This window comes from Neophocaena asiaeorientalis, unplaced genomic scaffold, assembly GCF_003031525.2.
Source record: "Neophocaena asiaeorientalis asiaeorientalis breed wild unplaced genomic scaffold, Neophocaena_asiaeorientalis_V1.1 scaffold556, whole genome shotgun sequence".
Taxonomy (NCBI): Eukaryota; Metazoa; Chordata; class Mammalia; order Artiodactyla; family Phocoenidae; genus Neophocaena; species Neophocaena asiaeorientalis.
This window is the reverse complement of record NW_020171832.1, coordinates 921,156-993,244: the sequence shown is the minus strand read 5'-3', so window position 1 is coordinate 993,244 and position 72,089 is coordinate 921,156. Positions and strand designations below refer to the sequence as shown.

Sequence of the window (72,089 nt, the reverse complement as noted above, 5' to 3'; positions counted from 1 at the left end):
AGAAAGCTTTAAAAATCTGATTTAATTGCAACCAGGAGTGGGTTTAGCTGTGAATCTGATACCAACCAGGGTTCTTGGCTTTCCCCAATCAGTAGAAATTGATAAGAGGCCAGTTAAGAAATTCAGGCAAGGCTTTACTGGGGGAGGGGGCAAGCTGGTTCCTTATATGGGGTGAGGGTAGGGGTGTGTCCATGGGGTCTGGCCTGAGGGTGGCTTAGGTGTTTTGCCCACCCCTTTGGTGGTGTTGAGTGCAGGGGGCATGCGCAGTACCCTGCTTTTGCTCCTGACGCCCTGTTTTTGCTCCTGGCTCTTCAGAAATGGTAGTTGGGTTTTTTGGTTTTTTTGTATCTTGTTGTCCTGGATTTGCCCCAACTGCACATGCACGCAGTTATTTTTAGTCCCTTATAGTTTCTTTGTTGCTCTAGGAGACATTTGTTCAGGTGCAAGCACTGCAGCCAAGGGGCCCAGGTCCCAGCCTATCTCAGGAAGGGGAGTGGGACTGTTGAGGAGAAGTTAATAGGAAGGGAGCCATAAAAACATGCTTATGTTCAGCTGATCCCTTTGAACAAAATTAAGGGAGTTTATTTCTCTCACCTCCTTTTCCCATGCTTTCCTTGTCGTTTCTTTGCTATTTTTCATGTCACTGCAAGGTTGTGCTTATTGGGTGCTCTAATGTTTGTGTCTATAATGAAAATTAATGGAGTTTTATTTGGAAATGAAAAATTTTAAGTTTGGGAAAGGATGAGGAAGAGAAGAGAGTTGGAAGAGAGATTTTGTAATTTTTAAAGGGAATAGCACTAGTTACTCTTCTCTCATACCAAACCAAACAAATTTATTACCAAAACAGGGAAAGGAAATTCAGAATTCCTCCTGATTATGGAAATAAGATGAAAATTTAAAATAAAGTAAGAGGGACATTTTGGAGGTAGTATCAGTCAGATTCTTCCCTGTATTTATTTGCTGCACTGGGACAGTATCCTTATGTCCCAGTGGCAGGGGGAGTTGCTATGACTCAAGGAGGGGCAGTAAAGTTTTTTCTGGTCCTCTCCTTCGTTTTGAAAGAATTACCCCCAAAATTTCAAAACATTTTTCTTAGCATATTGTTCATATTTCCTCAAATGTAGACTCTGCAAAACCAAAGAAGTAGACTGTGTTAATTATGAAGACAGATACCCTCCAGGGGAGCAGTTCTGCCTCTGGTTCTAAACGCTATAGCGTCTCCTTGCTTTAGGCTCCACACATTCTTAATTCCGTAGGGACTAGTCTGAGGTTTGCTTAGCAAGCCCTTTCTTCACAGATGGTGAAAATTAATCCTATAAATAAGACTCTGATAGTGTCTGGGGTGGTAGTAATTTATATTCATAAGAGCAGCTATATTCCACGCAACCTAGAAATATCATTTGGATATTTAGTTAAGTTAAACACATATTTATTATTTAGACTGCTAGGTTTAGAGGAAAATGGAAAAATTATGCTTTCTGGTGTGGGTTGTTGAAATTACAAATCTGGCTTATTTTGAAGAGCTCTCTCAACCACAGTTTGGATGAATGAACCAATGAACAAAGGACTATCATATCCCAATTTAAGTTATTATATGTATCTCACTAAATTAAAATATTTTTTGTGCCCCAGATCTCTCCATAATGGTAGTTTCTAAAGAATTGCATTTGGTTCAAGGCAGTTATGTGATAACATTTTGTGATTAAATAAAGTTTAATTAGAGAGCATAACTGTGAGCCTAGGAAATGTATTAGCTTGTTTCACTGAACTGCATTTGAACAATGAGATAAATGATTTTAGCCAGGTTTCAAAATGCTTCTAGTGCATTCAGAAGTGACTTTGACAATTAAACCACAATAATCAGATATTACTGAACACTTAACAGTTGTACACAGAAAACTATTTATAGATAATAGCATTTATTAAAGTATAAAAAGAAACATTTTCAATGCTATAAAATATATAGTATTAAATAGATCATTTAAAATGTGCAAACATCTTTTCTGGTTGGTTTTAATGTGCATGTGTGTGACAGAATCTACATTTTCACCTAAGATTTCGTTGGGTTGATTTGAACTACGCCCTTTCTCAGAAAGCCAGAATCTACCACTTTCCAAGGTCTTAATGAATTCTACCCAATGCAACATTGCCATCTAAGGTTAGTCAGGCAGCTCAGCAATGACCTCCTGCAAGGAGATCTAAAACACAGAGGTAGAATTTTATGTTGTAGGAAATGAAAATAATGGGTATTCTTTGTTTGTTTAGGGTCCCTTTTCTGCTGTTCACAATGTGAATAGTGTTTATGTTGAATTTCTTATATGAAATTTAATAACCTGAGTGAATACCTTAATACCTAAGGGACAAAGAAACATTGTTAATTTCTGATGTTACCTAGGCACTTCATTGTGTACCAGTGCCTGTGTTGTGCCACACCTGCTATTTCACAGTCATGCTTAATCCTCATAACAAGCTTAGTATTGTCTCTGTTTTTTACACATGAGAAGACAAATATAGAATAGTTAAGTGACTTGCCTAAGGTTATGCATTTAGAGCCAGGCTTCTAAATCCTGGAGAAAGAGCTTCACACTTAACCATTGCTATTGTAAAAAAATAGATTTTTTTGACTTAAACAACAGACATTTATTTCTCACAGTTCCTGAGCCTGGAAGTCCAAGATCAGGGTACCACTGTGATTCGGTTCTGGTGAGGGCCCTTTTCTCACTGTGTCCTTACACAGTAGAAGAGGAGAGAGAACAAGTTCTCTGGTGTCTTTTCTTTAAAAGGCACTAATCCTATCATGAAGGCCCCAGCCTCATGACCTCATCTATCCCTAATTACCTCACAAAGGCCCCATCGCCATATATCATCACATTGGGCATCAGGCTTCAACTTATGAATTGAGGGGGACACAATTCAGTGGATGGTAAGAGAAGGCTTCTCCAAGGAGGAGCCCTTGGAGCAGCTTTCTGGGTAAAATGAGGGAAAAGGGATAAGAAACGGCTATTTTAAAAATAATTCCTAATGTACTTGCCTCTTGGTAATTAATTTTTTTTCTGAGGTCCTTCTACCATCAGGGCCAGATCGTAAGGCTTTTTATGCCAAGAAAGGGAAAAGATACTCACCTGTAAAAAGAAGCTCATGGGATTGGTAAGAAGGAGGCTATGACATAAGGAAAGTTGTTTCCAGAAGGGAAAGTAAGTAGGAAGTCCTTCTGGTACTAGGAGAAGAGGGGGACTGAAAAAAAGAGGAGGGCCAGATAAGAGTTTCTTTGCTCTTCCTGTTCTTAGGGTTGAACATGGGTTGGGTATGGTTAAACATCTAAACAGGTTTGGGTCTGTCAGAGAGTGTCTGGATTGGAGAGACTGTAAGCTGTGGAGGGAAGCCTGGGTTTGTGATGGTACCTTGTTCAATGTGGCACCACTACGTGGGCTCGATTCAGAAGTGAATGTTACGGAGAGATATTTCCATGGATGGGCCTAAAATAGTGTCTCTATTCCCTGTGGCCTGTACCATCACACACTGGAGAGTCACAAGTAGTTGCAGACTGTGTGAAGTGGAGAGGAATTTGGAAGCTGAGAGGACGAATAGATTAGAAGCAGCCTGGAGTCATGGAAAGGAGGTCACAGAGTACAGGGCCTTGTGAATGGAGGCATGACTAGAGGTCTACAACATTGTTGGTGGGTACCCATATGAAAGCCACAACAATGACAAGTGGGGTGAGGCCCACAAAGACCCAGAAGATGACACATGGACCAGAGGCTCTTCCCCACCTTGTCATGAACTTCACTTCAATAAAGAGGGAAGAAGATTTGGTCAGGGAGACTCCTTAAGAGGAAAGGAACCACCATAATGAAGATTCTAAATCTGAAATACACTGGTTCTTTACCTTAACAGAGCATTAAATATGGAAAGAGATGCTATTACCTTTATTTGGCTGAATCAAGTGTTCCTCCCCAACATTATCCCAACTCTATCTCAATGGCCATCAGCAGAAATGGAGCTAGAGCAAGCTGGAGCACGATGGGAGCAGTTGTGGAAAATAAAGTTATATTTAGTGCACATTTGAATTATCATAAATTCTGATTCTGCTATCTCATATTGATGTATGACATAAATATTAGAAGTCACTTCTGGCAAGTTGAGCAGTAACCTACTTCCCTTAAAAATAAACTGATCGGCATGACCCCTCAGGCACTAGAAATTCCTTGAGCCTTGAGCAGATGTCATGTCAGTCAGCAATCTCTGGTCACATTTTCATCCTCATTGGAAATCCCCAATGGAGTTGGGGAGCTACTGGTAATGCCTCCCACTTTTTTTTCTTAAAGACAGATAGGCAGTTGGGATATGTATAATCCCCTGGGCAGGTCACTGACTAGAAAATTCATTGACACTGCTAAGGATTTTGGGACCTTGAGAATATTGGTTAACTTTTCTGAGCTCCAGGTTCTTATGTACAAAATGGAAATAATAGTAAAACAGTATTTGTTGCATATAGTTTTTGCGAGGGTTGGTGAGCAATGAGACAAATATACTGTGGAATATAAAACTATTCTTGCTATTGTTAACATTATTACCATTGCTATTACTGTTGTTATTACCCGGTATATTTTGAACTGATAGTTGAGAGATGCTGATGTGGATAAATACCTAAGCACATGCAAAGCTGGGTATATGGTTTTATCAAATACTACCTCATTATTCTCCTAAAATTCAACATTTTATTGTGTATTATTTCATTTTAAATTTATTTTATTTAGTTTTGTTGATTCTCATCATCTAAATGACCATTTCTAGGCAGGCACTGTATCTTATGGCACATAAATACCCATTTCTGTAACAGAGGTTCTAATATGATATCTCTAGTACATACAAAAGCTATATAAAATATGAACTGGAGATTAGAAGTACTCATTTTCAACCGATTTATAAGATAGAAAAGTTCTTGAAAACAATGCTGAACAAATAATATAGGAAAAGCTGGATACATATAAATTAAAAATTAAGAAATCAAATCCAGTAAAGCTCTTAAAATTTCCAAATCCTTCCCTTTATTTTCTTGTTTCATTCATTGCTTAAGATTATTTTATTGCCTTTCTCCCTTATTATTACAAAAATACTGCAGCCTTAGGCTCATTGCAGATAAAAAAATTAGCATAAAGAATACCCATTATCTGTTCGTGTCTACCCAGGAACACCAAAAAACAAACAAACAAAAACCCCACAATAAAAACCCAGAACAAAAAAACAACAAAACAGAGTACTCATTATTCTATGCACTTTAATAACTGGATGGATAGCCTTCTAGAGCACCTTTAATTTATTAAAAAATTGATCAAATCACACTTAATCTTTTGAAAATTATCAGAAGTTATATAACCAGTTCCATCCTGTGGACATTTAGGTTGTTTCCAACTAACTCTTCTTATTGGACATCCAGGTTGTTTCCAACGTTCTTTCGTTACATATTAGGTTATTTCCAACTCATTACTATTACCTATTGCTGCTGTAACAGATTACCACACATTTCATGGCTTAAAACAACACAAATTTATTCTCTTATATTTCTGGAGATCAGAAATCTGAAACCAGCCTCACTGGGCTAAAGTCAAGATGTCAGCAGGGCTGGTCTTTTTTGGAGGTTCTGAGTGAAGAATCTATTTCCTTGCATTTGTCAGCTTCCAGAGGCTGCCAGCATTCTAATCTCTGCTTCTGTCACTTTGCCTTCTCTTCAGCATATCTCTCCCCCTATTTTCCCCTTATGAGGACACTTGTGATTACATTATTGGGCCTGCCTGGATAATGCAGGATAATCTTCTCATCTCAAGATCCTTAACTTAATCACATCTGCAGAGTCCCTTTTGCTCTATAATGTAACCTATTTGCAGGTCCTAGGAATTAAGACATGCACATCTTGAGGGGCAATCATCCAGCCAATAACAAAATATATAAATAGTATAAGCTGGTAGAATAGTCTGGGGAAAATACTAGGAAAAAGAAATCCTGAAAATTTTATGAAAAGTGATAAAAATGTTTAGAGACATACAAACAGTTGTAAAATTGCCAAAATTCCCAATACTGCCTGAAATAGGGACCAGTGTCCTTTGGTATCCATGTCAACCAAGATATTTCAACCAGTTTGAAGTCTTGATCAACCTGTTTTCTATCAAGTAACCTAAAGTCCACCATGTAAGTACAAGGAAAGATAAGTGAGGTAGACTGTGGGGCCTGTGTATCTCAGGATACAAGTCTCAGAGAAGTGAAAAATGAGCTGAGATCTGAAGGAATAGTCATGAATTAGGTGATGGGACATACGGGAAAAAGCTCCTAAAAACACAGGGAAGGAGGTGTGTATATGAGTGAAGAAAGACCTGGAGATAAAAGAGAACATTGTGCTTTTAGGGAACTGAAAGCAGGCTTATGTGGCTAGTGGTGTATTTTGAGTTGGCAGTGGGAGGGGATTGCTGCAAACGAGGAATCTGGTTAGTTAACTAGGGGCTGGATCAAGGTGGACCTCGTAAAGCCTGTTGTTTATGGATTTTTATCTTAAGCCAGATGCAGGGCCCTTGAAGATGAGCTGAGTCCCCAGATAACAATATCATTAATATGGCAACATTCCCCAACTTGATGTGCAGATTTAACACAATCCTTATCAAATTTCCACTTTTTTCCCCCAGAAACTGATGAGCTGACCCTAAAATTCATATGGAAATGGAAAGGACCCCAGAATTGTTAAGACAATCTTGAAAAAGAAAAAGTCGGGGGACTTACATTTCCTGATTTCTTACTACAGTAATGAAGATACTAGAATGATGAAGATAGTACAACATTGACATAAGGATAGACACATAGACCAATGGAATAAAAACCGTCACATTTATAGTCAGTTGACTTTTGACATGGGGTCATGATAATTCAATGGGGAAATAATAGTCTTTCCAACAAATGGTGGAGAAATAGTTATTTACAATTAAAAAAAAAAACCACGAACTTAGAGTTTACCTTATACCATACACAAAAATCAACTGAAAATGGATCATAAACATACATGTAAGAGTTAACATTTGAAAGTATCTAGAAGAACACATAGCTTTCTTTGAGTCATTAGCTATTAGGGACATGCAAATCAAAACCACATTGAGATACCACTTTATTTCCACTAGAATGGCTATAATAAAAAAGGACTGGTAATAACAAGTAGTGGCAAGGATGTGGAGATATCCGAACCATCATACGTTACCAGAGGGAACGTAAAATGATACAACCACTTTAGAAGAGAGCTTGGCAGTTTCTCAAAATGTTAAGTATATAGTTACCATATCAGCAATTCCACTTCTAGATATCTACCCAAAAGAATTAAAAATATGTCCACACAAAGACTTGTACAAGAATGTTCATGGCAGTACAGCTCATAACAGCCAAAGAATGGCAACAACCCAAATTTCCATCAGCTGTTGAATGGACAAATAAAATGTGGTATATCCATACAACAGAATTTTATTTGGCAATAAAAAGTAAACAAAAGGAATAAAGCACTGATAACATGCTACAACATGGATGAACCTTGAAAACACTATGCTAACTGAAAGAAGTTAGTAAAATGATCACATATGATTCTGTTTATGTAAATGCCCAGAATAGAGACATCTTTAGCAGCAGAAATATAGATTAGTGGTCGTCTGGGGATAGGGGTGATGGTAGGGGAGACTGAGGAGTGACTACTGATGTGTATGAGTTTCTTTTTGCGGTGATGAAAATGTTCTAAAATTAGATTTTGCTGATGGTTGCACAACTCTGTAAGGATAATGAAACCCATTGAATTGTACATTATAAATGGGTGAATTTTATGATGTGTAAATTATATCTTAATAATGATATTTTAAAAATGAAATCTAATACAAAGTACAACATGAATAAACCTCCCGACATTATGCTTTGTCAAAGAAGCCAGACACAAAAGACCACATATTGTAAGATTCCATTTAAATAGAATGTCTAGAATAGGCAAATCTATAGAGACAGGAAGTAGATTTAAGTGGTTGCCTAGAGCTTGGCGTGACGGAAGACTGGGATTTGAGGTTTCCTTTTTTTTTTTAAATATATATTTATTTTATTATTTATTTGGCTGCGTTGGGTCTTCGTTGCTGCACACAGGCTTTCTCTAGTTGTGGCAAGTGAGGGCTACTCTTGTGGTGCACAGGCTTCTCATTGCGGTGGCTTCTCTTGTTGCGGAGCACGGGCTCTAGGTGCGCCGGCTTCAGTAGTTGTGGCACACTGGCTCAGTAGTTGGGGCTCACGGGCTCTGGAGCGCAGGCTCAGTAGTTGTGGAGCACGGGCTTAGTTACTCCGTGGCATGTGGGATCTTCCCGGACCAGGGCTCGAACCCGTGTCCCCTGCATTGGCAGGCGGATTCTTAACCATTGCACAACCAGGGAAGTCCTGGAATTGAGGATTCCTTTAGGATAATGGAAATGTTCCAAAATTAGATTGTAATGATGGCTGCTCAAGTCTGTACTATGGTAAAAACTATTGAATTCTGCATTCTACATAGATAAATTTTATGGTATATAAATTATATCTCAGTAAAGCTGTAAAAAATTTTTTTAGTGGCCTTAGGGTTGACATGGTCAGTTTCCTTCAGGGTGGGGATGGATTAGAAAGGGGCCAAAGTGGAGGGCAAGAAGGCATGCTAAATTTTTCAAATGAGAGTTAAAGCTGGTCAGGATTTTTCAGTCAGATTTTATTAAAAGTAGATGTTTGTTCTCTAGAAGACTGTGATGATAATGGTTTCCCAGCTCTAGTCAGTTGCTTACCATCTTCACCATTTTTGTTGCAGCCACAGCTCACTATAGCTATGTAACAGGTGAGATGCATCCTGGGAGAAAGCATGCGTTGTTTCTGAATGTTAATAGTTTGCTGCTTATTGAGTCAGCTGATTCAGAGGCAGGACATTAATCAGGCTGTCAGAGTTATTTCCCTGAAAATAGAAGGAGCAGAAGAGATAGTAACCTGTGGCTTTCTTAAATCAGCAAGGCAGCCGTTTAAAACTTTGTATGCCTGTGGTGTCTGAGTGTCTCTCTCCTTGGCTATAATTGAAGGCTTTCTCTATTGAGACACACAGGAGACACTTATGCAACAAGTGGTAAGTACTGACGTGTTAAAAAAAAAAAAGCAAAAGCCTGCTTCTTATACATCTCCAGGCCTCTCATCAATAACTTGAACCTCATATAACAATACACTTATGAAAACTGATTTATTTTTAGTCTTCTTTCAGGTAAGCCATAATGTCATAATATCACAAAATTCAATACAGGTAATAATTTTTAACTGTTGGAAACATTCATTTAAAAAACTAGTATGGGGCTTCCCTGGTGGTGCAGTGGTTGAGAGTCCGCCTACCAATGCAGGGGACACGGGTTCGTGCCCCGGTCCGGGAAGATCCCACATGTCGCGGAGCGGCTGGGCCAGTGAGCCATGGCCGCTGAGCCTGTGCGTCCAGAGCCTGTGCGCCGCAACGGGAGAGGCCACAATAGTGAGAGGCCCGCGTACCGCAAAAAAAACCACAAAAAGACCCAACTAGTATGTGTATCGTAAAGACAGCAATTTAAACACATGTAACTGAGTGTTGGTTCATTCCTTGACTGTTTAGAAGGACAGCTCTGCATGGGAAATAAGAAAATGGAGTAGATTAGTGTATCTATTCATCTGATGCTGTGGCATGAATATTACCCAGGATTCTAAATGATTATAAAGGTAAGGGAATGACAGAGAGGAATATAAAAGCCAAGTGATATCTAACAAGCTGAGCCTGACTACAAGACTGAAATCCACAGTGAATTCACTGTGGTTGCTGTCGTGCTGGGGCTTTGCTGAAACTTGCAGCAGTGTTCCCCTGCAGTTGATATGGAGTTTGAGCTTTTCCTGGAAACCATGTAAACAGCTTTTAAATACTTTTATAGGCTTTGTTATTAAGATGGTTCTCATAACCTTTAGGGGCTCAGGTGTTTTCCTTTGCTTGAAGGCAGAGACAAGCCTGGGCAGAATGTGTTATTGTTCTTGGAAGGGAACCTGACCTTCGCCAGGGCCCTGGGAGAACAGCAAGGATCAAACAAGTCTGCGAGAGGGTGGTGGAAACATGCAGCGCACAGACTCAGACCTAAGAGTCTGGGTGTGACACGTGGGACTAAATACCCGTGGCCATTTGCAGCAACATTCTAATGTCTTTTGCTTTGATCAGGGGTTCTTGAAATCAGAGCCCCATGGAAATAAAAATTAGGTTCAAAGTATTATTGAGTAAACAATCTCACCTTGATAGTTAACAAAACAACTTGCTACTGCTTCCTCTGACAACATATTATTAGGCTATCACTGAACAGAGCCTCGAAAGGCTCACCCCCAAACCAGAACATCGCTGATTCCTTTAGCACCATAGACCCTGGGAAAGGCCGGTTAGTCCAGAGAGATGGAGAGGGCTGGGCCGCGAAGAAGCTGGACCTAGGGCCCACCCTCCTGGACTTGGTCTGTGTCTTGTCTCTCTACTACAAGGCCTCAGAAAGGACATAGGCTTTGGTATCTGCATGTTTGCACGTACTAGCCATGTGAACTCATTTGTAAAGTGAACAGAAGAAAACCAGTCCCATAGGGTGTCATGAGGGCAAGGTGAGGTGTTGAACATCCATCACTGTGCATTTAATAAAAATGCTCTGCCTAAGAGCACAGATGATGTTTTTCCTCTTCTCTGCCTCATCTTTGATGAATTCTACTACATTTGGAGGATGTAGTCATGTGGCCCCAGCAAAATATACTATCATCCTGGGAATTATTGGATACCAGATGCAGCTACACAAATCAGAAGCCTCATCAACACTGAATCTAGTTCCTGACCTAGAGGAAGAATAATGCATGTGGAAACAATTTGTACAGTATAAAATGCTATAAAGATGCTAATTTTTGTTATTTGTATAAATTAATTAATTTTAATGATTTTTATGGCGCCTAGTGCAGCTTTTGCCCAGAGGATTAAGACAAAACAACTTTGGTAATAAACATATCTTTGTGCAAGGGTAGCCCTTGGCAACAAGAAGGGTAATTGCTTAGAAACAGCTGCCTTCTGGTGAAAAGGAAGAGCAAACATGAGTGAGGAATAGATCCAGATAGTTCTGAGAAAGCCCTGGACTAAACCTTTTCAGCTCAAGAGAGGGGTTCTCAGGCTATTGGTGAGGAATGGTCTGTCACCCAGAATGCCATTTTGTTTAGATGAAGCCAGACTCTGGAGCCTATCTGGGAAGAGATTTTCCTGGTAATCCATCTTTTTCTTTAAGTCATTTCAGTATCTTTTTTTTTTTTTTTTTTTTTTTTTTGGCGGTACGCGGGCCTCTCACTGTTGTGGCCTCTCCTGTTGCGGAGCACAAGCTCCGGACGCGCCGGCCCAGTGGCCATGGCTCACGGGCATAGCCGCTCCGCGGCATGTGGGATCTTCCCGGACCGGGGCACGATCCCGTGTTCCCTGCATCTGCAGGCGGACTCTCAACCACTGTGCCACCAGGGAAGCCCCAGTATCATTTTTAAAGACTGAGGGTGGAATCTGTGGACCATGCACATATTAGAAAACTAAGACTAGTCAAATATTCGACAGACAGATGTCAATCAGGGGCCAACGGCATGCCATCCACTAGCTCGCTTGTGAAGGTCTAGTCAGCTATGGGGGACTGTGGTGTGGGCCTGCAATTCTACCAGTGAAGTGGTAATGGGAGGCGCTCTTTTGGGACTCCCCAGAGTCAGGTAGAGATTATACTTAACCAACAAATATGTACTGGAAATTCTTCAGTGGAGAAGTAAAGGAAATGACTTTTGTGTGGAAGTGTTGGTGGGACCCAGGTGACTGATAATGATGATGATATTAGGGGAGTAACTGTGTGTGTTCGTGTGTAGAGGGGATTGCAGTGGAATGTGCATGTGTGGAGGAGTTGTAAAACAGAGGGGGGGATTTTTCTTACAGTAGTATTTTTTCTGTTTATAAAAGAAGTACAAGAATATTGTAGAACATGTGGGAAAATATGGAAAAGTATAACGAAGAAAATTTAAATCACCCATAATCTACTACCAAAAACTAAAAGTACTGCATGGGTGTCAGTCTGGGCTGGCAATGAACATGGAAGCATGAAAAACATTGGTTCATTAAAACAGTAGGAAAAGGGATTTTTTTTCTCCTTTTTTCTTTTTATTTCAGTTTGCAGTGGTTTCTTCTAGTGCTTTTAATGGAAATATGTGTAGGAAAGAGAGCTGTAATATATTGGTAAAGTTTAGAAATTTAGATTGTATACACTGGTTTGTTAGCTCTTATCTTTGTGTTAAGCACATTGAAAATTTTTTTTAAAATCTATTTATTTATTTGGCTGCATCGGTTCTTAGTTGCGGTATGTGGGATCTTTCCTTGCAGCACACAGGCTTCTCTCTAGTTGTGGCACGTGGGCTGTAGAGTGTACGGGCTTAGTTGCCCCGCGGAATGTGGCATCTTAGTTCCCTGACCAGGGATCAAACCCGTGTCCCCTGCATTGGAAGGCAAATTCTTAACCACTGGACCACCAGGGAAGTCCCAAGCATATTGAAATTTTATGTTGTGAATAAATATTTTTCTAAAACATGATTCAAATGGCTCCTTTGTTTTCTGTCACGTGAATAGATTGTAATTGATTTTAGAAACTCCCTATTGTGTACATTTAGTTCGTCCAATTTTTTCACTTTTGTAAATAAAACTGGACTCAATATTCTTATGCATTATGTTTATGTGGATCTCTATTGCTTCCTTGGGATAAATACTTTGAAGTAAAATCACATGATCAAAGGATATACACATTTTTCATGTTCCTGATACATATTGCTGGACTACATTCTGAAAATATGAATTTATACTCCCAGGGGAGATATTTGAGAAGGGCCAAAGAAGGTGACTGGGAATCTATGATTAATTGACCTGGAGAGAGAGATTGGAAGACGTCTCTGAGAGGGGCCAAGCAAGAAGGCACAAGAGGGGATTCTGAGGAAGGAGCCCAGAAATTCTCAGGGATTTGTGCCTGAACCAGTGACAAGGTCAGCAACGTGAGCTGCGGGTGACACTTCACCTTGAAGAGGAGATGAAAGAAGATGATGTATACGAAAAATATTCCTTGAACTCTTACGGGCTTTACAGAATTTTTCTGGGGCAGCTTATTATCATCCTAGTCACTAATTAAGAAACTTGAGGCATAGAAATTAAGTGGCTTTCCCACCATCACACTAATACAAGTGGCAGAACACAGATTCAAAATGATGTCTTCTAGTCCAAATCCCCCATGGTTTTCCGTTCAACTTTTTCTATACCCCTAAGGAAAGAGCTTGACCTGAAGTCTTCTGTTTTTATACTTCGTGATGAATCAGAATGCCCTTCTTCACTTTTGGGGCAAGTGCAGCTCCCACAGGGCTGGCTGAAGTGAGAATGAATGAGGCTGATAAACAAGAAAGGGACAATTTCTACAAAGTGAAAGACTCTAAACTCAGAATCTGCTATTCTGTCATTATATATTATTGCTAAGCCTAAAAGAGATTTTTATGAGGCTCTTTTCAAAAGGATTACTCAGCTCCTAGTGCAGATGCATAAATTGCAGGTGAGTGTGAGGCTCTGTGATTGATTGAGGCATGACAATTAGGTAGCAAGTAGTGGCAAGCTGAGTCCCCTGTGATGGGGCGTGCACATACTCAGTGGAACGCTCTGTCAAGGTACCTCGTTAAAACTTTTAACACTGGTCATTTCTCCCAAACTCTCCTTATTAAAATGGCTAGCAGAAAGAAATGCTTGGTTCTAGGACTGCTTACCTTTTTATGGGCTGAATTGGGCATTGAAGGCAAAGAAGAGGAAGAAGAACAGACCTGTCAGCTGCTGGGCTACTTTGATTTGAATGGGTATGTAGGTGCCAGAAACCCTTCACTTGTTATTGGAGGACCGTTTCCTATTCATTCCAGGACCACCACAGCAAATGAGTCTATTTTGGAGCCAGTATCAGCAAAATGTGAAGGGTAAGCCATTCTTTTTTTTTTCTTTTTACATCAGTTGTAGGAGGTGAGGGTAAATGAGTGGTGGGTGTGGGAATCAGAGTCTGGAACTGGAGCCATGATGCCAGCCCTGACTTTGACACTATTTATTTGACTCAGGATAGGTACTTGCTGTTTCTGTGCCTCAATTTCTCTGAGGTAGACATTCTAGGATTGCTTAGAAACAAGAAAGAAAAAAGCCAGGTTTTATATGATATAGAACATTGCTCCTCAGAGGGTGGTCTGTGGACCACCAGCATCAGCATCACCTAAGAGCTTGTTAGAAATGTGGAATCTCAGACTGCATCCCACATCTGCTGAGTCAGAATCTGCATTCTGACAGGACCTCCTGATGATTCATGTACACATTAAGGTTTGAGAAGCATGATGTAGAGTTGTGCAGTGTTGCAGCTTTACTTTGACTTGTCATTAGACTAAAGTCTCCCCAGGTGAAAATAAACAGTGCTGGAATGCTGATTTATTTATGAGCTAGTGTTCATAGCAAGATTCCTCCAGTTGGAAGGCTTCTACCCTACTCCCCTCATCCCCAAAATTGTCATGTCAAGAAGTGGGATCCATGACTGATAATCTGAATTTGCAAGGAATCCATTGTAAGAAAAGCAAACATGGGTTATATTTCTGGGTGTGAAACACACACACACTTTTGATATGAAAAGAATGCCAGAAATTAAAGGAAAATTACTGTCCACACTATTCTTACTACCATAACAAAGCAGCTCTTTCCTTTCATTTCCATATATTCTTTCTCAGCCCTTTATATAAATGCAACTGTAATTTTTTCATAATGTGGCAATAGCATGGACACAGTTTTATATTGGGCATTTTACATCATATCTTAATCACTTCCATGATGCTGCGTGGTAATTATAATTACAAACGCATGCTGTAAAAATTTTGGCAACTTCTTATACAACTAAATCTTTACTGATCATAACTCCTTCCCTTTGGTCATATTTCATGCTACATATTTGAAATAGCACTAAAGGGGTGGACAAACTGTTGGCAAAAGGAAAGGATTGTAGTCAGTCTGTACTTAACTCTTTCCTGGACCTTCTAATTCTTTTCCATTCTCACAGTAAAGCAAAGGGAAGTGGGAAAGAAGCACTTTTGCTCATGGCTACATTATTTAGAGTCAATTCATTATTTATCAGAGAAGTTTTCACTGATTCAATCTTTAATAACATGAAATGAAAACCAGAGTTTGTCACAGTATAGTACACTCATATTTCATCAGTGGAATCACTTAACTTGTTCTTCACCCTTCATTGGAGCTTCTGAAGGTTATCTTCCTAGCAAGGTAAAATAGAAAGGCCAATATACATATTTTTAGTAAAAATCCACCCTCTCATTAAAAAATAGTTTGATATATCCACTGTGATTGACACAGTGGTGAGAAGTAAGTATGTCCCATTTAAAAAATAATTCACTGTATCAGGGATATTTTGGGTTTTTTAAAAAAAATAATTTATTTTGGGCTGCGTTGGGTCTTCGTTGCTCCGCATAGGCTTTCTCTAGTTGCAGCGAGTGGGAGCTACTCTTCGTTGTGGAGCGCGGGCTCTAGGCACGCGGGCTTCAGTAGTTGTGGCAAGTGGGCTCAGTAGTTGTGGCACACGGGCTTAGTTGCTCCACAGCACGTGGAATCTTCCTGGACCAGGGCTCGAACCCATGTCCCCTGCATTAGCAGGCAGATTCTTAACCACTGCGCCACCAGGGAAGTCCCCAGGGATATTTTGATTTCCATCTCTAGTCCTCTGTTCTTATTTAATTTTCAGAGTAGTCTGATAGTTGCTTTATATGTTCAGTCCAGGGATCTTAATTGTAATCAGTGGGAGAGAGCGGGTGGTGTGTGCTTACTCCATCTTGACTTTCACTCAAATCCTGAGGATCCTTGAAAAGGTTACTTTGGCATCTTCTGACTGCCAGTGTTGCTGCTGAGAAGTCTGATGACATTCTGATTCTTCATGTTTTGTATGAAACTTGTTTCACATGATCCAGGGCATCTAAAAAGCCAGTTCCTTGTCCTGAATGTGGATCAGTAATGTAAGGCATCATTGCGGGGATTCTGCTTGTCTCCCGGCTTGTTGACTGAAACCCAAATTGCTCATCTTCACGCCATACAAGCCTAAAACTTTCCCAGCACTTAAATCCATCCTACACATATCTATTGGATATTAGTAACATTCCATATTTACATTTTTAGATATATCTTCTTCAAAATTAGAGCTATATAATGACTTTTCACCAATAACCATCAACAGTTTCTATCTATCTGTACCCAATTCCAATGTTCTCCTAGCCTCCCTCCCAATGGGAGAGCCCTCATGGGAGGCCTGGATAGGTGGTACTCAGGAGCTGGGCGTAATCGGATAACAATTTCATTTTGACGTCATTAACGTTTACCTATAACTGATCTAGATATGCAAGTTGGAGTTTGGAGAAGTCTCATTCTGAAACCCACAATTTTAACGGGATACTAGTTTTGGTTGGCCATCAGCCAAAGTGAACAGAAGAGGAAGACTTTTATTTTGAAAATGTTGTTCGGAGCAGAGAAGACAGTGAAATGGAGGGAAGAAGGGAATATTTTAATTCTTGTTTTGGTTGATCTAAACAAAGTTAGGATTTAGAGAAATTTTCTGCGGAACAAAAGGTATGCATTGTATAATGGTACTGTGAGTATCATAATGGAAATCAACAAATGAAAGAAAAATCATCCCAAATCCCACCCTTTCAGTAATTATCCTGTACCCATTTAAAATTTTTACCTGTTGATAGTTATCCAAGTGTTCACATAACTTATGTGTAATTTTAATTATAGTATAGAAACAACGTTGCAAACAGACTGTTTTACCTAATATTATATGCATGCTGCAGTGTAATTTCTCTAATTATAGTTTTTTAATGATGGAAAATGTTCCTATCAAGTCAATGTACCATAATGAGCATGTAAATTCTTTCCAATTTTTCAATATTATAAATAATTCTAAAATGAACAGTTTGGAACGTACCTAGTTTTTTATTTTGGGAAGAACAGTACCTTCAGATAAATTCTCTGGGGTGTAATTATTGATTCAAAGCAGGTGAACATTTTCTAGCTCTTGAAATGTATTACTCTCTCACCTTAAAAAAGATATTGCTATATTTATTTCAAAAATGTGTATGCCAATTTGTATGGCCATCCGTGTAAATTTAGAGGCCAGTTGTCTTAGGACGATAAAGCCCTTCATGTTCAGACTCCTGATTCTCCAGTCTCCTCTTCCCATGCCATACCTATTCCTACCCTGTTCTCCAAGTGTCCTGATCTTCCCATTCCTAGAATGTTAGGTTCTTTTGTTGTCATGCCTTCACACATACCGTGCCCTGTACTTGCAGCATTCGTCCCCTGTTTTTATGTTACCCTTCAAGACTTAGCTTGGCTGTTAAGTCCCCCAGGACAAGGTTCCCCACCCCTTTAACTGCTGGTCCCTATGTCTACCCCTATCGCTGTGTTTATCGTTTTGTGCATGACTATTTTTCTGTTTCTTTGCCTAGACACTGCAGTGCCTATCTTTTTCACTGTTGCATTTATAATGTCTCGCACCAGTGCAACTCAGTAACTACGTCTTGAATAAAAGGCAAAGCTAAACTAAACTAAAAAACCCAGTTAAAGAGACATGGAGGAAAAATCTAATCTGCCAACAGGGCTATGTGCTATTAGATATTTAATTCAAAAATATTTATTGAGGGCTTACCTGGTGGCGCAGTGGTTGAGAGTCCGCCTGCCGATGCAGGGGACACGGGTTTGTGCCCTGGTCCGGGAAGATCCCACATGCCGCGGAGCGGCTGGGCCCGTGAGCCATGGCCACTGAGCCTGCGTGTCCGGAGCCTGTGCTTCGTAGCGGGAGAGGCCACAACAGTGAGAGCTCGCGTACCGAAAAAAAAAAAAAAAATTATTGAGTAGAAGATAGGTAGTTAGATACTAGAGCTACAGAGGACATTAAGAGAAAACATCCTTGAGGTCCTTGCTTTCAAATAGGTTAAAGTTTGGTTAAAACTGGGAAGAAAGAAAGAGGGTTGGAAATAGAATATTTATTTTTAATGGAAAAGAAATTGAAAAAAAATGTGCTGATGGACTAAAGGGAAGTACTTTTCCTTTTTGTGCCTAGGGAATGGAAAGGAGGAGGCATCTCATTCATGGTTAAATGTAAGAGTGATAGGAAAGAGATGTTTCTTAATTGAAAAATCTCAACACTAACAATCAAATCATGGCAGGAAAAATTATCTATTGGAGTCATAACATATATCGTATATATAAATATTATGTACTGCTTTTATATAGTCCTGTCATAAGTATTTTCATGTATTTACAAAACTTTTATTATTATAATTAACATATAGAAGAAACCAGGAGAAACCTATAGGAAGGTAAGGAAGAGGGAAAGGAGACTCATAGGGTACCGGGGACTTCCAATGAATGGGGAAAAATGTATTGAGGAATTATTGCGTGTTCTGCGTGGTGGAGAGAACTGCGAATATAAGAATATTTTTGTGAAAAGAGATAATCAGCTGTCCAAAAAGATGCTTCCCAGCCCAAACCAATCAATAATGAATATGATTCATACTTGAACCCTTTAAATTGCAGTATCTTTTTAGGAAATATTAACATGCTCACACAAGGCAGGTGCCCCCTGACGTTTTGGCAAAATGCTCTCATCACCAATCCCAGCTAAAAGCTGCTTTCGCCTCCACAGAAAGGAAGAATATTTTGCCCAACATCATTTTGGGCTATCAGATCTTTGATACCTGTTTCACCATCTCCAAATCCATGGAAGCGGCATTGGTATTCCTCACAGGGCAGGAAGAAAACAAGCCCAGTTTTAGAAGCAGCACCGGGGCAGTGCTGGCAGGAATTGTTGGAGCAGGTGGATCATCCTTATCAGTTGCTGCTTCAAGAATTCTAGGGTTGTATTACCTACCTCAGGTATTTCAGAATATTGTCCTGGGTACTAACTTATAAAGAAACACAAGGTATGTGAAAATTGCTGCAAAGAGTACGTTAGGTGCTCAGGTGAGGCTGGGATGAGCTACACAGACAAACAGGATGGTGGTAATGCTGACGCCCCTAATTACTCTGTTCAGTCTGGCCTCAGCAAGTGTGACTAGTGATTTCAGACTGTTCTACATCCCTTAGGATCCTGCCTTAGTTTTGAGCTTGAGATTGTGACCTAGTGATTTGTATGTTGACATCTCAGTAGGCAATACACTCGAAAACACTGGGTGAAGTACAGAGTAGGTGATTGAGAAATACTTGTTGATTGATTGATAGATGGTATAAGGAACTCATTTTGTTTCTGGCCTGTATTAATACTTATTAATCATGACCCTTTTTGTTCATACGCTAACATACTGAAATGAGCTGGGATGCTAATTTACAGATTATTTTAAATTCAGGGACAGTGACACATTTCAACCTAAGAACAGATGACATTAGGAAGAATGGATGAGGACACGGGGAGGGGGAAGGGTAAGCTGGAATGAAGTGAGAGAGTGGCATGGACATATATACACTACCAAACGTAAAATAGATAGCTAGTGGGAAGCAGCCGCATGGCACAGGGAGGTCAGCTCGGTGCTTTGTGACCACCTAGAGGGGTGGGATAGGGAGGGTGGGAGAGAGATGCAAGAGGGAGAGGATATGGGGATATATGTATATGTATAGCTGATTCACTTTGTTATACAGCAGAAACTAACACACCACTGTAAAGCAATTATACTCCAATAAGTATGTTAAAAGAAAAAGAAAAGAAAAGAAAATATAAGTAAAGCTCTATATTTATTTCCAGAGGTGGTTCACAAAAATATCGTCAGGACTTATTAATGTGAAGGATGATTAAGCTTATTTGTGTTACTGAAGTAATGCGAGAAGTTAAAATGATTGTTAAAAAGTGGCATTTACAAAGTGTGTCTTTATAAAGCTGCAAATACAAATGTAGGTGGAACAGGGTAATACTGAGGAACAGAACCAAGAGGAGGGGTCAGGTGACACAGCCGACACCTTCAATGTGGGCTTCATGCAGCTTAGACAAACTGCTGCTGCTGTGAGCTCTGCTTTCCACCAAATACCGACTGTGATCCAGGCACCTGCTAGAAACCTCTAGATAGATCTTCTCATTTAAGTCTTGTAGTAAATCTGCAAAGAGGGTAAAAGAAATCTTACATACAACAGACACTTTCACGTGTGTTGTCTCATTTAATATGCTGAGCAACCTTAAAATGTAGATGTCATAACCCTGATTTCACTCATGGGGAAACTGATTTCAGCAGGTTTTAGTATCCACAATCTTACACTGATTATGTAGCTGGAATTAGAAATCAGGTGTTTCTGCTTCGTAAATGAGATTCTTTCCTACATGTGGCTTCCATGATGTTGGTGCTTGGGAGGTTCCAAAGAAGAATGTAAACTTTAGCCAGTGGAGTAAGGATAGGACAAAGGATAAAGAGAAAAATAGGAATAATCTGTCACTTATGAAAGAATTGGCAATCATGGAGCTATGTAATTATAATATAGGAGGTCTTATTGGAAGTGATGCAGTAATAACATGGGATGGCAATGGGATGGTATAGGAGAGAATGTGACATATCTTCTCAACTGCAGAGTCGCTGAGGCTGAGAGTAAGGTACAGCAGAAATGTATGTAAGATTGTCAGAAATTCACATTACTGGCCATTCTACTTTCATTTTTAAGTTCTCACTGATAGAAAATACGCACAAGGACCACTGGCAAGATGAGAAAAATACCTCTTCGTTTATCTAGCAAGTGCCTATAAAATGATGACCTCTAGTAACTCTGTTGGAGAATAAGACTTAAACCTGAGGTGGAAGTGGAGTTTCCTACCGTCTTTCTCAGTCTAAGTCTTAGGACTTAAATGCCCAGAAGGCCCGGCAGAGAGAAACAAGGAAAGACAAGAGGAGAAAAAGAGAGAAAGCAGTGGTGATGGAGAGAGAGAGAGAGAGAGAGAGAGAGAGATGAGGGAGGGAGGGAGAGAGAGAGAGAAAGAAAAGAAAAGAAAAGAAAAGAAAAAAGAAAAGAAAAGAAAAAGAGGAACTGGGCCTGACAAATAGATTGTGAGTCTGCTTACTCCATCATCTGTATGGATGACGAGTTAGATCAGAGAAAGAGCCTGGATGGCTTGAATCACACACCTAGTCTCAAGAAAACATAGATGAAAGAACTGGTCACCTCCCTTTCCGAGTATGTGACCCTGAGCATGAAAAGTGGTGCATTGAATGTCATCACCTTAATAATTAGCTCCTCCAGCTACCTTGGGGTGGGGTGAGGTGGGAAAAGGGTGGATAGGGAGGCCCAAAGTGCTCCCCCTAACAGTCCCCACCACCCACGGAGCAGGGAGAGGAGTAGAAGTCCTTTTGTCTCTGGAAGGGTGTGAGAATAAAGGGAGAACTGTTAAGTTCCCTCCTTCTCCAATACAGATACTCAAAGGTTGTGTAATTTGAGGTTTGGCTATTGCTTTCTAATAACTGCATGAATATTTTCAGTTGCAGGTGGGTTATGCCTCTACCTCCTCACTTCTTAGTGACAAATTTCCATCTTATCTTCACACAGTAGCCAGTGATAAGATCCAGTCGGAGGCCATGGTACAACTTATCCAACATTTTGGTTGGGTCTGGATAGGCACCATAGCAGCTGATGATGATTATGGAAAATACGGAGTAAAGATTTTTAAGGAAAAAATGGAGAGTGTCACCCTCTGAGGTGCATTCTCCGAGACCATTCCCAAAGTCCATTCTAATGAGAAAATGCAAAAAGCTATCGATGCTATAACGAACTCCAATGCCAGAGTCATTGTGCTCTATGCATCTGATATTGACCTAAGTCCTTTCATGCTGGAAATGGTTTACCATAACATAACTGACAGAACATAGATAGCGAGTGAAGCCTGGATCGCCTTCGCTCTCATTGCAAAGCCTGAATATTTCTCGTATTTTGGTGGAAGTATTGGATTTTCAATACCAAGAGCTGATATACTGGGATTAAAAGAACTTCTTTATGATGTAAATCCTGGCAAGGATCCAAATGATGTACTGACCATTGAATTTTGGCAAACTGCTTTTAACTGTACTTGGCCCAATAGTAGTGTTCCATACAACACTGACCATGGAGTGAATATGACTGGTAAAGAGGACAGATTACACGCCATGTCTGATAAATTCTATACTGGAAAGGAGAAGTTGGAAGATCTTAAAAATACCTATCTGGATGTGTCTCAGCTAAAAATTACACACAATGTCAACCAAGTTGTGTATTCTATGGCATATGCCCTGGATCGTCTAAGTAGATGTGAGGAAGGACACTGGCCATATATTCCAGGAAACACCTGTGCATATATACTGATTTTGAGCCTTGGCAGGTAAGTTGTGGTTTGTTTTACTTCATGATATAGTTTGACATAAAAAGCATTCATACAATTAAAACCATTGATCTGCTTTTGTACTTCATAGACATGATTTTATCACGTGCCCCCTAAAAGAATGGCTTGCTTATGTTACCTAAATGGGCATTTTAGAGTTTCCATTTGTTAACAGAGTTATTATTAGGTTTGCTGTGAATGATAGAAACCGCCCCCCCATACAGTGCTTTAAACAAGATAGGTTTTTTTCCTTCACATAAATGAAGTTTGGAGGTTAGCATTCTGGGACTGAAAGAGTGGCTTAAGGATTGAGGTTCCTTCTACCTTGTCATTTCATCACTCTGAATCTGTGCGTTCACCTCATAATTCCATATGGCTACTTGGGCTTCAACCATCATGTCCACACTCTAACCAGCAGGAAGGAGAAAGGACAAAGATGCGTATATGGCTCCATTTAAGGACATTTCCTGGAAATTACGTACAATTCTCTTTACATCCCATTAGCCGGTATCTAGTTATATGGTCACATGTAGCTGCAAGGGAAACTGGAAGATGTAGTCTTTGTGCAGTGTCAGAGGGGCCATGCTAGGGTGTGAAGGCCAGGAGGTGAAGATTGTTAGGACCACCTTGGAGATTGGCTCTCACATCTCCTGTCTCAGGTCTGACTTCCCAGCAATTCATGTTGGGACACAGAAACCCTAATGGTCTCACCAAGATGCACACCTAATCAGAGGGCTCCTCTGCTTACATCCTTCAGTACCTCCCCTCTCCTATAAAGGATAAAGCGTGAGCATCCCTGGTCTGACACTGTCAGCCCTCTACGATCTATGCCATCAGCATCTCTGACTCCATTGCTCTTTCCATGACCCTCACCACTTTATTTTCCAGCAACACCAAATTGCTTGTCCCAACAGGGTCCACAGTGGCTGGAACCACTGCATCTTCACTTTTATTTTTATTTTCAAATTGATCCCACGATGCACTTAGTTTTGTATCTCTTTAGCCTCCACCAATCTGTGGCAGTTCTTCATTCTTTCCTTTTTTTTTTTTTAATGAACGTGATACTTTTCATAAGTACTGGACAGCTATTTATGTTTTTCAATTTATGTTTGTCTAATCTTTTTCCTCATGATTACATTTAGGTTATGCATTTATGGCTATAATACTGTAAAGGTGATATGTATCCTTTTCTATGTCTCATCAGGAGGTACATGATGTCACTATGTCTCATTAATGGTGACATTAACTTTGATTACTTAGTGACAGTGATGTCACCATGTTTTTCCATTATAAAGTTACTATGTTTCCCTTTGTAATTAATAATTACATTGTGAGGCAATATTTTGAAGCTCTGAAAATATTGTTTTACGTAATGCTTTGATCCACAAAGTTTAGCATCCTTTGATGATGATTATTGCCTGAAACAACTATTACTGTGTTATTTTTAAAATGGTGATTTTTTTTCTATTTCCCTCATTCCTTCTACATTTATTAAATGGAATTATACTTTTCCCTCACTAATTTATTTGCATCACATGGACTCATGGATATACTGTTCTATGAGTATAATAATTCGTAGCTATCATTACGCATTTTGTTGCTCAAAATTCTCCAGGTTGGACAATTTGTATTGTATTGTGTTGTATTTCTCTGCCCCAGTCTTGAAGTAACCATTTCCCCAGAGTCCTATTTCCATTTACTGGAGAATGGAATTTAGAAAGCAAGATCTGAGTACTAAGTTGTTCATCGGTACTAGGGAAACTGTAGTAAATTCAAAATGAGAAATTAAGTTATGCTACAGGTGAGTTCTTTCATTTTAAAAGAAATCCTCTGAGTACTTTTTTAACAAAAAGGATCTTTTTATATGGTAAACAACAATCTCTAATTTGTTATTTGAAGATTTCAATATTGCAATTTAAATTTGCTCAAAAAGCAACAAATATGTGTTAGGATTGCAGAGAAAAGAGTTTTTAGAGAGGGTCAAGGGACCACATAGTGTTAGGGTGAATGGTGGTGGTGTAGTCCAAGGGAGAATTCATGCTCTTTGACACACTCCCGGAATGATGTAAGTAAAAACTGAAAAGTAAGACCTCACAGTAGAGAGAGTTAATAGGCACATTTAAGGATGCTTCATAAATGCATCAAAAAGTAAAAAATTGTGATTTATTTAAAACCAAAATGATAATACACTCCATAATCATTTTTCTCAGCTTATCTCATTAGCAGACTTGGTCAGAACATATATATATATATGTAAAACCGTTTTACTCCTGTGGTTTATTTGGACATTTCTAAATTCTTTTTCATGCCTCGTGGTAGGGAACTGTCCTACCATCCAATGGTGATAAACAGATGGAATTATGGAAAGGCTGTAAGGTTGCAGCCTTTGAAAATTTCCTTGCTTGAGTCTTCTGAAGACTGAGAAAGAAAAATATGCCTCTCCCCAGTGGACTTGGCAGTAAAAGTCACCCTGTTGTGAACTCTGATGTAGATTTCATGTTGACTGAGAATAGCATACAGTAAAAGAGGGAGAGATAAAAGGGCAAGCGACCTGGAGTAGCCCTACTGGTAGATGGTGATTATTATAATACTTACCTTTGTATACTGACTTACTAAAAGCTTCTAGCTATATTACCTTAATCTCTACGACAGAGGTAGGGCAGGGATGATTTCCCTTCTTTTACAGACTGGGAAACTAATGCTTAGTTAGGATATATGACTTGCCTAAGGTTATGTCATTTGACAGAGCCAAAATATGACTCCAAATCATCATACACCATAATTCAGGCTCTTTCTGCTATGTTGTTTCTCTGGTTTGTGGAGGGTTAGGGATTGGACTGGGCCCTCTGGTTGGGAGACATAAGTCTAGCATGTGGTGCTGACAAAGACCAAGGGCACAGGATATATCTCAGTGCAGACTGGTTACCTTCATACTAAAGAACGTATGCTCTTACCCCAGCTAAGGTTGACTAGGTAAAGCAAGAGTACTAGAGGTATTATTTTGTTAGGGGGTTCCTATTTATGTCTATGAAGTTATTCTGTAGGTGTACAATCAGCTCCATCCACTCTTGTACTCTTAGCAATGGCCTCTTTGGCACACCCTTGTCTCACATATTATTCCCGTGGCTTAGAATCTCTTTGATTCCAGTATTTGTCAGGCAACTTGCTACCATTTTTTTTCTTTTTCTGAGCTGCACTCTAATCCTAGGTTTATCAACACAATTCTTTTCTCTACACAACAAAGTACAAACACAATATTATCTAAAATGCCGCAAAGTTACAAAACTCAAAACAGAAAATGTATAGTACTGACTGTACAATAAAAGCCAAAAAAGCAATGTACACATTGCCAAGGTAATTTGCAGGACCAGCATGAATACCAATACAACGTGGGGGTGGGGTGCTTCTGTGGTGACCCGACAGAGCTGGCTCTCCACTTACGAGTTTCAGAGAGAAAGGGAGATGTGTGTGTGCACGCACATGAGTACGTGTGAAAAGAACCATTTGGGGTATTAGGCCCTAGAGGTCAGAAGAGGACTCAAGCGGAGGAGCAGGGTCAGGCTAACTGGAACGGCAGCTGCGTAAAATCACACCCTTTCCTGTGGGACCCTGCAGGCCAACAGGATAGAGCACGAACAGGCCACCAGATCGGCCCCAGGTCACCTGTGGAACGGGAAAACATGCTCCCAGGCTGGGGCTGTACCACCTCCTGGAGCCCCCTGCTCATCCCTGCTGGCTTTGTCACTAAACTGACTCTCAGGAACTGTGGAAGCTTTCTAGCCAGAAAACTGGAGGGCATCTTTATAAGCACGACCCCAAACCAACAACACTCCTGCAGCCGGAACTCTGCCGCCAGGGGAAATGTAGCAGATACTGCCTTCACCTTCGAAGCTTGCCTCTGAGTGAGGGATTTCTTTCCTACCGATCCTCCTTCGTCCAGAAAAGTGACAAAAGTGAGTTGGATGGGAGTCCAAGTCACAGGGCAGAGCTTCAGTGGCCCTGCGTATCGGGAGGAGTTGAAGCTGGAGCGGCTCCTGCGGCTGCGGCGGCGGGGGGACTGCGCCAAGGGGAACGCGACCTTCTCCTCATCCGTGGGGGTGACCTGCGCCACATGGGAGGCGGTGGCGGCATTCTCCTGGGAGGGCTGAATCGCCGGGGGGCGGGGGAGGTGGCCGAGGCCAGGGGTCCAGCAGAGCGGTGGCAGTGATCTCCTGGCCATCGATGTGTCCTCCGTCCATGTGCTTCAGCGCCTTCTCGGGCTCATCTGGATTCTCAAACTACACATATACGTAGCCTTTAGACAGATGCGGGTGCATCCTTTCCACAGGCACGTCAATCATTTTAATTTTCCCATAGGTGGAGAATATCTCCATGATGTGATCCTTGGTCACATTCCTGGTGAGCCTTCCAATGTGCACTGTGGTGGGTTTAGGCGAAGGGCTCCGCCTTTTCCTTTCCTTTTCATCTCTTTTGGGTGGTTTGGATTTGGAGCGGGAACGCCGCCTGTTGTCCTGCCTGCCCCGACAAGGACTGGGAGAGCCAGGCGAGCTGCCGGAGCTGGAGCTGCGGGATGTGCTGGAACTTCCTGAGCGGCTCGATGCTGAAGATGAGCTGGAGCCGCGGCTGGAGCCCATGCTGGTGCTCGAGCCCGAGCTGCAGTTCGAGCTGGACCGAGACCTGGTGCTGCTGCTACCACTGGAAGCGCTGCGCCTCTTTCGAGTTTTATCCCTGTCACGATCCTTCTCGCTTGACTCCTTGGTGGCCCCCATATCTTTAGAGCGATTCTTGGACTTCTCATCAGAGCCGTCTTTGCGCTTGGTAGGAGAAGGAGCCCCAGTGCTGGACTTTTGTATTATTTTCTTTGACTCCTAGCAAGCTCTTCTTTTTCACTCCTGATAAATCCATTTTCCCCTTCCGAGGTGTTCAAAGCAGCAATGGCGGCCTCACTTATCTGAACTCTCCCTTCTAACTTGAGTCTGAGAAACGATCCTTAATGGATAGCAATTTACGCCAAAGTGCAGCATCTTCCAGCCGCCGTGACCTCCTCCCCGTCTCAGCCTCTGAGGCCGGCGCCGCTCTGGCGTCAGGATTAGGGAGCGGGAAGGCCTAAGTTTTTTTAAAACCCAGCTCAGATGGCTACTTCCTGGGGAAACCTCCTTCAGTTTTCCTAAGGCAGTTAGTTAGCCACTCCCTCATCTATGCCCTCTCAACACTCTTTCCACATCAGCAACACAGAGTACATTGAATTTACCATTAGTACCTGTTTATTTGTCTAGCCCTTCTACTGGACTGTGAACTTTGGAAGGGTGGGGAATGGGTCTTGATCTTCCCGTCTCTAGCACCTGACATGCAGGGAAGGGAATGATGGTAGTAGGGTAGACTGGTACCTATTAGTGAAGAAATCTAAGAGGGAATATCTTCTCTTCCCTAGGTTTGTAGGTATTAGGAAATATTAGGCATCACTTTACCTTGGTATAGATCAGTACTGTCTAATAGAAATTTAAAAGCCACACAGGTAATTAAAACTTTTATAGTAGCCAAATTAAAAAATAAAAAGGAACAGATGAAGTTAAATTTAATATATTTTATTTAACCCCAAATAATACTTTAACACTTGGTCATAATCAGGATAACTTAATATAAAAATAATTACATGAAATTATTAAGGAGAGAGTTTACATTTTTTTGAACTAACTTTTGCAACCCAGTGTGTATTTTACCCTTATAGCCCATCGCAATTTGGCCAGCCACTTTTCAAATTTCAATTGTCATATGTGGCTAGGAGCTGTTGTATTAGACAGCAAAGGTATAGAGGAATAGGGAAAAATTCAGTCCCATGAATTAGATAGGAGTTTTGAGATTATTTTCTTTATAAACCCTGTTTTCTAGGCAATCAAATTTTTAAAAATTGTTTTTTTCCCTGTTGTTTTTCCCCCTTTTTTTCTAGTTAATGTGTTATTTGAAGACACTTAAGTTTACAACCCATAATGGAATGAGAATAGAAGTTGATGATAATGGAGATGTGGCTGGATACTATGATATTCTAAATTGGCAATTAGATGATAATGGAGAGATAGCCTTTGTGAAGGTTGGAGAATATATATTCACAGACTCTAAATTTGAACTCGTGATGATTAAGAATGTGACAATATTTTGGAACAACGAATCATCAGAGGTTAGTTACTCTGACATCTTATTTTGTTTATATATAGAGAGAATTGCATTTCTATACTCTTTTAGGTGCTATGGAATATCAGAAACCTAGAGCTGGCTATTCCAAGTTAATTTTCCCGAATAAAATACATATCTTTTCTATATATAGGTTCAGATCTTTTGTTTTTGGAACTTTTTTTGATTATAGTTTTAAATATTAGTTCTATGATTTTGTTTTCCTTCTTCAAGTACTCCAAAATGTTTGACTTCCTTTGTCTCTTCCTTTTATTCACTTTCTTTCTGATAATTTTTGCTTTATTCTTTATCTCATCCTTATTCTCTTTATTGTTTTCCTGCCTTTATTCAATGCCCCTTATTAACTTTTTACTCAAGTATATATATTTTGAACACCTTGTGACTTTTATCTTAATTTTTGAAATAGTTTCTTTCCTGAGATAAATGAACTTTTTTCATTTCTTCCAGTCTTATATCCATTGATGTTTTAAATTTTAAAATATCTGGTTCGAGATATTTTTGACATCTACAAGTGCTTTTCTGAGAATACTTAATTGAAGTGCTAGGATATCTATTTAAAGTGTTACAGTATTCTTCTGCTTAATGGTTGTGTGTGTACGTTTTAGAGGGGAATTTTAATTTACTGGAATATTTTTTTTAAAATTTTATTGAAGTATTGTTGATTTACAATGTTGTGTTAATTTCTGCTGTATAGCAAAGTGATTCAGTTATATACATATATACTTTTCTTTTCCATTATGGTTTATCACAGGATATTGAATATAGTTCTGTGTGCTACACAGTAGGACCTTGTTGTTTATCCATCCTATATACAATAGTTAGCATCTGCTAATCCCAAACTCCCAATCCTTCCCTCCCCCACCCCCCTCCCTCTTGGCAACCACAAGTCTGAACTCTGTATCTGTGAGTCTGTTTCTGTTTCATAGATATGTTCATTTGTATCGTATTTCAGATTCAACATACAAGTGATATCATATGGTATTTGTCTTTCTCTTTCTGCAATGAACACTGGGGTGAAAGTATCTTTTTGAATTATGGTTTTCTCTGGATATATGCCCAGGAGTGGGATTGCAGGATCATGTGGTAGCTCTATTTTAAGCTTTCTAAAAAAAAATTTATTGGAGTATAGTTGCTTTACAATGTTGTGTTAATTTCAGGTGTACAGCAGAGTAAATCAGTTATACATATACATATATCCACTCTTTTAGATTCCTTTCCCATATAGGCCATTACAGAGTATTGAGTAGAGTTACCTGTGCTATACAGTAGGTCCTTATTACTTATCTATTGTATATATAGTAGTATGTATATGTCAATCCCAACCTCCCAATTAAGCCCTCCCCCCCATTACCCCCTGGTAACCATAAGTTTGTTTTCTACATCTGTAATTCTATCTCTGTTTTGTAGATAAGTTAATTTGTAGCCTTTTTTAGATTCCCCATATAAGTGATATCATATGATATTTGCCTTTCTCTGTTTGACTTATTTTGCTCAGTATGACAATCTCTAGGTCCAACCATGTTGCTGCAAATGCATTATTATTATTATTTTTTAAGGCTGAGTAGTATTCCATTGTATATATGTACCATATCTTTTTTTTTTAACATCTTTATTGGAGTATAATTGCTTTAAAATGTTGTGTTAGTTTCTCCTTAACAACAAAATGAATCAGTTATATATATACATATGTTCCCATATCTCTTCCCTCTTGCGTCTCCCTCTACTGAGAGCCTTTCATGCACACGGCTCAGAATAAAAGGGAGAAGAAGTAGAAAGAATGAATTAGTAGAAAAAGAAAGAAAGAAAGGAAGGAAGGAAGAAAGAAGGGAGGGAGGAAGGAAGGAGGGAAGAAGGTAAGGAAAGAAAAAAGAAAGAAGATAAAATAAAATGAAATAAAGATAAAATATAATAGTTATTAAAATAAAAAAATAAGAGAAAAAACAAAACAAACAAAAAATGGACGGATAGAACCCTAGGACAAATGGTGGAAGCAAAGCTATACCGACAAAATCTCACACAGAAGCATCCACATACAAACTCACAAAAAGAGGAAAAGGGGAAGAAATCATAAATCTTGTTCTCAAAGTCCACCTCCTCAATTTGGGATGATTCGTTGTCTATTCATATATTCCACAGATGCAGGGTACATCAAGTTGATTTTAGAGCTTTTATCTGCTGCTTCTGAGGCTGCTGGGAGAGATTTCCCTTTCTCTTCTTTGTTCTCACAGCTCCCAGGGGCTCAGCTTTGGATTTGGCTCCTCCTCTGCGTGTAGGTGGCCGGAGGGCGTCTGTTCTTCGCTCAGACAGGATGGGGTTAACGGAGCAGGTGATTCGGGGCCTCCGGCTCACTCAGGCGGGGGGGAGGGAGGGGCACGAAGTGCGGGTTGAGCCTGCGGCGGCAGAGGCCGGCTTGACGTTGCACCAGCCTGAGGTGCACTGTGTGTTCTCCCGGGGGAGTTGTCCCTGGATCCTGGGACCCTGGCAGTGGCGGGCTGCACAGGCTCCCCGGAAGGGGGGTGTGGGCAGTGACCTGTGCTCGCACACAGGCTTCTTGGTGACGGCGGCAGCAGCCTTAGCTTCTCATGCCCGTCTCTGGGGTCCGCGCTTTTTGCCGCAGCTCGCGCCCGTCTCTGGAGCTCCTTAAAGTAGCGTTCTTAATCCCCTCTCCTCTCGCACCAGGAAACAAAGAGGGAAGAAAAAGTCTCTTGCCTCTTCGGCAGGTCCAGACTTTTCCCCGGACTCCCTCCCGGCTAGCCGTGGCGCACTAACCCCGTGCAGGCTGTGTTCTCGCCGCCAACCCCAGTCCTCTCCCTGCGCTCCAACCGAAGCCCGAGCCTCAACTCCCAGCCCCGCCTGCCCCGGCGGTGAGCAGACAAGCCTCTCGGACTGGTGAGTGCCGGTCGCCACCGATCTTCTGTGCGGGAATCTCTCCGCTTTGCTCTCCGCACCCCTGTTGCTGCGCTCTCCCCCACGGCTGCGAAGCTTTCCCCCTCCGCCACCCAGAGACTCCGCCCACGAAGGGGCTTCCTAGTGTGTGGAAACCTCTCCTCCTTCACAGCTCCCTCCCGCTGGTGCAGGTACCGTCCGTATCCTTTTGTCTCTGTTTATTCTTTTTTCTTTTGCCCTACCCAGGTACTTGGGGAGTTTCTTGCCTTTTGGGAGGTCTGAGGTCTTCTGCCAGCGTTCAGTAGGTGTTCTGTAGGAGTTGTTCCACGTGTAAATGTATTTCTGGTGTATCTGTGGGGAGGAAGGTGATCTCGGTGTCTTACTCTTCCGCCATCTTCCCCACATCTTTTATCTATTCATCTGTTAATGGACTTTTAGGTTGCTTCCTTCCATTTGCTGACTATTGCAAATAGAGCTGCAATGAACATTGGGGTGCATGTGTCTTTTTGAATTATGGTTTTCTCTGGGAATATGCCCAGGAGTGGGATTGCTGGGTCATATGGTAGTTCTATTTTTAGTTTTTTAAGGAACCTCCATACTGTTCTCCATAGTGGCTGTATCAATTTACATTCCCACCAACAGTGTAGGAGGGTTCCCTTTTCTCCACATCCTCTTCTGCTGGAATGTTTTGATTTTCATTTTTTGTTTTCTTCCTATAGTAAACTTATATGGAGGCACAATTCTATCTTTAGTTGTTTCTGTGGACAGGGATGTGGGTTTTAGGTGGATCACAAGTCTCTATTTCAAGACTGCCTTCTTCTGTTAGTAGAGTGCAGAGCAATTTATTTAAGAGATGACTTTTGTGTGAAAGGGGAAGGCTTAACTTGTCTTTTGATTTTATGGTTCACTCTTGTTTCTATAGAGCTCTGAATTTTCCTTTCTTAGTTTTTACCCTTTCTATCACTTCTCCCTCTGTATACTTTCTGGTCTCACTGCAGGGGTGAAACCATCACTTTGAGTCCCACCTTCAAGACCTTGCCCTATAGCCTGACATTTTCTTTCTAAGGATGTTTTGTCTACTCTCCAATAACCTTAGCTTGTCTGCTCCCCCTTACTCTTTTCTGCACAGTTTCCCCAGAGTTCCATCATTTCCCATACACCTAGGGATGAGGAGGGAGCTATAGAGGTGGCCTTGGTGGAATTTAATGGCTATTTCTCTAGTTATAATTACTTTGAAATTTATAATATTTTCAGGCTCTTTATGATGCTGAAGTTGTGGTCATGTGTGGTTTTATTTACTCTTTTTTTCTTTTAAATCTGTATGGTGTTTTTCAGAGACTGTGGAAAGATTCACAGTTTAGTAGTTACCATTACCCTGGGACAACCCAGAAGTCCTTCCCTTCCCTCTCTGACCATAGTTCTGGAGGAACTTTATTTCTTCCTCCTTATTTTTTTCTTATTTATTCCCAGGGCCAAAGAATGCGAAGTAGGATTTACAAGTTCATAATATAATTTGATGTATTTTATCTACAAGTCAATAAGTTTTAATATATCATTCAAAAAATCCTTTTTCGAGAAATTATAGGAGAAAAGGGTGAGTTTCATAAATTTCAAAATGCTTTAAAAAAATTGTTTTCAAAATCGTTCTGGAAAGCAGTGGATATGAGATTTGAAGATTTGGTTGTAAAATACTTACTCCAGATAAAAAGCTGTTATTTTTGTTATTACTGTTATTAATACTGAATTATTATTCATTATTATTACAATTTTAATTCCTCCACTTCCTACAGCAACAGGTGGGCTTTGCTCTGCAGAACTGCAGGTCTGAACATTTTAGAAGAGAAGCTAGAGACAGGGTGCCCTGGTTACACAATGTAAAGATAACACCTAGAGAAGCACTGGGGAAACCTCATCACTTACCAGACTGCTGAACTTTTTACCCTTAATGAAATAATAGTTCTAGGAGAGAAGAACTGTAGGGCTTTTGATATTCCAGTTTAGTGTTTATCTGTAGTGTTACAGTAAACCGATAGGGTGGTAGAAGAACATTGGCAATTTAATCTTCCATGTGAATCTTCTGGAGGAAGCAGCAGGAGTGAGAAAGAGCTATAAGTGGGTGTCAGGACAGCCAGCAGTTTTCCTTTGCTTCTTCAAGACATTTTTGTGGGGAGGATGTCTTTCTTCATCTGTTTCTTATTCATGTATCTTCCCTCTTCTTGTGTGGCCCTTTTGACCTGGGATCTGAGATCCCCAAATAGTCTTCTGAATCATACTGGGAAAGGACATAAGAATACAAGAAAATTAAGATTTCCAAGCTCCTATGCTGTGCCAGATAGCAGGGGGGTCTTTTTATCTCTTTTTTTAGTCCTTGGTTTTCCATGGGTATCAATAAACATATACAGACTCATGTATACTCATAGATACATACACACATACATACATGCATACACGCTAGTTCCTCCCTTTCTTAACCCAACCTTAAGCAGCTCTTGAATACATTTTGGCAGGATAAAAATCAAAACTTCGTGTTTGCCACTGTAGGGGCCATAGTTCTTCTGCATTTTATTTCTTTGGCTTAGAGCTGCTCTGTCCAATACAGTTGTCCCTAGCCACATGTAGCTTTTAAAATTAAAATTAACTAAAATTAACTAAAATTAAAAATTTGCTTCCTTAGTCACATTAGCTACATTCCAAGTACTCAACCGCCGCGTGTGGCTAGGGGCTACCATAGTGGACAGTACAGATATATAACACTTCCATCATTGCAGAAAGACAGAGCTGCCCTAGGCCTAGCATATAAACCACCTTCTGTGGCCCAGAGCCCTCTCCCTGAATGGGGCCTGAGACTCTTCCCTTTTGTATTCCTGGTGCTAGCCATAGAGCAGGTGCTCAGTATAATGTTCTGCACGAAACAAGAGAAGATGCTATTGCTTGTATAAGCAAGGTTCATAGAATGCTCACTCTACTAAAAATTGATAGAAAAGTAGTAAAATGTACTAGTAGATTTCTATTTTAATAATGTTTCATTAGAGCATAGTAATTTTATTTTTCTCATCTTTATTAAAATTAGGGTTATTTTTGTTTTTTTAAAAAAATTTTATTTTATTTTTTCCCCCCGGCCATGCTGTGCGGCTTGTGGGATTTTAGTTCCCTGACCAGGGATTGAACCCGTGCCATCCTCAGTGAACGTTCGGAGTCCTAACTACTGGACCGCTAGGGTATTCCCAAGGTTATATTTGTATAATGAAATTGGTTCAAATGTAATTCAGTACAAATTCACTAAGCATGTGCTATGAGTCGACCTCTGTGTTAAGCACTGCAAAAAGACCACTGCCCTTGCAGCACTTAAAATCTAATCATTAATTAATTGAACAGATATTTATTGAACACAATATTATATGTGCTAGACACTCTTCTAGGAACTGGGGATGTGTTAATGTACAAAACAGAACAAATCCCTGCCTAATGGGACTAACATTTCAGTGGGAAGAGACAGGCAATATACAAGATAAATAAATAAGTTATATAGTATTTTAATGGATGATAATGTTAGGGAGAGAAAAATAGCAGGGATTGAGATAGAGGGTGCTGGCAGGAGTGTTGTAATCTCACATAGTGTGGTCAGGGAAGGCCTCACTGAGGTGACATTTGAACGAAAACTGAAAAGACAGTGAATCCATGCATTATCTAGGGGGAGAGCATTCCAAGCAGAGGAAACAGCAACTTTTAAACCCTGAGGTAGGGGCACTTTTGGCATTTTAGAAGAACAGGAAAGAGTTCAGTGTGGCTGGAAAGAGTGAGAGAGAGAGGGTAGTGGGAGAGGAGGTAAGAGGGGTGAGAGAGGGTCAGATCACATAGAGCCTTGTGGGCTGTTGAAGGACTTTGGCTTTTACTCTGAGTGAAATGGGGAGCCACGGAAGAGTTTTGACAGAGGAGAGTCATGATCCAACTTAGAGTTTACAGAATTATTCTATCTGCCATGTTGCAAATAGACTGAAGGGGACAAGAGTAAAATCCACTGGATTTGCTGATGGACTGGCCTTGGAAGTGTCCTGCACCAACGATTAGTAGATGGTATAAGGCATGATTTAACTCATGATAATAAACTGAATCTGGAGGTTGGTAAGCAGATGGGCCTGAGTGAAGGTATGTGTAGGCAAGTAATAGAAGATATGGTTGGAGATGATGGGTGAGACTGGTGGTGTCAGTGACAGAAATAGGGAATTCGAGAGGGGGAATAGGGTAAATGGGGGTAGTTTTGGACATGTTGAATATGAGGTGATGGTGAAATCTCAGAGTAGGGACATGTTGGGAGTTTAGGATATGGAATTAGAGGTCAGGTGGGAAAAGTTGGTGCTACAGTCAAGTTTTGGATGTTCTTAGGTAGAGGTGCTGGTTGAAGACAAGAGAATGAATGAGCTGCTTTATATTGAGAGATAAAAGCAGAGGATCAAGGAGTAGAGCCAAAAAAACAGCAAACAAACAAACAACACCCACAGTGATGAGGTAGGTAGAGGAAGTAGAACCAACAGAAGAAATAAAAGGACCCAGTGGAAGCCAAGGGAGCCTGCATCTCAAGGAGGAGTTGATCAAGAGTGCCAGATGTCCAAGAGAGAGAAAGGAGAACGGTACTAGAGGAAGAGCTGTCAGACTTGGCAAGAAACATTTTAGTGAGGTGAGTGGGCTGGAAGCTAGATCATGAGGGTTGAGAAGGGAAGGGATACTGAGAAACAGAACAAAAAGACATCAGCTTACTGTGATGATTTTCAAAGAAAGTTATATGGAGAGCCCTTTTCAGAACACTGGGTCAGGAGAGAGGAAATATAGTCATTCTGTGGTGATACACACACACACACGCACGCACGCATGTGTGCGCACACAACCCTTTTAAGAAGCCTGTCTATTGTGTTTAGCAATACATACTTAAGTAATCTTACATACCATAACTGAGCTCATAGATTTCTGATATTTTCCATTATTATCTAATTCAGATTTATCTTGGGAAACTCAACATAGGAAAATTCTGATTTCCAAAATGAATCTTTTCACTTTCCAAAATGAATCTCTGCTTAATGGAGAAATACAGCTTCTCTCCTTTTTAAATAGGAAGCTCCTCGTTTACATTTAGATATAAACCGATTTACAAACATTGCATTCATGGTGGGTTTCAATGTGCACAACCATGTAGAATGTAAAGGGAGACCTATGTTTACCACTGGGTTTTCTAAGCTCTTTTTGTGAGAAAATATTCCAGTGCTGTGCCTTGTCCACTTTTCCTTTTTGCCATACAATTTTCCACATGGAATAGACCTTTCATTGTTATTTTCTACTGATTCTGTATGACACATCTTCAGACTGTGTTGGGATGACTTTGCTGAGAAGAAGTCTTTCTCAGGCACTCAAGATGATTCTTGGGATCCCCCCTCAACGAGAAACAGACTTGACAAATTATCCTCTCCTCAGAGCCCCATGGACATGGAGCCTGGTCTGAGTCTTCAAGGTTAGAAAGAGTTAGGTTTGGGATTAGCTTTGATAATTTCTAGAATCAACCACAGGACTTTTCTAGAATCCCATTTCTAGAGTCAACTATAGGACTTTTAGCAAAATTCCTCTAGGCTTTCCATGTTATTATTCTCTTTGTTATTCTTGCCCAGCTATCCTGGGTTTCCCAAGATATTGCAAAACTTCCACAGAAATCCAGGTGGAAACTTTCTTAGCCTGGCAAGGTAGAGACAAAGGGCTTTGTTACATGCATTGTATTTATCTTTGCTAGCTTCCCCATTCAGTGTGTACTGACCTGTGTCAGCCTGGGACCCGGAAGGGAATTCGTCATGGGGAACCAATATGTTGCTCTGACTGCATCCTGTGTGTTGATGGGCATGCATCACGGGAACCAGGTAGAGATGGTCATTTTTTCACTGGTATTAAAATGGAAGGATATTAAACATGTTTGGGCAGAGAGGGCCTTGGGAGCCTTCTTTATAAATAGATGTGAACAACTTATGACAAAAATTATAATCCATCAAACTATTGGATGTTCTGTGCAGTGCAAAAAATTATAACATTACGTTTTTTTAATATAAATTTATTTGTTTTTATTTATTTATTTATTTTTGGGTCTTCACTGCTATGCGTGGTCTTTCTCTAGTTGCAGCAAGCGGGGCTACTCTTCATTGTGGTGCGCGGGCTTCTCATTGTGGTGGCTTCTCTTGTTGCAGAGTATGGGCTCTAGGTGTGCAGTCTTCAGTAGTTGTGGCATGTGGGCTCAGTAGTTGTGCCTCGCGGGCTCTAGAGCGCAGGCTCAGTAGTTGTGGCGCACAGGATTAGTTGCTCCATGGCATGTGGGATCTTCCTGGACCAGGGCAGTTTTAGTTCCAAAGCTGCTACATTTGGGAAAAAGACCAACATCCATGAATTTAAGAGGGGAAAAATTTTTTTAAATGATATGTGAAATATGAATACATGGGTTCGCAAAAAAAAAAGTGTTTAGAATTATTTCAATTTCTGAAATAGATTAAATATTAGTTATGGAAAAATGTGAATGAGTAGTAAATAAGTGAATTACAGTTCTATGTTTTACAGAATTATCTCTAATTTAGAAATATAAGATTTAGAAGTACATCCCTAAAGGCAAAGACCGTAATTACTCAAAGTCTGTAGGACAAGTGAATTCTTTTTTTTTTTTTTTTTTTTTTTTTTGCGGTACGCGGGCCTCTCACTGTTGTGGCCTCTCCCATTGCGAAGCACAGGCTCCGGACGCGCAGGCTCAGCGGCCATGGCTCATGGGCCCAGCCGCATCCGCGGCATGTGGGATCCTCCCGGACCAGGACACGAACCCGTGTCCCCTGCATCGGCAGGCGGACTCCCAACCACTGCGCCACCAGGGAAGCCCGACAAGTGAATTCTATATCTACTGCTCTATGAATTTTTCACTACAACCTGTTGAATTGCTGTTCTTGACCAGAATTTTAGTTGGGCTTGGTATGCTTAGCCCTATGGAGCATGTTGCAGCAGGTTTATTTTTATCTCTACCTTCTGTTCAAGATAACAAATTGTATGTCTCTTGCCAAAAGGCCCTCTAGAGCAATTTAGTTAAAAGAGGATTTTAAAAATGTAAAGCTTTCCACAAATGGAAAACAAGCACAAGGTAATCTGAACAACTCTTTGGACCCCATGTGGCCCAGTCTCTGCACAGAAACAACAAGAGGAGTCCAATCCAGCAGTCGGACGTGATTGAAAGGGAATTCCAGTCTTTACCTGCATCTCTCATAGAACAGTGAAGAGATCCATTTCATAATCTACCACAAATTCATCTCAGATTTTTTCTTATGTTGCAATATTCTCCTTTAGAGCCTCTGCCCAGCTAAATGCCCCCAAAGTTTTTTCAACCTTAGTCAATGTGGTTGTTGTTTTTGTTTCCTTTCTTCTAATTCTCAACCTTTCTGTACCTCTTCTCTCAAATCTGCATCTGGAGGGTGAGGAGAGGAAAGCTGAGTCGGCAAAGACAAAATTCTCTTCAGTAGGTGGAGGAGAAGCTGAATGAAAGATTGAAAACCCTCGTATTTTAATCAACCGTATCCCTGTCACAGTACTCTTAATTGTTTCACCTTAGTAGCTTTAATGTTCTCATATATTTGTGGATTGTTCTTGGGCTTATGAGGGTACACACCTCCCTTCTCAATTAGATAATTGGAAGAAAAAGAAAAGGCATCTTACTGAAAAAGGCCCATGCAGGAAGAGCTGAAACCAAGACGGGAGACTGAATTTCCAAAATTGAAATCAATTCTCAATCTGTAATGTTAGCTGCACACTCTAAAGACCATTTTATCACTGCTTTTTTTTTTTTTTAGATATTATATATTCTCTATAGAAAATTTCAGTGAGTCTTGCATTAGGCTTTTGGCTCCTCTGGGCTATTCGCAGCTGAAGGGGACAAGTGGATTTCTTTGCAGTCAGTCCTCTGTTCTTTGTTCATTAAGTCAAAGGGAGTGTGAACAATGTGGTGAAGACTATTGGTCCTAATGCACAAAAGAGCTAGTGTGTGCTGAAAGAGGTGGAATTCCTTGCTTATGATGAGGTCCTGGGATTCACTCTTGTCATTCTCTTCATCTTCGGGGCATTTGTGGTTTCGGCAGTCACAGTTGTGTATGTGATATACAGACACACTCCACTCGTGACTGCCAATGACCGGGAGCCGAGCTTTCTCATTCAGATTTCTCTTGTCATCACGTTGCTGTCTTCCATATTCTTCATTGGCAAGCCATACATCTGGTCCTGTATGGCCCGTCAGGTCACTCTGGCACTGGGCTTTTACTTTGCCTGTCTTGCATTCTTGGAAAGACTATTTCACTGTTTTTAGCCTACAGAATTTCCAAATCCAAAACCCAACTTATATCCATTCACTCTCTTTATTGGAAAATCATTGTGCTAATCTCTGTTCTAGTCGAAATTGGCATATGTACAGCCTACTTAGTATTAGAACCCCTAAGGGTGTACAGGAACATGGAATCTCAAAATATAAAGATTATTCTAGAATGTTATGAAGGTTCTATAGAATTTTTGTGCTCTATATTTGGGATGGATGTCTTCTTGGCCTTGCTGTGCTTTCTTACAACCTTTGCGGCTCGCCAGTTGCTGGATAATTACTATGAAGGAAAATGCGTCACCTTTGGGATGCTGGTCTTTTTTATTGTCTGCATCTCTTTTGTCCCTGCTTACTTGAGCACCAAAGGCAAGTTTAAAGTGGCCATGGAAATATTTGCAATCTTGGCATCCAGCTATGGTTTATTGGGTTGTATATTTGCCGCCAAGTGCCTCATTATTTTCCTGAGGCCAAAGAGGAACACGGATGAAATTGTTGGTGGAAGAGTTCCCACTGTAGATAAGAACATCCAACTGACTTCAGCCTCTGTGAGCAGTGAGCTCAACAATACCAAGGTGTCAACTGTTCAGATGAGTAGAGTCATGGGTTGCACGTGTCCCTCAGAGCTGCAATGGTGGTATGGTTCAACATTCCCTTTCAGGTGGTTCCCACAGCAGCTGCCTGATGTTCTGGGGTAATTCTGAGGATTTGGGTTCTGGTAGTTTAGTCGAAGCATGGCATATGAAGTCTCATACCATTTATCAAGAATTCGAATAACTGTTACTATTTTTTTTAACATCTTTATTGGAGTATAATTGCTTTACAATGGTGTGCTAGTTTCTGCTGTATAACAAAGTGAATCAGCTATACATATACATATATCCTCATATCTCCTACCTCTTGCGTCTCCCTCCCACCATCCCTATCCCACGCCTCTAGGTGGTCACAAAGTACCGAGCTGATTTCCCTGTGCTATGCAGCTGCTTCCCACTAGCTATCTGTTTTACATTTGGTAGTGTATATATGTCCATGCCACTCTCTTACTTTGTCCCAGCTTACCCTTCCCCCTCCCCACGTCCTCAAGTCCATTCTCTACGTCTGTGTCTTTAGTATTGAAATTGTAAACCACTTTATTAAAACCTTTCATAATACTTTGGTATAAGGAGTGCATGGCAGTGAATATAATAGGCACAAGTAACCTAACATGGTGGATACAAATATTTGGGTCTTGAATATGCTTTTTCCCCCTATATCATGGGTGTCTGATCTAGAAATTTACATTAGACAAAGTCACCTTGTGGGGACCGAAACAGACATCTTGTTCTACATCCTGTTAATACCTCTACAGAATAGACAGCTTTGCACTGACTGAGGTAAGAATTACATACAGCTCATAAACTTTCCCTTGGAGCAGAGCATTTGGTAAGAGAATTTTTGTTTCAAAGGACTCTGCATCATACAGAGAATATTGAAGGAATTGAGATGTGAACAAAACTCAGTTCTTTCTTGAATTCATAATGAAAATCGACAAGTTTCTCCCAGAGGGAAGGCAAGGCCTACCTGCTCCAGATTTTCCTGGAGAGTAAGTAGTAAAGTATTTGAGTTTCAAAGCAGTCTTCTTAAAAAATAAAAATGAAGGGAATTAAGTGTCAGCAAAGCAGTTATTAAGTTGATTATATAGTGAATATCCAGCTGGCAAAAAAAAGCAAATGTTTACCTACAGCGGGTATTAGAGTGAAAGATTTTTCAAGATAAATTAAGTGATAAATATTTGCCCTCTGGTTATCCAGAGTTAACTGGACTGTTATCAAAATGTTTTCAATCTTCTTTCAGCTATGAAAGTTTTAAAATGACCTATATATATTTATGTGCATATGAATTAAGTGTGTAGAAAAACAGAACTTGTAGAAATGCTGATCAGCAATGGGTTTGGGAAACTAGAGAAAATAAATGTTATTAAAAACAAAATATCAACTGAACTTGCCTGTTTAATGTTTACTGCTATAACCTTACAATGTTAAGATGCAAATTTTATCTAAAGTGGTCTGAAGATATCACTTGATGATTTGGTACACATGCATTGTTATAAAAACTGGCTTATGGCAGATAAATTGAACAATATGGGATTGTCAAAGGATGATGGTCTAATTTTTATTATTGATTTATTCTTTGTAATTAGTTACCTATCAAGTATTAAAATGTTTCTCATAACATTCCAAGATAATATCTCTTTGGATGAATGGTGTCATTTAAAAATTATTTCTTGTGAAAAAAATGACTGTATTCTGTATTAGCACCCGTTGCCTCAGAAGAGAATCTCATATAGAAGTCACTAGTGATACTCCCTGCTGTGGGTGAGCATTTTCTGGTAACCACATGCTGGGCCTTGGGGAGCAGCTCAAAATTAATTTCAGAGTGTTGCGTCAAAATAATGTGGTTATCGGCTTAGGGAGTAACATAAAGACTAATTGCTTGAAAGAAAAAAATTGCAAATCAACACCTTACTCAAGGCTGACCTAGACACATGCAGGTCTGAGCTCTTTTGTTTTTTTGTTTTGTTTTTTGTTTTTTTTGTGGTATGCGGGCCTCTCACTGTTGTGGCCTCTCCCGTTGCGGAGCACAGGCTCCGGACGCGCAGGCTCAGCGGCCGTGGCTCACGGGCCCAGCTGCTCCGCGGCATGTGGGATCTTCCCGGACCGGGGCACGAACCCGTGTCCCCTGCATCGGCAGGCGGACTCTCAACCATGGCACCACCAGGGAAGCCCCCTGAGCTCTTTTGAAAAATGTTTATCAGGGCTGCTCAAGTCCACAGTATAATATTAATTCCTTTGGGTTAAGCAAAGAAAATTCTTGATGAAAAGTAAACATATTATTGAAAAAGGAAAAATATTCCAACTGCCAGATTAATTGCCTTAAAACACGGCTCTGATCTTATTACTTCCTGGCTTGTCAGCTCCCAGTGGCTCTCCACTCTCTACTGCATGAATCCAGCTGCCTTAGCTTGGCGTTGAAGACACTACAAACTGTTTTCCATCTTCTATTTCAACATTTGTCACCTGCCACCTTCCTGCCCACATTCTTATAACACAATCCAACTGGACTCCTGCAATTGCTAGAACCTACCTTCTGTTTTCCTGTTATCATGTTGCTCACACAATCCCCCTTTTCCTCTAATGCTTTAATAGTACTTCAGTCATCTGTCCATCCGTCTGTCCATCCATCCATCCATCCATCACTGAAAGCTTGGTGTGCATCAGATTCAGAGTTAGACACTGAAAATGTACAAAGACAAGGCATTGTTCCCCACTTCCAGGTACTTACCATCATTTGGGATGATAGATAATAAATTAACAATTATCCAGTCATTTGATAAAGCTTTGATTGTGGGAGCATAGAGGAAAGGCTGGGTGAGTCAGGTCAAGAAAGTCTTCCTGGGTGAGGTGACACGTGAATGAATTCCTGAAGGACAAGAAGGAATTAGCCATATGAGAGAAAGATAAACTAATGTATGCATTCTACCTAGCCTAGTGCTTGGAGCATGGTACATGCCAGCTTTCTTTTCCTTTTCTCTAAAGGACTTTAGAGAAACTAAACTAGGACTTTATCTGTGCCTCTTTTATGTCACTAGCCATTTTCTGCCTTATGCTATGGTTATCTGCTTCTCTGTCATATCTCTATTGCAATGTTATAATTTATTTTGTGAAGAGACCTTGCCATATATATATATATATATATATATATATACATATGTATGTATATATATATATATATATGTCATTCTATCTATCTATCTATCTATCTATCTATCATCTATTTCTCTTTATAGACTTAACATCTAGAATATACCTTGTACTTAATTGGTGTCCAATGATTTTATTTTTAAAAAATGAATGAATGGATGAATAAAGTTATCAAGATAGCTAACCACTCACCTCACAAGGCCCAGGGGCAATGTTTCAGTGTAAGTTAAGGAAGCCTGGAGCACAGAGAGGTGGAAGAGGTAGAAAGAGCCTATTGGGGGAAACACGGTGCATTTCCAAGACAGCAGGGACCAGTTTGAGAGCAAGAGGCACTTCAGTTTGGGAAGGGAGAGGGAACACAGGACTGAAAGGAAAGGTGAGTAGAATGGGAGTGGGCAGTCTTTGAAAAGAATTTTTCTATGGTATTCATTTGACTATTGTCACATGGTATTTTCTCCTTCTTATAGTCTCATTTTTGAAGAATAAATGCAGTGTTTTATCCTCCCTCACAATTTCTTCCCTTTTGAGCTGTCATTATAAAAAGCAGCAGTTTGGAACATCTGAAGGCAGAGTAATTATTTATAACCTCAAGGTAGAATTATTTACAAAATATGTAAAAAAATCTCTGTGAAATAGACTTGCTTACATTTTTAGAGGACTGTTATACATTTCCCCTGATAGTTTTGGAAAAACACTTTGGATATAAAAGGCATAGTTTGAAAATACAAATAGCCCATATATATTAGTTAGGGTAGGTTAACTTCTGGAACAAACAACCCCTAAATCTTAGAGGTTTAACAGATTAACACACACTAAGACTAATATATGGGTTCTTTGTCAGACTGCACTCCTGGATGGCTCCCTTCCAAGCAGTGATTCAGGGATGCTGCTGGATAATCTGTATTTGTCCCACCAGACCCATTCTCTGCCCCTATAGACTGCATCACATTAACTCCCTTGCCCTATGGCTTCCAGTGGGTTTTACTTATGAGAAGCACCAATGGGAGACTGCAGAGTGAGAGGAGAGATCTGGGTCTTTGTTGTTTCAGCCATGGCTCATTCTTCTACTTGTAGTCCTCTCCCATGACTATGGCTCTCACCAGATGCTATGTTTAATGATCTGTCCCATTCTCCTTTTCCACCTGAGTGTAAGAACAACTTCCCATTGTTCCTAGTCCAAGGTGCTTTGCCATCCTTTGTTAGATCCTTTAACTTTGCCCACTCATGTCGATAGTCCTTCTTTAAACTCTCTTCCCTTCTGAGTGTATCAGCTTTTTCCTGCTGGGACCCTGACTCATACAGTGACCAAGTTTCTTTCATTTTATGATGCTGCATTCTTCAGTGCAAGCTTTGCAGACTCCAATTCATTGATGAATGTAAATAGGCTGTGGGAAGGTCTGATGGTGACTAGTCTGGGTATAGGCCGTATAAACTCTTGAAATATTAAACAAGAGTACAACTCAAGGACAAAGCTTCCACTGAGGAGAAAATACTAGGAGTAGGATCCGAACTGGTCAGGACAAGGACAACAGGGGCAAAGAAATAAAAGGTTCAGTCCAAGTGATCAAAGTAAACCTTACTGATTTAAAACTTTGTCAAAGGGACTTCCCTGGTGGTCCATTGCTAAAGCGTCTGCCTTACAATTCAGGGGACGTAGGTTCAATCCCTGGTCAGGGAACTAAGATCCCACATGCCGCGTGGCAACTAAGCCTGCGCACCACAACTGCAGAGCCCATGCATCCTGGAGCCTGTGCACCACAACTAGAGAGAAGCCCGCGCACCGCAACGAAAGATCCTGCATGCCTCAACAAAGATCCCGCGTGCTGCCACTAAGACCTGATGCAGTAAAAGATAAATAAATAATATATAAATCTTAAAAAAAAACTGTCATGTTGAAATATATGATAGAGTTGGACTTAGGTCTAAAGGTTTTAGATGCTTTAGGATAATGATTATAGTCAGTTATTTTTGCTAATGGGATGAAGCAATAGTAAAGGTAATCTCAAATTATTCATTAGCTATTACTGTCATATGACTAATTTTATCAATAAACGTTCCAGGACTATTTAGTGTGTTTGTTGCAAAGTGGTATGGGATGTTACTGACCATTTTCCCATCAATACAACATCACTCAGAACACTTTGGAGTGCCTCATGGAAATGCTTTGGAGTGTGGAACACATTGCTTTGAATATCCTCAATTGTGAAGAATTTATTTTTTCAGAATGATTAGATCTTTTACATATTTATTTATTGTTAAACATTGAAAGGAAAATAGAAGAGAAAAACAAAAGGTATGTATAAAGCTGAATGGAATAAGAAATGGGGTAAAGCCAAACAAAAATACAATGTTAATTACCACTTTGGGAAAGTATTTGCGCTATCTACTGAAGCTGAGCGTATACCTACGCTATGACCCGGCAAATTTACTCTCAGGAATATAACCAAATTATGTCTGCATGCTTACCAAAAAGATGAATTGGGTAATTTTGATTGCTTAAGCAAGAAACTACCCAAATGCCCATCAAAAGTATAACGGATAAATAAATTAAGATGTACTCACACATGAAATACTGTACAGCAATGAGAATAAAAGGACTGTTTTGTGGGGAAAAGACTGCAGGCAGGTAAGCTTGAGAGCTAGGAGACCAATTTAGAAATGATTACTGTCATCTAGGTGACAGATCATGATGGCTTGGACAAAGAGCAGAGCTCTCAGCAGTTTGTGGCTAAGCAGACACTGTCACATCAGATTTCCTGATATAATTTAGACATCTGACAGTTGCGCATTTGAAGTGCATGTTCAAAAGAAGAGGGGACACATTGGTAAGCTGCCATTTACGCCCCTAGTATTACTTCCAAAAGTAATCCCATTATTTTGTACTGGCTTTTACTGCCTTTTGAAATTCTGTTTAATAAGGGAATCATTTAAGCTGATAAAGCCACCTGGATAGAAAATGATTTTCTCAGAGTGGTTGCCAGAGCTCTTTAGTAATTAAAAAATTGAATGAAAGATTTCCTGCTTCCTTCCCATGTTAAAGTCTAAATATCTGCAGGTAAACAGACCTTTTTTCCATTCTATCTTTATTCTGTACAGTAATTCTTTTAGGAGTGCTGCTAAGAGAAGAGTGCATGTTCTGGGTGGTGTCCAGAGAATGAAAATGGATGTCGGATGCAGGTGCTGTTTCCGTTCTTTGAAAAATTGCAGGCTAACACAGAAACCGTGGCTTGGTAGAAATGATGTGTCAAACAGAAAGACACGGTCTCTCTGAGTCACTTATAAATCTGATGACATGCAAAGAATTTAGAGTTATAGCCTAACTAGCAAATGCCTTTTTTCCTACTCCCAAAGACATCAAAATTAAGTTCTACCCTTCTGTTTGAAGCTTCTCTCCATGTTGCCATGCTTTTTTGGACTGCGGTACATTGATTTATAGGTAAAGCATAAGGGTTTCTAAGGCTAAGCACAAATTACTTACTACATGCTTACTGGTGGAAGTGTTTTTGGCCTTGCTTTATCAATTTCACTTTAAAAGTAAGTCTCCCCACAGTGGTAAGCAGACTCACAGAGTAGCCAACATGCTTAGCTAAGGCCTTTGATTGGGGAAGACAAAGACACAAGGACTTACATGGTACCCTAGTCTCTCAGAACTGGTTGGAAACAGCAGAACAAACTGAGTAAATGCAAAGAATTTAGAATAACATGGCTTGCAATCAGTAGTATACTTTCGTGCTGTTTAAACCGAGGTGAGTTACCTTTTTTCTCTAAGCATAAGTCCTGGCACATAGTAAACATTCAATAACTTTTAGCTGGTGTCTTAGTCTGCTTGGGCTACTATAGCAAAATGCCACACACTGGGTGGCTTATAAACAAGAACCACTTCTTTCTCCTAGTTCTGGAGCCTGGGAAGCCCAAGATCTTGGCAGTGACAGATTTGGTGTCTGGTGAGGGCCTGCTTCCACATGGTGGGAGGGATCTCTCTGGGACTTGTTTATAAGGGCACTAATCCCATTTATGAGGGCTCTGCCCTAATGACCCATCACCTGCCAAAGACCCCACAACCTAATACCATCACCTCAGGAGTTAGGACTTCAACATATGAATTTGGGGGGGGACATAAACTTTCAGACCATACCCTCTAGTTACATTGGTAACTAACCCTAACCCTAACCTGACCTTAACCCTAATTTTAACAGAGAGAAGTGAACTGTTACCTATTAGTATAGTTATTATTAGTTAGATATCTCCTATGTCTATTTAGTCCCAGCCCCATGGACTGAGCATTTTAAATTCCAGTGGGGCAGTGAGCCCTCCTTTAGTTCCTGTGATAGTCAGTGGTGTTTCAGAGTCTCATAGTTCCTGAGATCAGAAATCTGGGAATCATTATAAACATTTCCTTTTCCTTTAGCTGTCGCCTCCATCCACCTTCCAAGCCCCACATACAGCACGATTATCCACTAATTCCTGTCACCTCCATCCTCAATATGGCTCTCATATCAGTTCTTTCCTCTTTATTCACCTAATCCATCAGACACCCTTTGCCCCAATACTTTTTGTCCCTCTTATCCTGCTTCTCTCTGCAGCAAGTGTCCTCCTTCTAAGATGTGTATCTAATTTTGTCACCTCCTGGCTAAAATCATTTACCATTCAGTTCTTGTTCTTTGTTGATCTTTCTCTCTGGATACTCCTTCTTCTTGACCCTTTGTGGCCTCCTTTCCCTGTAGCTAAATTATTTACAATTCCTTGAATTCATCTCCTCTGAGAAAAGGTGACTTCTTCTTCCTGAATATTATGTCATTCTCTGTCCTCCTGTTGCCAGCTATCTTCCTCCAATCCTTGAAGACTCAGGTAACATGTCACTTCTCCGTGGAAGTTTTCTGAGCAACCTCTCTCCATTAAGTTGACTTTAGGCACCTTCTCAGTGCTTTGTAGCACTCCATGCCTACTTTGATTGTAGCATTTACCATCCTGTATTGTGATGGCCTTTGGAAGGGAGCACCGTGGGCTCAGGGAGCTCTGTATGTTCATCTTCATATTTCTTGTGCCTGGGAGAGGGCCTGACACATGATAGGTGCTCAATAAATGCATTCTGCATATCACCATCCAGTACCAGGTGGCTGCTGTACTGGGAGGCTGGTGTTTTGGGTCACTGTAATCAAGATACAGAAGAAACTACACATAGTAAGTTGTGTTCATTTTTAAAGTTTCTAAGCAGCACTGGCATCAGGTCGTATTTTAGTCCATGATTGTGGCTATATTGGACCTTCCTCAAACATAGCCCTGCTGTGGGACTTCCCTGGCAGTCCAGTGGTTAAGACTTTGCCTTCCAATGCAGGGGGTGTGGGTTTGATCCCGGGTCAGGGAGCTAAGATCCCACATACCTCAGGGCAAAAAACCCACAACCTAAAACAGAAGCAATATTGTAACAAATTCAATAGAGACTTTAAAAATGGTCCACATCAAAAAATGTTTAAAAAAAGCCAAAAACATAGACCTGCTCTGTTATAAATGCCATAGTAACAGGTACATAAAACACCATAACAGAATCTGAGATCACTTGCCTCTGGAGAAACAGTCTTTAGCCTATGGACAAACCACCATAAGCCATAGTCACCCATCAAGACCAATATAACATGTTGCTGGCTTGGGGTTTTCCAGGCCACACCAGCTAAAGCTGGTTTAATATAAACCTCTGCAAACCACTAAGATCAAAATGCCGTGCCTACTCACTGAAGTTCAAGGCTCACAACCACATTTCCTGGTCCTACCAAAAGCCTATCTGCATGAGTATTTTGCCCTCCCCAGCTCCATACCTTTGCTTAATTATGAAATGTTGCATTGAGAATGCACCAAGCCAATTCAACCCTCCTTTCTGGGTTTATAACAAATTAAGATATGTCAAACATTGGCACATTTGAGACCAAAATGCCATCTTTAATAGGATAAACACCTAGCTGAGGATGTAACTTATTGTGAGAGTCAAGGGGGTTTCCTGAATCTGATCCCAAGAATTAAGTCAAATTACCTCTCCAGTCACAGCAATCTGGGATTGAAACAGGCCTCCCCACAGTGAGGAACTGGCCAGGTAAGACTTGAGTTGTGGGAAAGCAAGGGAAAATTGCCACATCCTAGGAACATCTCATTCCCAAAGAAAATGACAGACAGGGTGTCTGAGCTGGGCATGTCATTCCACTTCCCCTCAGGGGTGAATAAGCAGCAGAGAGATGCCAAGGGTGTTAGACTAGTTGAGCTTCCTCAATATGGAAGGGGTCAGGAGTAGGGAAGAAGCATTCCTACCCAGCACTGGCTCATGATAGGGACTCAAATAACTTCTGTGATTTATCAATAAAAATGTATATATAGGAGGTGTTATTGTTCCATATCAGTATTTTGTTCCTTTTAGTTCCTGTAGTTGCCTGCTGTGCTGGACTAATTATGGGTAAATATATAGTAATTTTGCAGCGGTCAAGAGGAGGTGGGATGAATCATTTACGGATGGCTTACCATGACTAATGGTGGTTACATAAAATGTCTGCCTTATTTCTTACCTGTATTTTGATGCTACCCATCACAACACAAACTGGAAAAGTTTCTAAGCCTTGAAGCATGGAAAAAATAACAGTGAACTTTTTTCCATGATTTTTTGGCATTCTTTATTTTCTACTTCAAAGGAAGTGAAATATCCCTAAGAACAAGTTGACTCAATTTATTTTCAAACTGTAACCTCTTTTCAGACTTCTAATTTAAAAGCCAGTAATGGATACATAGCTTTGACCATAACACATTAATGTTGCATTTTCAAAGCAGGGTAATATGGGGCCATGGGAAGTTTCGCAGTTTTAGAAGCCTAATCACTTAATAATGTCACTGTTGCTATCATTATACCATATCAGGTAGCTGCTGAACTGGAGGCTGATGTTTTAGGTCAGTGTAACCAAGATACGGAGGGAAGTGGTAAGCATAGCTGACCCTTCAGAAAGCCTTATGATGTAAAAATGTCCCAACAAGCAGGCTTAGTGGGGCTCCCAAAGGAAGTACAAGGGTAGTAAAAAAGAAGTACTGTGCCTCTATTTGTCCATTCATGGCGATGGCATTTCCCTGGCAGACTGGGATATAAAGTCTGGGGTTGGACGAGGTGACTTATAAGCTACTTTGGGGCAGTTATTGGCAAGAGTTAGGATTCCACTGGTCGGTTTGAAAAATCACCAAGTACTTGCTCATTTCTTGCTGTGGCTCCAACAGTGAGGTCTATTTGCCAGTGAGGGGAAGGAAAATGGAGGAGAGGAGGAGAGGCTGTGGGAGAATGATGACACAGCCCTTATCTTGGGGGTCTACATTCTAGTCAGGGAAACAAAACAGATGCACACAATCACTTGAAGAATGCCAAAAGTTTGGTCAGTAAAAGAGACAGTTTAAGGACATGTAAAATACCTTGGTCCCATCACTTAGCATCCCTGAGACTTTTATCCTTTCTGTCTAAATTTCCTCATCTGTTATAAGGCTGTCCTAATAGCATCTACCTAGTAGTGTTAAGAGAAAATTGTATGAGATGATGCTTATAAGGTGCTTATGATTTTGGCCTTAAAAAACATTAAATGCTAGACTTGTGCCATTAAATCATTGTAATGCAAAGTGCAAAGTGCCTGGATCATGTTTTCTCTGATTTCTGTGGAAAAGTTTTATTAACATTTAATGTTACAGCATTTTGTACAGGGTTGACGTGAGAAACATTTACTTTCCTCAAAGCCAGAATTTTGCATTGTCCATTATATAACTCTTCTGTATACACCTGAATGATAAATCCTTCCAAATCCAAAAGTGAAATGAGAAGAGGATGTGAAAGGGAAATTCACAAAAGAAGACATACAGTCAGCTAGTGAATATCAGAAAACAAAGATGCTCAACATCATTAATAAAGAAATGAAAACTAAAATGTCAATGAGACATTATTTTCGTGGGTCCCACTGTAAAGATTAAAATGTTAATTCTTAGTATAAAATGCAGAAATGGGCTTTCTCATATTTGTATAGGTGAAAATTGGTTCAAACTTTCTGAAAGAAACTTGACAATATTAAAAAGAATTTTCCTGGTTTCAACCTAATAATTCTACTTATTGAAATTTATCCCTGGGAAACAGTCATGGATATATGAAAGGATTTATCTTCAGCATTGCTTTTATTTGATGTAAACTCCCTCTCAAATCCTTAAATTACAATAGGAAGTTAGCTAAATAAATTATATTATGGAAATACAGTGAAATACTATACAACTATTTAATTTTAGGGGCTATTTGACAGAGAATAGCTTTATTCATGTAGCCTTATATGAAGAAAGTACAGAGTATTCAAGATTTTATTAAATGTTGGTATTGAAAAATGACATTTGTAATTACCATTTTTCCAATTATGTGGGAAAATATTCGTATCATGTAGTTAAAAAATAGATTACAAAACAATATTATAGTATAATTGTAATTTTATATAAAAGTGTATTTCTAGATGATATTGGAACTTTATACATCAAAATGAGAATAATGATTATTTCTGGAAGCTAGGATTATGTATGATTTTAATTTTACCATTTATGTTTTCCTATCTTTTCTGATTTTTCTTTTAAAATTTAGTTTTAATTATACAAGTAATAACACACACATATTCACTGTAATAAAATACTCAAACAATACAGAAGTGGAGAGTACAAGGTGAAAGTCCACTTTCCATTGCATTTCCCCCAAGCGCCCAATGCTGATGCTTGTTAGTTATGATTTTGGGGTGGCTTCCCAGAACCCTTTCTGGGGGTTCAGGAGCTCCCTACTACCTTCTCTGCATCTTTCTAGTTTGCCGGCCATAGACTGGCTGCTTTCAGCCATCTTTCCTGGGCTCTTCTGGCTGCTGTGCTCTGCTGAATGTGGGGCTCCTCTGAGGGGCTCTCAGTACCCCTGGCTCTGCCAAGGGAACAGGGTCTCCCTGGGAGTCCCTCTGACCCTCTCCTCCACGTTACTGACCTGAGAGCATCTAATATTGTGCCCTTTTCTTCTCTCTTCCTCCTCTTCTCTCAGTCAGATGTTTCCACCTTCTCCTTAGGTGGGTGTTAACTCCTGAATTTTCTGTACCTTTGGTTTTTGAAAATTTCTCAGCTGGCTGAGGCTTGGTTTATAAGGGAATCTTTAGAATAATGGGATTCATTCTCAATAAATCTTGGCATTCAAGAATTTCTTTCTCCTCTCCCTGCTCCTCTTATCCATCCCTTCCTCTATTTCTCCCTCTCCATTTCCCCCTTCCTCTCCTCCCTCCCTCCTTCCTTCCTCTCTTTCTGCTGTAGACTAAAACATCTTATTTATAAGTCCTCTACCTAACACTGACTCCTTTCATTTTTATTTCTGCTCAAACAATCCTCAGCCTCTAGCTGAATTGCGAGAAGTTCAAATACAAGGAAAAGGGGAAAAAAAGAGCACAATGACATATTTTCAAAAAATTCTTATCAAGGTACAGAGTTAAAAAATGTTATACTGCATATACAATTTTTAACATCTTAATTGGAGTATAATTGCTTTACAATGTTGTGTTAGTTTCTGCTGTATAACAAGTGAATCAGCTATACATATACTCATATCCCCATATCTCCTCCCTCTTGCGTCTCCCACCCCTCTAGGTGGTCACAAAGCACCGAGCTGATCTCCCTGTGCTATGTGGCTGCTTCCCACTAGCTATCTATTTTACATTTGACACATACAGATTTTTTAAGGTCAAGTTTATAGAGGTCTAACTTATACATAGTAAAACTCGTCCTTTTTAGGTCTATAGTGGATGAGCTTTGCTAAAGGCATGCAGCAACATAACCAAGACCACAATCAAGATGTAGAACATCTTCATCACCCCAAATGGTTCCTTCCTGCCCCTTTGTAGTCAGTCTCTTCCCCCGACCCTCAGCCTCTTGCAGCCACTGATGTGATCTCTAGTTTTGCCTTTTCTAGAATGTGATATAAATTGCAGGATGTAATTTAAAAATCTGACTTCTTTCACTTAATATGATGCTTTTGAGATTCATCCATGTTGTGTATTAGTACTAGTTCAATCTTTTATTACTAGGTAGTATTACATCATATGAATATACAATAATTTGTTTATCTACTTACCAGCTAATAGACATTTAGGTTGCTTCTGGTTTTTTGGTAATGATGAACAAAGCTACTATAAGCTTTTACGTATAGTTCTTTCTGTGGACATACATTCTCGTTTCTCTTAAGTAAATATCTAGGAGTAGATTGCTGGGTAGTATAAGTGTATGGTTAACTTTGAAAGAAATATTAAAATGTTTTCCAAAGTGGCTATACCATTTAGCCTTACCACCAGCAATGTATGAGAGTTCCAATTACTCCACATCTGATATGACACTTGCTATTGTCAGGGTTTTCCTTTTTTCTTTCTTTTCCTTTTTTTTTTTTTGTTTAATCTTAGCTTTTCTAGTAGGTGTGTAGTGGGATTTTGTTGTGTTTTAAATTGGTATTTCTCTAATTTTAAATGATGTTTAGCATCTTTTTGTGTACTTATCTGCCATTGGTATCTCTTCTTTGGTGACGTGTCTGTTTAAAAAATTGAGTAGTTTCTTATTTTGAACTGGAATATTTTAAAATATATTTTGGAAACAAGTCTTTTATCATATATGTATTTTGTGAATATTTTCTTCCAGTCTGTGGTTTGTCTTTTCATTTTCTTAGTAGTGTCTTTCAAAGAGCGGTAGTTCTTAGTTTAAATGAAGTCCAGTTTATGGATTTTTAAAATTGCTTGTGCTTTTTGTGTAATATCTAAGAAATCTTTGCTTAACCCAAGGTTGCAAGCCATTTAAAAATTTTTATAGTTTTAGGTTTCACATTTAGGTGTATGATCCATTTTGAGTTAATTTTTGTATATGGTAAGTTTTGCAATTCATATTTTTGCACGTGGAGAACCAATTATTCCAGCACCATTTATTAAAAAGATTATCCTTTCTCTATTGTATTATTTTGGTACCTTTGTCAAAAATCACTTGACCATATATGTGTTTATTTCTGGACTTTTTATTCTGTTCTGTTAATCTATATGCCTTTCCTTATGCCAATACCACACTCTCTTGATTACTGTAGTTTTATAGGATGTCTTGAAAACAGGTAGCGTGAATCCTCCAACTTTGTTTCTCCAAAGTTAGTTTGTCTATTCTAAGTCCTTTGCTTTTCTATATAAATTTTATAGTCAGCTACTCAATTGCCACAAAGAAGCTGGAATTTTTATTGGAATTCCGTTGAATTGATAGCTCATATTGGGCAGAACTGATATTTTAACAACACTGAGTCTTCCCATCTATGAACACAGTACATCTATTCACTTACTTAGGTCTTTTGTGATTTGTTTCATCATTGTTTTGTGGTTTTTAGCATAAAAATTGTGCACGTTTTGTTAGGTTTATCCCTAAGTATTTATGATTTCTGATGGTATTATAAATGGTAACTTTATTTAAATTTCAGTTTCCAGTTTTTCATTGCTGATTTATAGAAACACAATTGACTTTTGTGTACTGATTTTGTATTTTACATCTTTGCTAGACTCATTTATTATTCTATTAGGATTTTTCTAAGTTCTTTGGGACTTTCTTTGTAAACAGTCAGTTTTATTTCTTCATTTCCAATCTTCTATTATTATTATTATTATTTGCTGTTTCACACTGGTTAAGCCCTGCAGTACAATGTTCAATAAGTTTTTTTGTTTTGGCTGTGCTGCGTGGCTTGTGGGATCTTAGTTCCCCTACCAGGGCTTGAACCCCGGCCCTTGGCAGTGAAAGCATGGAATCCTACCACTGGACCACCAGGGAATTTCCCAATGTTCAATGAGTTTTAAGAGCACACATCCTCGGTATGGATATTTTCAATCTTTTAAATTATTGTCACTTTAGTGAGTGGAAATGGTATATCATTAAAAAAGTTTGCATTTCCCTGCTTACTAGTGAGTTGAATATCTTTTAATATATTTATTGATCAGATGTGTTTCTTGTGATAATTGCCTCCATATATCCTTTGTAAATTTTCCCTTCAGTTGTTTAGCTTCTCTTACTTGATTTGTATGTACTTTTGAAGTATTCTGGTTATTAATCTTGTATGTGTTGCAACGATTTTCTCCCAAGATGTTGCTCATCTCAATTTAATAAAATGGGATTTGGAATATAGAAGTTTTAAATGTTATGGAGTCAAATGTATCAGGCTTTTTTTCTTTTATGATTTCTGAGTTTGTAGCTTGCATAAGAGGGCTGTTCCACTCCAAGATAATACAGATATTGTCTTATAGTTTATTTTTCTACTTTTATAGTTTTACTTTTGAACATTTAGCTCTTTAATCCATCTGGAATTTCTCTTTCTGTGTAGTGTGTGAAAGATGTACTTTTATAGTTGTATAAATGGTTAACCAGTTATTCCAACACTCATTTAATCGAATGTCTTATATTTCCTCCACTGCTTTGAAAGCCTTATTTATCTTTTACTAAATGTTCATATGTCAATGAGTGTCTTTCTGTATTCTGATTTTTTTCCCTTTGCCTTATTTTTCTGAAGTTTTGCTAGTACCATACAATTTTTTTAAATTGGGGTATAATTGCTTTACAATGTTGTGTTAGTTTCTGCTGTATAACAAAGTGAATCAGCTGTACATATACATATATTCCCATATCCCCTCCTTCTTGCACCTCCCTCCCACCCTCCCTATCCCACCCCTCTAGGTGGTCACAAAACACGCAGCTGATCTCCCTGTGCTATGCAGCTGCTTTCCACTAGCTATCTATTTTACATTTGGTACTGTATATATGTCCATGCCACTCTCTCACTTTGTCCCAGCTTACCCTTCCCCCTCCCCGTGTCCTCAAGTCCATTGTCTACGTCTGCATCTTTATTCCTATCCTGCCCCTAGTTGCATCAGAACCATTTTTTTTAGATTTCATATGTATGTGTTAGCATACAGTATTTGTTTTTCTCTGACTTACTTCACTCTGTATGACAGACTCTAGGTCCATCCACCTAACTACAAATAACTCAGTTTCGTTTCTTTTTACGGCTGAGTAATATTCCATTGTATATATGTGCCACATCTTCTTTATCCATTCATCTGTCGATGGACATTTAGGTTGCTTCCATGTCCTGGCTATTGTAAATAGAGCTGCAGTGAACATGGTGGTACATGACTCTTTTTGAATTATGGTTTTCTCAGGGTATATGCCCAGTAGTGGGATTGCTGGGTCATATGGTAGTTCTATTTTTAGTTTTTTAAGGAACCTCCATACTGTTCTCCATAGTAGTTGTATCAATTTACATTCCCACCAACAGTGCAAGAGTGTTCTCTTTTCTCCACACCCTCCCCAGGATTTATTGTTTGTAGATTTTTTGATGATGGCCATTCTGACCAGTGTGAGGTGATACCTCATTGTAGTTTTGATTTGCATTTGTCTAATGATTAATGATGTTGAGCATTCTTTCATGTGTGTGTTGGCCATCTGTATATCTTCTTTGGAGAAATGTCTATTTAGGTCTTCTGCCCATTTTTGGATTGGGTTGTCTGTTTTTTGATATTGAGCTGCATGAGCTGCTTGTATATTTTGGAGATTAATCCTTTAAACAAGATGAAAAGACAACCCTCAGAATGGGAGAAAATATTTGCAAATGAACCATACGATTTTAACTTCTAGAGGTTTTCATGTTTTGCTCTTGTAGAGGGATTCTACTTGGGACAACCTGTGGAGAGGCTTAATCAACATCCTTTCCAACCCCTTCAAAAGTGGGAAGGCTAAAGGCTGTGTTGCATAGATTCTCTTGTAGTTGAAGTTCTGTTTGAACTTTAATATTTAGAAGGCAAAGTGGGTTGCAGTGTTTTGGAGGCTGCTCTTCACCACTCTGCTGGTGAGCACACAGGAGGATACGTTTGGTTTTTCTACAGCAGTTGTAGCAGAGATGCCATTGTCTGGCCCCTGCTTTGGTGCAAATTGTGACAAATATGGAGCATGAAGCAGTCAGTAACTACCTGACTCTGAGAAGCAGCTGCTCTATTGGAGGCCTAATTCTGCATTGAGGCTTTGGGAGATGGTCCTGGACACTCAGCCCAGGTTTGTTTTGTTCAACTTCCCAATTGATTTGGTACAGTAATTAATATTTAGAATGATTCTCCTTGTTGCTAATTAGATGAATTCTGTTTTCTGAAGATGAGTGCTGACACAATACATCTGCCATCATATTTATTCTTTGTTGGTTGGGAGATGGGGTATAAGGAAGACTTAATTCTTTTAATATGCTCTTTTGTCCTTTTTGTCTTTTGTACCAATGTATATGTTACCTATTCTAATAATAATAATAATAAAATCCAAGTTCACAAAACATTTGACAGTGATGAAAATTTCATTGTAGATTTTGCAGGGAGATGGTTTGGGCTAGTCTTTGCATATCTCCTGATAAAACTTAAGAAAAATCCTCCATAGAGACTTCAGTTCTCCTCCCAAAGTTCTTCTCAGCTGTCATTTTCTAAAATTCTTTCCCAGTTCATTTCCCACAGGCCTCTTTTTGCTGTCTGAATCCCTCACTTTCCTCCCCTCTCCATACATATCATGAGATTATTGCAATATTAAATCACTTCAGAATAAACAAACTCAGAGAGAAATGTTTCCTTGGAAAAATAAAAGAAACCATACAGGTGTGCACTGTTTTGAGCAGCTGGTGTTTCCCATTAAAAGGTTTAGAATTCTAAGCAGTAGTTAGAAAGTGTCATTCTTCCCAAATTTGCATAAAAAGACTGAGACTCGTTCACCTTGCCGTGTGATTAAAGGAAGCCAAGTAATCAGCTTCCTCAGGATCTGTTCATCTCGGTTATTAAAATATTGTCTTTAAGGTTCAAATCCAACCTTGACGTTTTGCTTTGTGATGTCCTGGTGGGGACTGCAAACTGCATTTTCTGCTTCGCTAGCTGGCTCTGTTAGACTCTGTCAATAGGGGGCGCTAGAGGGAGCCTGGAGGTTGGCAGAGGGAGAAGAACTTGCTGCTTTCTGCTCGCCTTCTGATTCTGAGTGTCATTCCAGCAATGCTTCTTTACCTGGCAGCAGCAGTTCATCCCCTTAGTAGCAGCTGAGTCCAGTTTGCAGCTTTTGTAGCACATGTAAAAGCAGTTTCATTGTGTGTCCCCTCAGAGACACCAGCAGGCTGATGCCCCACAGGGGATCGTTCATCTGGTTCATGGTTGTATCTCCAGCTTCTAAAACAGTGTTTTTTAGAAGGAATCTAATAAATATTTTATAAATGAATACATTTTAAAACTTAGGCTGGAAATATGGTAGATTTCAAATGTCAAAAGAGAGTGTCTTTTCCACCCCTCCAAATCAAGATACTATCTTAGGGACTTTGCATTAATGTTACTAAAGTAGACATTAATTGTTCCATTTTTAGATGAGGAAATTGAGGCTCGAAGGCTTAAGTAAATCAAATACCCAACTTTATTAATCTTATAAACAACAGAATTGGACTTCAAACTCTGGTCCCATCTGAGCCTTAAACCTGGGCTCTTTTCCCTCTGCCCTACAACAATTGTAACATTTTATGGACCAGGGGGGAGAGTCACTGACAAAGTATACATGTTCCTATGTTACATATGTATACATTAAGGGTGTGTATCTATGAGGAGCAAAGATTTTAGAAATAGTACCATTATAATTTTCATAAATCTAATGAAAACTCATGGAAATTTGTGATAAAAATGCTTTATAAACTCTGAGAATGACCAGCAGCATACATTCTGGGGAGACAGGAGACTGTGGGTTCTATTTCTGGCTCTGAGGCTAATTAGCTTTATGACCTTGGGTGGCCCCAGGATCTCCTTGTGTTTCACTTCTCTCATCTGCAAGGTGAGGGCTGCAGTTGCTGGGACTTCTAATGCACATACCATCTTAACTTGGCAATTCTATATGTGATATAAAAGTGAACTAGCTTGCACCATGCAGACAGTGGAAATCATCTAAATGTAAGTCAGGTAATAAATAAACAGAAGCATAGACCCACTATTCTTCCACTGAAATGTTTATATTACCACCCATGAAAATTTATTCTTATAATTTATGGTTTGTGCTCTAGGAAGAATTTGCAAAAACATTAAGTAATGTAACATATTTTTTCCTTTTAAAGTTTGAGTTAGCTACCTTGAAGCTAAAATGATTTCTGAAGGTCTGTGTTGTTTAGAAACTTTATTCTTCACATTGAAAAATTAAATGGAGGACTTGGTTTTCTCTTACTGGCATCATGGAAGGGTCTATTGAGAGGCTTATCCCATTAGGTGAATGAAATAAGGCTTCCTACTTACTTGTTCTTGAATTATTTCTAAAAGGAGGCACTAAAATATCTTGGTTAAATTCTCTTTGCTTTGTGGCTTTGAAATTCAGTTATTTTGGGGGGATGTATCAGAAAGAATTTTTTAAATGACTCCGTTAAAAAGAATAGTTGCATCACAGTTAAATTCACTGAAATGTCTATTAGTTGAGCACACGAGCAACCCCCAACATTCTCACGGATTTATGGATCTCCAAAATTTGGGACCACTGTAGCTTAAGGTAATAAAGATGCCACCTCCTTTCCTCCAAAGGTGCCACTCTTTCTCACCTCCAAGGGAGAGAGTGGAAGAGAGAAGGGCAGAATTTCGGTAGAAATCACCCTGGACTGGGGCTTGCTAGTCCTGAGTTACAGTTATCCACTGGCCAGGGCTTTCTTTTCATTTGGGGCAAGTGCACATCTCTCTCTGGGACCCACCTGTAAAGGGAAGAGTGCAGGAAAATATCTTGAGACTCTTTCTGGTTCTACTAATCTATGATTTTAAAGCTGAATTTTGGGGACATCCATAGTCTAGAGGAGACTGGGTGAAGGGGAGCTGTTTGAAGGAGTTGCCTCAACAGAGGCTGATTTTGAGTAAGGAATACGTGGAACTGAAAAGGCGGAGAGCCCACCACGATGGCATCTTCCCAGTGGCTGCGTTTGGATCCCTACCCACAGACAAGCACGCAGCCCAGGATTACCTTTGGTTGGAGTCCTGTTCCAGATAAGTAAGGCTGTCTGAGGTGATGCTAACAGAGACCTAACTGGCTTTTCCAGAGGAGTCAGGAGAGGGGTTTAATCTGTGCAGGCTATTTGACTAATTGGCGTTGTGCAGCTTGTCCTGGGAGCAGCAGAACAAGAACCAGTTCTCCCAGGAGAGAAAGTACTATTGGTTCAAGCAGTTATATTTAATAACCCATGACCTCCTGAGACAGATACTGATAAGAGAAAAATGTTATTTATTCTCCCTTCACCATCCAAAGTGTCACATTCTTCTAGGTCAAATTTTGGTCTTTCATTTCCACCTGATTTTAATGCAGATAATTTCTATTTTAGTAACCTCCAAGAATCCTATCTATCAAGGAGAGAAAGAAAAATGGACCAAAGAAAAAAATTCCTTAGGTTAAATATTTTCAAATTACAGTTTAGTTGGCTGTTGATGCAGTAAAACTAGTGTCCAGATAATGGTCTCATTCATTTAGACTTTCAATCTTGTTGTTTTATTATAGTTAGTCATGTTGAAGAGTCTCAGGACTGGAGGGGACTTTTTAGAGACAATCTAGTCCATGGTGTGCTGGTAAACTGGCTCTCTGAAAGCAAAGGTCCAGATTTGTAGCCTTTGCTGATTTCTGTGGTGTGAATGCTCACAGTAGCCAGTTTCAAGGTATCAGTGTGATGCCAGTGAATCTGGAGTTGGGAGATGCACAAATTGGCTCTGGTGACCTGGTAAGAGCCAGTGTCAGCACATCCCTGAACATCCTCAATGAGGAGATATTCTAAGGGATGCAGAGATGATGCAGTGTATTCGTGGAGGATATCTATAGGACTGATACGATTTAAGGAGTGGGCAGCTTCTGAGAGGTACAGTGAGCCAATGTGAATTTTAGATGATTATTAAGAAATGAAATTGAAGCATATAAGTGAATATAAATGTCTGATCTTGGGATGAAAAAAAATAGCTTTTTCCTAAACTTAAAAGTGATTTTAAAAAGGGGGAAAAAAGTAAGAGAAGAAATTACAAGAAAAATGCCAATAGTTTCAATTACATAAAGTTTAAAACTTCTTAATGTCAAAAAAAGCATACAATACTAATGGAAAAACCAATTGTCTGGAAAAGCTCTGTACCTAAATATGAGAGAGAAGTGGTTAATAACCTTTATATGTAAAAAATTCATACAAATCAATTAAAAACACTGACACCATAAAAGTAAATGAGCAGAGGATAGATGAGGAGGTACTAATGACTAATAAAACCAGATAGCAAGTATATGCAAATTAAAACACTAAACATGTTAAAAATGAGCATACCCAAATCTGGGTGGGGTGTGCCAAGCAGTGCTTTCTCGTATTGCTAAAAGGTGTGAAAACTGGTATAATTTTTTTTTCTGGTAGCAAATTGAAATTTAGACCATTCGATTTCATAATTCCACTTCTAAGAGTTTAGAAGCTAAAAATAAAAAGGATGAATACAAAGGAGAAATTAAAATAGTTTGTGGAATAATAGTTCATAAGTTATGAAACATTCATTTGCAGTAATATTATATAACCATTAAAATATTTCTAGGTTTTTAATGACTTTGCTGTGTAATAGAGCAAAGAACCTCGAGTTGGGTATATAGGATAATCTCAACAATATGAAATATACTATATCACTAATATGTATAAAATTGATAATTAATACAAACCTGCTATATATAAAGAAAAAGAAATATAGTATATGACAGAGAAAAGAATGGGTGAAGTGTGCCAACAGTGGTTATTATAGGAGGGTGGCATTATGATGTCTGTGTCTCTATTTCTGCTTTGTAAATAACATCATCTATATACCATTTTTCTAGATTCCACATATATGTGTTAATATACAATATTTGTTTTTCTCTTTCTGACTTACTTCACTCTGTATGATACTCTCTAGGTCCATCCACATCTCTACAAATGCCTTTTGGGTAAACTTTGAAAAGACTTTTGATAAAGTGCCATTTTCTTTAACATCCCAGCCATTAGACTTTTTGTTTAGTCCTGTCACTAAGAGATTTATAACCTATAAGCATAAAATAATATAAAATATGGACAACAGTAATTAAAATTACATGGAAGAGAGGATTTCCAAAAATGTTAAAAAAAATGGATACCTTTTTGTCAAATGTCTTTGACATTTTGGAAAAAAGTCTCAAATCTATAGTAAGCTATCACGTGACATCAGCTATTTGCCAAATTGAGCAGCATTTGTATTGTGCTTTACCCTTTAAAATGTATGTACATTCATTGTCTCACTTCTTTGCTAATCTTCACAAAACTCAGGGTCAGGAATACTTACTGTCATCTCCAATTTACCACTAGAAAGCCAACTCAGGGCTCATGGTTCAAATCTAGATCTTCTCATGAGAAATCCCAAGCACAGTACTGTACTCCACAGTTTTTCTACAGTTTTCAAGTAATCCAATAGGGTCCTGACAACAAAACCCAGAAATGTAAAATACGTTTTTGTTACAAGAGTTTTTAGATTTGAAGCTCTATTTTAATTTTGGAGACCATGATACCATCTGGAATTGCTATCCCATTTGAAGCTGAGACAGTGAGTCATGATTCTCTGACCCACATATATTGTTTACTAGTTTTCTTTTCTCTTCTCCCTAAGGTTCTCTGTACTAGACAGGAGACAGATGGCTGAAACCTTGTGACAGCCAGAGCTGTTGCACTGTACAGCTCCAGGGAGCACAATTCACATCATAATCTATGCAAATGGAATCTTCTGGAATGGTGTAATGCCCAGTCTGTGTAGCTGTACATGGCTTTGGTGACACTGGCATGAATCTGGCCTTTCACTGTGGTACTCAGTTCAGATAGTGTTAGTCCTGAGGATGGTGACCAGCATAGGGGTCTAAATCCTTGCATCCCAAATTTTGCCCCAGTCCTAGGTGATATATGTAGCACAGAGGATACTCCAAGAATATAAATGTTTTGTTATTAACTAAGCTACAGTTCTCTTACCCTAACTCAGTGGTCTTCAACCCCGGGCACAGTGGCAATGTCTGGAGATAATTTTGGTTATGACAACTGGGTACCTAGTGCTATTGGTGTCTGGTGGGTAGAGAGTCCAGGGATACTGCTAAGCATCTCAAAGAACATGGGACAGGCCCCTCACAACAAAGAACTGGCTCAAAATGTCAAGAAAATGTCAACTTCCTTTTGGTGATTTGGGCTAGTTCATTTTTGAATCTTAAGGATTTTCTTTGCTCTTTCAGTCAGGGCTTGAATAGAAGAAAGCTAGAAGGTTCCTATCTCCTAAATCCACACCCTCTTGGGAATTTTCTGTTTCCTCTTAGAAAGAGAGAAACCAAAGTCCTTTCTGAGGTGAAATCTTCTGAGCCATTTACCCAATGTCCTTTCTTTCCTATAAGTTTTGGTGCAGCCAGTGGTGTGAAATATTTCTTAGAGCAGGAAATGCATGGTTGGAATCCCCCAGAGGGCATGGGCCTTGAGCACCCCTGAGAGTTCTCACTACTGCATCCCTGAACCCCTACAAGTGGAGAAGAAAGAACGTGTACCTCTAAGGGAATGAGGGTCCTAGCCTGAAGCAGACCACTGACATATCTTTGAATTCTCTCATTTCATCTTAAAAATGCATATGAATTTTTTCTACTCTGAATGTCTATATTAATTTTATATAACTTTAAAAAATTATACTTCATTTTGTTTCTCCAAGTCTTCAAATAAAATTGAAGCTCCATGAACATGTACGTGTTTACCCTGTTGCTTTGCTTACAGGGCCATGTAGAGTTTCTCTCCATTGGCCCTCTTCAGGGGACTAGGAAGGAACCTACCCCCTTTCTACATTAAGGAGAGAATGCCTGATTACTTTGGGTTGGGCCAGGGTTAGAAATGCTGAACTGTGCTGTGGTGTTCAGCTGCACCTGAATCAAAAGGAATGGTCCATCATGGTATCCAAACTCTTAGGAGGGGAGTGTTGAACACACCAGTGGATGCATCATGAGTGACAAAGGGGCTCTTTTTTTTTTTTTTTGCCACGCTGCATGGCTTGTGGGATTTTAGTTCCCCTACCAGGGATCAAAACAGGGCCCTCGGCAGTGAAAGTGTGGAGTCCTAACCACTGGACCACCAGGGAATTTTCTGAATGCTCCTCAAAAGAAGAGGGATGAAGGGAAGACAGCTGTAGTCTTGGGACTCGAGGTATAGCAAGAGTTTAACAGTGTTTCAGCCAGAAAGCCAGGACTGTGCTTTGCTGGATAAGATACCAGACCAGGTTCTGTGGAGAATTCCAGGGAGAGATGCCAGAAGACTGGCCTTTGGAGGGAGGCCCGTGCCCTCAGTTGTCTGTCAGCCCCCTGAGGGATATGGCAAAGTTGGTCAAATGGCTTAAGCAGCAATGACTCTGGTGGCTCCACTGGGACCCTGGCCAGATAGCCTTGAACTGACAGCACAACGAGTAATGTGGCCTGTGCTGGCTGTTACCAGGTAATGAAACCCATAGATTTGTATGGGTGGGGCTGCTCAGAGAAGGTGTTCATGAAAAAACATACTAAGGAAGTATCACGAGGATGAAATATCTCAGAGACAGACTATGGGTGGGTTATGGGTTATGGAGAACTTTTAAGACTCCACCTGCAGGAGGTGTGCATGTTTAAGGCCCAAATCCACTGGGTTGGTTTCGAGCAAATCACTGGGCAGAAGTGCAACAATATTCATGTCACTTTGAAGAATAAAACTTTTTCAGCCTAAAAGTTTTCTGATTAGTAGTGAGATTCGGGGAATTTTTTCATTAGGCAGTAGAGAAGGGACAGTGGGACATGTTATAATGGCCTGGACCTGCCGGTGCAGGTGACAGGCACTGGGGTGGGATTCTCTTGATTGCCTTCCAGCTGCAGGATTGGCCTGAGGATCCGGACAAGCCTCCCTCTTGTCACAGTTAATGGTGTGTGTGTGGTGGGCGGGGAGTAAGGGGAAGCCAGGGCAATGAAGAATTACAAGAAGAGTGTAGGCGATCCGAATAGGCCACCCCAAAATATCTCCATTTGGCATAAGGATTACTTTGAGCTGAAGACAACTGAGAAACAGCAGATGCCAAAAGAAGTTCTCTGCCCTCCCCAACTTTTTGCCTAAAATCAGACATAGACTCTTTTTTTGTATTGAAGTATAGTTAGTTTCAGGTGTACAGCAAAGTGATTCAGCTATATATATATTCTTTACAGATTATTTCCATTATAGTTTATTACAAGATATTGAATATAGTTCCCTGTGCTCTACAGTAGGTCTTTGTTGGTTATCTATTTTATTTTTTTATGGGTTTTTGCATTTCTATTGCCTATTATATATTTCTATTTAAATGTGAGAAAGTTAGCTGTTTGATTCCATTTATACATATTCCAAAACAGGTAACAATAAGGTTATCTATTTTATACACAGTAGTATGTATCTGTTAATCCCAAATTCCTAATTTATCCCTCCCCCTCCTTTCCCCCTTAGTAACCATAAGTTTGTTTCTATATATATATATACCACATCTTTTTTTTTTTTTTTTTTTTCTCACTGTTGTGGCCTCTCCCATTGCGGAGCACAGGCTCCAGACGCGCAGGCTCAGTGGCCATGGCTCAGGGGCCCAGCCGCTCCGTGGCATGTGGGATCTTCCCAGACCAGGGCACAAACCCGTGTCCCCTGCATCGGCAGGTGGACTCTCAACCACTGTGCCACCAGGGAAGCCCCTATACCACATCTTTATTCATTCATCTGTCAGTGGACAATTAGGACTTTTTAATGATGGCCATTCTGACCGGTGTGAGGTGATGCCTCATTGTAGTTGTTGTTTTTTTTTTAATAAATCTATCTATTTATTTATTTATTTATGGCTGCATTGTGTCTTGGCATGCAGGCTTTCTCTAGTTGTGGTGAGCAGGGGCTACTTCGTTGTGGTGCGCTGGCTTCTCATTGAGGTGCCTTGTCTTGTTGCGGAGCACGGGCTCTAGGTGCATGGGCTTCAGTAGTTGTGGCTCGTGGGCTCAGTAGTTGTGGCACACGGGCTTAGTTGCTCTGTGGCATGTGGGATCTTCCCAAACCAGGGATCGAACCTGTGCCCCCTGCATTGACAGACGAATTCTTAACCACTGTTACACCAGGGAAGTCCCCTCATTGCAGTTTTGATTTGGAATTCTCTGATAATTAGTGATGTTGAGCATCTTTTCATGTGCCTTTTGGCCATCTGTATGTCTTCTTTGGAGAAATGTCTGTTTAGGTCTTCTGCCTGTTTTTTGATTGGGTTGTTTGCTTTTTTATTGTTGAGTTGTATGAGCTGTTTGTATATTTTGGAAATTAATCCCTTGTCAGTTGCATCATTTGCAAATATTTTCTGCCATTCTGTAGGTGGTCTTTTCGTTTTGTTTATAGTTTCCTTAGATGTGCAAAAGCTTTTAAGTGTGATTAGGTCCCATTTGTTTATTTTTGGTTTTATTTCTATTGTTAAGACATTGACTCTTAATCACTGGAGACAACTCTGGACTCTTAACAGCCACTGAGAAGAATCTACCTAACAAGTCTTACTAAATTAACCCTTATCTTTCATTAGTTTTCCTCCACGTATTATTTTCCCACAATTTTCCATCCCTAAAAGCCTAAACCACTTTTCCTTTGTCTTGTTGCTTCTTCTACAGATTTGTTGTTTTCTGTTGAGATGCTATTTAAGTCTAAGTTCTAACTGTCTCTTTGAGTTACTCACATCCCTGCATGTATGTGTACTGCATGTGTTAATAAACTTGTTTTTATCTTGGTAATCTGTCTTTTGACAGTTTAATTATCAGGGTCCCCGGCCACTGAACCTAGGAGCATAGAGGGAAAAAATTTCTTCCCCTACAAGAGGAAACCGCAGGATGCATCTAGACTTGAGCTCAGATCATGCAGGATGAGACTGACAGCCCTAAAGAGGCAGGCAGGCCAAATGTTGGCTGCTCACCTGGCACAGTGGAGAATCTAGAACCTCTCAGCCTCTTAGCTGAGATCCTTAATGTAGAAAAGATGTACAAATGCCAGGGGGTGGTCAGGAAATGAGCTTGGAGCCCCAGGCTGGCTCCCTATGGCACCAGTCTCCCCTCCTGTGGACACTCCAGACTCTCCCCACACAGGGCTACTCAGCATTTCTGCCCTTCTTTTCCATACCTTCCTCCTCTCACCTCATCTCCAGATCAGCAGGGTAGTAGTAAGTTGTGTCAGTCAGCATCTAACCAGGAAAACAGAATCCTCATCTGGTACAGAGGGAATTTAGTATGGTGAAGTGGTTTTTGGAAGAGCTGTATGGCCAAACTGGAGACAGTGAGGCAGCCCAGAAATTAGCAATAGCAAGAAGCTCAGGTGATGAATGGAGAAAGTCATATAGCCCAGGAGGCACAGCTACCTGATGGGAGCTAGAAATGAGGTTGGGGCTTGCTCGGTAGCACCGAGGAAGACAGAGGGTGGAGTTTTCTTGGAGCTGGAATCCTGGAGATGAGACAAATGCTGCTGGAGACATTGCCCAAAGCAGAGAGTGGGGGGTGAGCTTTCTGGCTTCCCCTTCCTTCTGTCCCAGTATCTTCCCCTCACCCCACCTGCAGCCCCAGGCTCAAATAGGCTGAACCCAGATGGAAGTCAGTAGGAAGTGAGCCTAAGAAATGTAGTTTGCAGGTGTCAGCCTCCTGCAACACAGAGCAAAGCAGGGGAAGTATGGGGGGAATGGAAGCAAAAGCAAATGGAGAGCTAATCAGCACACGGATGAAGATGTCAGGACAGAGGGAGGGTTCTAGGATCCTATAGTTTATTTTAGTCTATGCATAGACTCTTACCAGACCTTATAGGACTAGCTTCTGTACTCTAAGCATCCCTGGACCTTGAATGCCTAAAGGAAGTTGTGGGGATCTCTGGGCTCTTAGACCCAGCCATGGTGGTGAGCACAGAAGTATGTGGTCTGGTCTGAGTATGTGTCCTAAAGAGGACCAGTCTCAGCATCTCCATTCTGCATACAGAACCCATGAGCTGGCATGTGCATCACAGAGAGGCACTCTGACAAGCTCTAGCTAACAGAGGCTCAGTGGGATGGGCCTGAGGAATGAGTTAACTTCAGTGATTTCCCTGGGCCTGTGGAATGGAAGGCAAACTAAAATTGGAAGCTTCCAGCAGGAGTGAGGGGTGCAGCTTGTGGAAAAGAGATACAGTTTGTGGAAAGCAGAGCAGCACTGGGTAGAGTTATAGCACTCTGTGCCTTCTTAGGTGTTTTAAAGGAAATCAACGATATAAGGAGTCTATTACAAACCTCATAATGGCATTTCAGGGTCTGGAGTGAAACAGGAGGGGAGAATTTTGAATTTTGACTCTGCTGTTTACCAGCTCTGTGACCTCAACAAAGTTATCTAGTCTCCCACAGACTCAGTCTCTCCTCTATAAAATGAGGATAATTGTAATATCTCGTAAGATTGTTGAGATGATAAATATAAAACGGTTTTCTCTATGCTTGGTATGTAGTAAGCACGCAATAAACAGTGTTAAGTTTTACTGAGTGCTCACTGCATGCCCAACAATACTTTTTGTATTGTTTATAACAATACTTAGAATAATAATTAATATTGTGAGATTTGTTATACATATTAGCCCATGACTAGAGTGGGACTTCTAGAATGGATCTACCATAATCTGCTATCTTAAGATTCCCTCAGGAGATAAAAATGGGGGTCAAGCCCTCCCCAATGTCCAGGATATAGCAAAGGAGGACACCTGTCTTTGAATGTCAGTCTACAGGTGAGCTACAAAGATGTGAATTGTATAAATGCTCACACTGCAGCAACTGTGTTTGGGGAGAGATGTTTTAAACGCATGGTGTTGTCCCAGGTGCCATATAAGCTCTCTAAGGCCCTTTTGCCATCAGCCTATGCCTTGAACCTCTATCTAGAAACTGGTGTTGGACATAGCTGAGAGGTCCAATATTATGATAGGATCTTGCCCAGCAAGGTGGGCAGTCTGGTATATTGCAAAGAGCAGGGAATTTGGGTCAAAGGATCTGGATTCCAAACCTGGCTGAATGGGATCTTAGGCTTAATAGACTCTGAGCCTTAGTTTGTCCATTTGTAAAATAGTGATAATATAATCTGTTCTCTTCTTAACCACAGAGTTTTTGTGAAAGTTTTTGGAAATGATAAACATTTACATGTGCTGATATTATCATTTTGATATTATCATTACTGCCCTCAGGCACAATAGAAAGTCTTCTTTATCTATATAAATATAGAAAAATAATAAATGTACTAAAGGGATGAGAGGAGATGTTTTGTTCAGAAACCTAGAGAGATCTGATTTAGCGAAGAAGCTTTTGCCTACAGAAAGACAAGTACTGCATGATATCACTTACATGTGGAATCTAAAACAGTCAAACTGATAGAGGCAGAAACTAGAATGGTGGTTGCCAGGGGATGGGGGTGCATAGGGACAATGTTGGTCAAAGGGTTTAAAGGTTCAGTTATGCAGGGTGAATACATTCTGGGGATCTCATGTACAACATGGTGACTATAGTTAACAGTATCCTACTGTATACTTGAAATGTGCTATGAGAGTAGATCTTAAATTGTCATCACATACACACATACATGGTAACTATGTGAGGTGATAGATTTGTTAATTAACTTGATTGTGGCAATCATTTCACAATGTATATGTATATCAAAACATCACATTGTATACCGTAAATGTATACAATTTTTCTTTGTCAATTATACCTCAATAGAGCTGGAAATAAAATTTAAAAAAGGAAACACAGAAGAACATTGGAGTCTATGTAATTGTGCCCTTCACCCCACAGTGAGGTACCACCCCTTTGTCCTCCTATGGTTGTGTCAGTTAAGAAGTAGCTTCCAAAAAAAAGGTAGTTTCTGAATCACATGCAATCTGCCCAGCACTGCAGACTTTCTAGGATGTATTTCATAATGACTCTCAAGACAATTTTCTGAATCATTTGGGGGTAATGCTTCTCAGATCTTCATTCTGACATCTCAGTTTGAGACGGACATTTTGATGACATATGTTGGATGAACCCACTGCTCTCATTTAAGAAAATTGCCTCTATTTGAATCCAGATGACTAGATCCCTTTTCCCCAAACATCTGCTTGGCTTATGTAAAGGGAGCTGGATGGTGTTCACAATCAGAGCTTAAAAATCTGTATGGGTCTGTCTGTATGTTTCTCTCTTTCCGGAAAAGTTAAAGACAAAATGAATTCAGATTTATGTTAAGTTTTGAATTAGTCTGTCCTCATTATAGTATTGGGTAAGTCATTTGCTCAGAGGGTATCAAAGTAAAATGGCTTTCCAACGGAATACCAAGCAATTACTTCTCTGTAAACTTTCCCACAGTCCTTACATACGGACAGGCTCTTCTGTTCGAACATCCATCTCTCTTCTAAATACTCAGGATACAGGCTAGTCTTACATCCTTTGATTAATAATGCACCCTTTGAGGTTTGTGATTATACAGAATGATGTTTCATTGTACCAAGTTTTCAGCCTGAAGTGGAGATCATGGAGACAATGAGAAGTCACATCAACATTCAATTCAGTTCTTTTTCACTAAAATCCAGTTTGGAATGAACCAAAAGAGCTCATCTGAAATTATAAATGACTATGAATACATTAAAGGGATAAAACAAGACAGCTCTTTGGAAAAGAGCAAAGGATAAATTAGTCAAGAATTATACTAAACTATCAACGAAGAGATTTTTAAAATATTATACTTCACATTTTCTTTGCTCTTTTTTTCAGGTTTTGTGATCCTTTCATGTCTTTTCAGCTTTAGATACTCAGGATTAAAATAATTACTTTCTATATAGTTTCTTCTGTTTCCTTGGTAGATCTTTCTTCAGAGACTCAGTTTAGTCATTCTCCAAACTTAGCTTTCTGTTAAGCGTGGCCTCTGAAATCTAATACTGGTCTAGGAAATTGGAAGCTTATAGGAATTGTGTCAACTTCACATACACATACACTCTTATTTTTTCTTTCTTTCTTTTTTTTTTTAAAGTCTTTCCTCTGAAAAGAATCTGCATCAAGTTTCCAAGAGTGGACAGTAGCTGTTGCCCCACTGATAGAGCACAACTCACGTCCAGTTCACTCATGACCTCCCTTGTGCGTTTCCAAGTTCCTCCTCTTTTTCTAGACCTGTCCAAGCCATCACTGTCTGCCCCATGTCTTAGACTTCAAACCTGATAGTTGGAAACATTGGATCCTGCTTTCCCCTCTTTCCATCTAATCCAGTTAGCCACCAAGCCCAATTCTGCCGATGAAATATTTTTCTAAACAATTGTGTTCAAGTCACTCTTCTGAACCAGAAAGATTT

At 39.9% G+C, this 72,089-nt stretch overlaps 1 protein-coding gene and 1 pseudogene across 1 annotated transcript; one reads left to right on the top strand and one right to left on the bottom strand.

Annotated features, from left to right (window-relative positions):
• The first annotated feature begins 13,807 nt into the window (after positions 1 to 13,807).
• On the top strand, positions 13,808 to 40,622 carry LOC112397069 (vomeronasal type-2 receptor 1-like). The gene is given in 10 exon segments (XM_024741163.1): positions 13,808 to 14,049; positions 17,614 to 17,674; positions 18,788 to 19,042; positions 21,622 to 22,465; positions 22,468 to 22,487; positions 28,435 to 28,662; positions 37,336 to 37,459; positions 39,541 to 39,581; positions 39,583 to 39,871; positions 39,874 to 40,622. Coding segments are annotated over 10 exon segments (2,853 nt in total).
• Positions 26,478 to 27,392, bottom strand: LOC112397139 (RNA-binding protein with serine-rich domain 1 pseudogene; annotated as a pseudogene).
• Positions 40,623 to 72,089: the final 31,467 nt, after the last annotated feature.